Here is a 72,089-nt window from a genome sequence, read left to right on the forward strand (position 1 = left end):
TAGCTCTTCAAGCTCCACTCAAGCCGGAATGCCTTACTTGATCATCGTTACTTCGTGAAGACTCACAAATGCTCCCCCATACACTATGATGGGAAAGCTCCATTGATGTACATCTTCACATGTCCATTATCATCAAATGGACGGCAAGCTTCAAGCATATGATCTTCTCGAGATGCTCAACTTGAACTTGCCCAACTCAACCTTGATGACGATCACCACTTGCCGTCATCCTCTCATGGGTTATATGAGATCTCACTTTTGATGCATGCCCATGGAAAGATACCTAACCCACATAGACAACACAAGGGCACATATATGATGGGTTAGTTCATGAAGCATAATTGACAAGGCTTACCATACCACGTGACTTCACGTGGCACATTCTTCATGCTTCATGTGTTGACCAAGCTTGAATCTATTCTTCACTCTTTGTATTGGTCAACCTTGTATCTTCTCATATTCTATCATACTATCTTGAGGTGTATAAAGAATTCTTCACTTGGAATCAAGCTCTCAAGATCTTGATCATTCATTGCTTATCACATAAGCTAGAGCATGGCTAATATTGAGTTCCACATAAGAACTCTACCTTCATTTCTTCTTCTTGATCATGCCAATACTCAAGGTATATCTTTATCTTCATGGCATCCATACTTGAATCCAACACATGGACTACAAGTAGATCCTATGGAATATTCCTTCATATAAACTCAATGAAAACATTAGTCCATAGGGGTTGTCATTAATTACCAAAACCACACATAGGGGCAATATACCCTTACATGATTGTGTCCATCGGCAGACCCTCTCCTGGCCCTTATATTGTGAGCTAGGTCTCGAGAGTTCTGTCCAGGTTCGACTAGGTTACAAAGAGTTCTACGTCTAGAATTTCCTTGTTCTTCGTCTTCTTGCCTTGTTCATCAAGTATATTTCTTCGGAACTGACATAGCGACCCACCTTGGTTGGTGGATGATCTTCATGGGACCCTGGTTGGGCCGTAAGAGGTAACATAATATGGGTTACCCGAAGGGTAATGCCCACATCGGTAGCCCCCGAGTGACTGGCCGAAGTAAAGCTTCACGCAGGGACTAAAGTTGTCTTCTGTCGAACGTCCATAAATCTTTGGAAGACCTTGATCTCTTGAAAAAGCTTCATTTTTATCGGGTGCGCGTCCAACGCTCCCGATGGGAGTAGCCCCGAGTCTAGGCACGGATATTTGCAACCTTGTGTAGACTCAAGTTGTACCACTCGAATGTTTTCAGCTGCCGATATGGTTTTGCAAGCTATGGCAATCATCTGAGATCTTTTGTATATCGGGTCTTCAATAACTTCGGGTAAAGTCATGCCAATTGACAGTACGTAAGGGATTTAAGTAATGTGCCCAGCTTTACACGATACGTCGATACTGGTTAACTGTCGATGGCAAAACAACATTACTCTACTCAGAATCAAGTCTGGGTCTTCTAAAACCTTCAAGTACATACTGTTTATCGGGTGCGCGTCCAGTGCTCCCGATGGAAGTAGCCCCTAGTCTAGGCATGGATGCTCTCAACCGTGTGTCGACTCAAGTTGTACTACTCGAATGGTATAGACTTCTTCGGATGCTTCACGAGGAAGCAATACTTCTGATGACATCATCAATGACGTGGTCACTGCGGTGGTTCAATTGACAGGACGTGACCTGACGGGCCCACTCCACTTCCGTGCGGTCAGTTAGGAAATGACTTGCCCTTGCGCATTGACCGAGGCACCTCCTCGATTTCTGCGCGTGGTGGAGAAAATGTCCTTTGCTATGATGGATGCAATGACACGTGGTGACTTAAATACAAATCTCTTTTGGTAACTTCTCTTTTATAAAGTAGAAGGAAGAATTTTACTTCCTTCATTCCTCTCTTTCACAGCCTTTCTTCTTCCTTCGCTCTTCTTCCTCATAGTTATTGTGCCACCGCCGCCATTCTTCAATCTTCTTTTGCCTCCTAAACGCTCCCGGAGATGGTGAAGAAGAAGAACACCACTGTTGCCGCCGGCGCCACATCCAGTGGTGCCACCACCAAGATTACATCTGGTGCGCGAAAAAGGGGCGCATCGGAGATTTCCACTACGACGCCCGCGCCAGAGGTTTCTACTGCAGCACCTGCGCCCGGTGACTGGCCTGCCTCAACAACGACCAAGCGCGACGAGAAGAAAGCTCGTAGCCTTGGTTTAATTTCTACTGACGAGGGGAACATCATTCTTCCAGGTTTGGCCTCGCGCCCCAATACTCCTGCCGGTTTTACTATGATGTTCATGTCGTTCTTGTACCGTGGTTTATCTCTGCCTGCCCACGAGTTTCTATGGCACCTTATTCACATGTACGAGATCCAATTATGGCAATTGACTCCCAATTCCATCTTGCATTTTTCTATTTTTATCACCCTCTGTGAGGCTTTTCTGGGCATCGAACCTCAATGGGGTTTGTGGAAAAAGATATTTTTTGTGAAACGCTACAATAGTAGCGGTGGTTCTTTTGTCACTGGTGGAGTTGGATTCGTTGTTCGCAAGGAGGTGAATTACTTCAATTTTCCAATGAGAGAGTCGGTTCAAGGATGGAGGCTGAAGTGGTTCTATCTCAAATACTCATCGGCAGCTAAAATGCGCATACCGAAGTTTGTTGATGTTCCTGAAGCCGTGCCAAAGAAATATTGGAAGAACATATTGACACCTGAGGAAAACCCTGTAGTCGATAGATTGTTTGATAGAATTCTTCGGATCAAAGAGTCTGACGTCCAAATATGATGGGTACTGAAATAGCGGCAGTTTTCCTGAAATGCCGTATCCAACCAGTTATGTCTAGAGCTCACCCAATGTGGCTATATTCGGGTCCTATGGATAAAACTAGAGTCAATGTTGCAGAGTTGTCTGAAAAGGAACTACTGGATGAAGTTAGGCGTTTGACTCATTTTAGCCAAGAAGACTCAATTCCACTTATTTCTCTTCAAGATCCTTTCGATTCTGATCATCAACCAAGTGAGGTAATTCCCTTCTCTTGTTTGTAATATTAGTTGCATCTAATATACATCTTTTCTTCCTTTGTTAAATCTTAATTCAAACTGACAGGTCATGTTAACTGCCGAATGTTTCCCGAATGTATCGGATGGCAACCTTGAAGAGGGTGATTCTACTACTCCTTCAAAATCCTGTGCTGAAGTAAATGAAATGTTTGAAGATGAAGACAATGATCCTGCCAATCCCGAGGCTCTTACTACAAATCATAGATCCTTTGCTGACGAATTAAGCGATACAATACAACGGAGACGAATCATGACAATGATGCTGATCATGCTTCCTTTGTTGATGCAGCTTCGGAGAAGGCCACCGCTCAACCGTCGAAGAGATCTTCTGACGGCTTTGCAGATGAGGATGACCTGCTTGAATTGTAAGTTTCTTCTCTTACTCCAGGAATTCCTTTGTATTTGATTGCTAACTCTGATTGATGTATATTTCTTCAGCGATGAGGGTTTTATAGAGCCTCCTTCGAAGAAGGCGAAGGCAAGCCCCAGCAGGCCAACTCCCGTAGCTTCTGAAGCTTCTGCTTGAGCAGCGGCTACGACTGGTCAACTTTCGACAGCTTCCTCCCTTCCTAAAGGGAAGGAAAATCCTTCGCCAGCTGCTGCCGCAGTTCCTCCTTCTTCTGCCGAAAAACCTGTAAGTATATCGTTTTCCTTGATGATGATTGTACTTCTACTAGCCCCCGAGTCTACATTCTACTGCTGGTAGTCGAGTGTGGACTTTAAAAAGGGTATATTGTTTATTTACCAAGTGATAATTCTTTGTCTTGCCTCCTTCTTATAGGACATTCAAGAAGTCATTTGTTCTTTGAAGAGTTTTGCTTCCCAATTGTCCTCTCTTGAGGCTGATAAGATTCGTCTCCAGGAGGAGGTTGAATCATCTTCTTCAAAGCTTGATAACGCAGTAAATTGGCTACTGCTGCTCGCGAGAACGCAGATTCCTTGAAAAAGGAACGTGAGCAGCTGAAGAAGATGCTAAAGGAGGAGAAAAGGAGAAGGCTGAATCCGAAGCGCAAAGGAGGGCCTTCTTCGTCAATCTACATTGGCTTTGCTCGGTATTCTCAATGCCTTAACCTTGAACCTTATTTCATTAACTTCATTGTATTTAAATTTTCTGTTGCTTATCTTCTGCAGAAGCTGCGAACATTCCTGCTGGCCCTGGAGGCAAGCTTCCTGAAAATTCTTCTGCTGATGCTCTGTCCATGGCCAATGAGTCGCTGATCTTGTCCGTGCTCTTCTGCAGAAGAACAAGGCCGTTATGTCGAGGCTTCATGCCATGATCTTCCCAAAGGCTGATCAAAATAAATCGCTGGAGCAGCTGACGGATGCTTTCACCGTCGACACCAATGCTACTATCGAGGTATTCAAACGTACCTCGCGTACCTACGGTGCACTCCTTGCTTTCCAGCTTATGATGGGGTACGACTTTAAAGCCGACATGGAGATGATGACGAAGGAGCTGCCGAAGGATCAATATGGGCAAGCTATTGACCTGAGCCTTTTCAAAGTGTCAGCGCGTAAATGCGCACTGCAACCTCTTGGGTTGGTTTCAGCTAACAAGTCTTCTGCTGGAAAAGCTGGCCCGAGTTTATCGATTCAGACCCAAGCTTCTTAATTTTCTTTTTGCATTTTCTGTAATCTTCACCGTTTAGTTTGAACAATGCCTTTTCAATGGACCTTTTGTAATGAATTCCGTACTGGTAGTGTTACCAGTATCTTCTTGTTTTAATCACAATGTGTCTGGTCTTTGAATGTATGCTCCTGATGGGAGTAAGATCCATTGATATTATATATACTGCTTGACACAATGGTGTATTTGCGGAAGGTTCTTCGGCCAATGATTCTGAAAATGATCGGCTTCAGCGTATGAAGACACGTATTCGTCAATTGGAACAAGATATGCGTGGCCTCCATGCCATGGCTGCTATTATAAAGTAGAAGGGCGAACTAGCCATTGATGCAGAACGTTATGCAATGAATGATTTGCACAAGGCAACACAAAGCTTGAACTGTAAGTGCTTGTATCTTCTTTAGTTTCCTTGATGCCGCCAAGATTCTCTTTTTGATACTGTTTCTACCATTGCTTTAGATAGTCATAGCTCTGAATTTATCGAAAGAGAACAAACGCGTGCACGAACGTGTAGATGATGCTTTGATCAGTCTGGCACGCTTTGACGAAGTCTTCTGGAAGAACCAATCGAAGGCTGCCACAGTCGCAAAATTTCAAGATCGGGTGCAACAAGTACACCGATTCTTTGATAAATGATATACTGGCTTGAGGATGATCTGGAAGACGATGTTTCCTTTAAATGAAGTTCCTCCAATATTGCTGACTTTGATGTCAGAATTTAACAACGCCAAGAAGGTCCAGAGTTTAATTCGTGCACAGCTTCTTGCAGAAGCCGAAACGGCTTTTGCTCTTGTGCTATTAAAACATCCTACCGCGAATTTAATGGCAATTGCAAATGCTGACGGCGATATAAGCCGATTTTATCCTGCAGTAAAGGTTCATGCTTCCATTGTAGTCGAGAGGCTGGAAGACGACTCGAAAGTTGATGCCCCAGTAGAATCTTCATAAGAACAAATTTGTGTTCCCATTGTAGTGATATCTTTTCTATACTTGATATTTTGTTTGCAGACGAATATTCGGGTGCAATAGGGTCAAGTTGCATGTGTATGATGTAACTTTATTAAATCTTTACTGGAGATGTCATGTTTGCTACTTGTTTGGCTAAACACGACTTCCTCCTTGTATCTTCTTCAGGTGTCGTTGGCATACTTTTGTTGTCCAAGGAGCAATTCTTGATGCTTCTTAGCAATTTTGTAGGCATCGGTATTGCGATGCTATTGTACGGAAGCTATTGGGAGCAAATTCTTTGAGTGATCAGCTCATGTTGCAGATTCAATGAACCCGTAGTAATCGCAACTTTCCTTCAACCGACGATGTATGTTTTGGCGATAGCCCCCGAGCGAATCGATGGAACTATGTCTGCCGTCGACTCCGTCGCTCTTTAGTACTTCCTTTGTTTGAAGTACCGGCATGGGTCTTTTTTTGTAAGTAGTTTTTATCCGTGCCATCTGCAGTCCTCACTTATTCTTTAGGCTTTTAGCAAAGGATAATTGTTAAAAGTCCCGTTTGCTTTACCTTCTATTGCAGCGCTCATATTTTGTCGAGGCTTTAGATGGTAATTTCGGGTATAGTCATTGAAAATGACCCTCGATCTTTTCTATCGAGTTCATTTGTCGAAGACAATATTCGCGGTATTGTGTGAAAAACAAATCTTAAAGAACTTGTTCGGGTGTCCCGAATCAATTTAGCACTCGAATAAACGAAAACTGAGTCTTTATTAATAAGTCTATGACGATAATATAAGATAATGCTGTGGCTAGAAAAAGCCTTATTTAAAGTAGATTTCTAAGAAATATAAGGGTGGAGGTTGCCACTCGTCTTCTTTATGCAAGAGGAGGGCCCTTCTTGTCGTGATCCGCGCCTTCTGGAGATGCCGATGGTTTCTGAAGCGACATTGATGTTTTCCTTGGACGTACTTGTGACAATCGCCAGAGTGCTAGTTCCTTCGGCTGAGGTCTTATCATCAACTGCCGAAGGTGCAATAGTTGGAACTGCCACTGCAGAATCATCTGGTTTCTTCTTCCATTTCTTGACGCTGTCATCCTCCTTGAGTTTGAGATCTTTATCTCAAGGAGCTAGCTATTTGGAGGAGAAGTCGATAACTTCTTGCTTCACTCCAAATTTAGCAGCAATCTTCTAAAACTCGCGATCGCAATTATCCGAGCGAGAGAAATTTCCATGGACTGTGATATTAGTCCCATTGTTGCCTGGCATTTTTAGCTTTAGATATGCATAAAGTTGGATTTTGGATTTTGGCAGACATTCGTTCCGTTGGATTTTGGCTTTAGATAACAAAAAAAATCAGACCAGTTTGATTTTGGCAGACATTCGTTCCGTTGGATCCGTGACGATCGGGCTAGTGCGTCTCCACATGCTGACATGTCGCATTGAGAGGCCACGCACACCACAACCCCACACGTAAAACATATTTCCCTCTTTTGAAAAAATTAAGATCGGCGCCACATGGCAAACCTGTATGACGCGCCCCTCCTCTCTCATTCGTTCGCTCCAGATTGGAACCGTGCCTCCCCCTCTTTTTTTCTCAATTGAATGCTACAACTGCGGTGGTACGGCCACCCATAGCCTAAAGCCATTCCTTTTCCATGGTGTGACCATGTTAGCGGATCTTGGCTGGTAATTATGTTGCGATAATAGTGTTGTTTATACTAAACAGTTTTACTTGTATTTTACATCCCATTTTATGCCTAAGTCTCAGTTATGTTTTTGTCCATAGAACTGTTATCAAACTATATTAACAAAATTTGTAAGTTTTATACATACGATTCAAACAAGTATCATTATTATGAATACACATGCGTTATAAGTAGAACTCTATTCTGGAAATGTTACTTTTAAACTTCAGATTGAACATCTTGCTAAATTAAACTTTGTCGGTTTTGTCTAAATGCAAGAAAATACATAAAGGGTAATAAATTTACATATACATAATAGTTTGTGCTACCTAGGTGTACCATAATGTGCCTATATTTTACATACATATCTTAATATATATTTTAGCACATTGATCCAAGGTTATGCAATGTAGTAGTCTAACAAATATCTTAGTAGACTTTGTACAGTATAATTTTTCTTTGTTTAGTTGCAACTAACACAATTTCTAGAGCTTATCAGGTGTCCACAAAGTGATCTCATCTGTTCCTACATGCCAGAATTGTGATGCAAAAGAGAGTGCACTTCTTTCCTTGCTCAGTTCCTCTAGTGACCGCGGCTTGGAGGCTGGAGCTTATTCCTGACTCAGGTGAAACACTGGGAGAAGAAGGACAACAATAATATCTCCGTCACTCCAGAAGTTGACAATAATATCTCGGGGAGAAGGACCGATGAGATTGCTGGAGAGGGCATCCGACTGTGGCTTACATGCATCAGATGGGTTTTGGCAACCGTTCTTTTTCTCGGCTGGATTCGTGATGATCGGGCTAGCGCGTCTTCACACGCTGGCATGCCGCATCGAGCGCGCGAACACGACAATCCCAAACGTAAAATGTATTCCCGTTTTTCAAAAAGAAAAACAAGATCGCCCGCCGCGTGGCATGCGCGCGTCCCTCCTCTCCTCTCCCTCTCGTTCGCTCCAGCCCCACCCTGTTTTCTCTCAACAGACTCCTACAAGTGCGGCGGTACGGCCACACGCAGCCCAACGCAAGCCTTTTCCCTCTCCTCTCTTTCTCTCTCCTGTCAGTTCCATCCCGCAACCGCACGGGCGCACACACGGATCGGGCCGCCGCGGCGCGTGGACGATGGCCGGCAACGAGTGGATCAATGGCTACCTGGAGGCGATCCTCGACAGCGGCGCCGCTGCCTCGGGCGGAGGAGGCAGCGGAGGCGGCGGTGCCGGTGCCGGTGGAGGCGGCGGTGACCCCAAGTCGCCGGTCGCCGGGGCGTCGGCGAGCCCCCGCGGCCCGCACATGAACTTCAGCCCCACGCACTACTTCGTCGAGGAGGTGGTGAAGGGCGTCGACGAGAGCGACCTCCACCGGACGTGGATCAAGGTCGTCGCCACCCGCAACGCCCGCGAGCGAAGCACCAGGCTCGAGAACATGTGCTGGCGTATCTGGCACCTCGCTCGCAAGAAGAAGCAGGCAATTACTCTCACTAATCTCTTTCCTTGTTCATTTCGTCTTCCTTGAATGTCATGAATGCTTTCTTGGTTTGGTCGGTTGCTCTGGCGGTTCCTCTGTTTTTTTTTTGTTTTTCCCTGAGAGCGAGATACGAGCGTGTCTTGCAGTCTGCATGAGCGAATTATCAACTGACTGTTTATCTGACCAAGAAACTTTCCGATCGATTTTATAGAAAATATGTTTTCTGATCGATCGTACCGTTGGTTAATTGATTATTAATCGGCACTCGTTTTCCTTGTTTACGCAACATCATGTTTCCCACTCATGCTTGATCGTGGTGTTAGATCGGCCATTTCCTCCTTTCAAACTGGATCAAGCCGTAGGCACGACGATCGTGCCGCGGAATCCACAACTCTGCAAATTTACGTCAGATGCTCTAATTTTCCTTTGATTCATGTTTCCCATACATAATTGTTCAGATTTCTCATACCGATCACTGCGTGTTTGTGAAAGTAGGCAGAATATTATAGCCTTCTCGTGCGACGATCACATTCGCAACGGCCGAAAAGTTGGCTTTCCCTTTTCCCTTTCTAACCCAAGAAGAAACCTGAATCTAAGAAGGCAGAGCCACGCTTTTGCTGTTTTTATTGCCCACGAGAACATGATAGAATTATGCTTCCTTTCATTCATTCCCGTTCACCGTTTGGCGATGCTTTCTGATATCTTGGTTCTGTCCGTGGATGCTGTTTTGATAATGAGCAGCTCGAGCTTGAGGGCATCCAGAGGATGTCGGCAAGGCAGAAGGAGCAGGAGCAGGTACGCCTTGAGGCCACGGAGGATCTGGCAGAGGATCTGTCCGAGAGCGAGAAAGGGGACACCGTCGGTGAGTTGGCGCCGCTAGAAACGCCCAAGAAAAAGTTCCAGAGGAACTTTTCTGACCTCACCGTCTGGTCCGACGAGAACAAGGAGAAAAAACTCTACATTGTGCTCATCAGGTCTATTGATCTTGTAACATTTGGGCATCAGTACTAACATAACCATTACCTTGCTGATGGCATGAAAGTTCTACAATCTCTTACGTTTTTCTTGCAGTGTGCACGGCCTTGTCCGCGGAGAAAACATGGAATTGGGCAGTGATTCAGATACCGGCGGGCAGGTAAACAAAAGTTGATCATTTAGTTACAGAGAGTGTTGATTACACAATCAGGATTGTCATGACTGACTACCACTGATTTTCCTGTTTTACAGGTGAAATATGTTGTGGAACTTGCGAGGGCCCTCGCAATGATGCCCGGAGTGTACAGAGTGGACCTCTTCACACGACAAGTGTCATCCCACGACGTGGACTGGAGCTACGGGGAGCCAACTGAGATGTTAACATCTGGTTCCCATGATGCGGAGGGGAGCGGTGAAAGCGCTGGGGCGTACATTGTGCGCATACCTTGCGGTCCGAGCAACAAGTACCTCAAGAAGGAATCCCTGTGGCCTTACCTCCAAGAGTTTGTCGACGGGGCCCTTGCGCATATTCTGAACATGTCCAAGGTTTTGGGCGAACAGGTTGGCCGTGGGAAGCCGGTCCTGCCTTATGTGATCCATGGCCACTATGCCGATGCGGGCGATGTCGCTGCTCTTCTTTCTGGTGCACTGAATGTGCCGATGGTGCTCACTGGTCACTCGCTTGGGAGGAACAAGCTGGAGCAGATCATGAAGCAAGGGCGTATGTCCAAGGAGGAGATCGACTCAACCTACAAGATCATGAGGCGTATTGAGGGTGAGGAGCTGGCCTTGGATGCAGCAGAGCTTGTGATTACTAGCACGAGGCAGGAGATTGATGAGCAGTGGGGATTGTATGATGGCTTTGATGTCAAGCTTGAGAAAGTTTTACGAGCAAGGACAAGGCGCGGGGTTAGCTGCCATGGCCGTTTCATGCCTAGGATGGTGGTAAGTGTTCAATACTAAGTGTAAGAATGTTTTCAGGTGTAACTGCACTGTACCATTTCTGGCAAAATTCTGGCAAGCTGGTATTTGAGGTGGCATATGTTGTAAACACTACTATTATTTTTCCTGACTTGCCATTTTTAATTATAAGGTCCGCTTCTTGACAGGTGATTCCTCCTGGGATGGATTTCAGCAATGTTGTGGCTGAAGATATCGATGGAGATGGCGATAAAGACGATATAAGTTTTGATGGTGCCTCACCGAGGTCACTACCACCAATTTGGGCTGAGGTTGGTGTCTGATTCCTATTCCTGTGCAGGTTCACACAAATTTCAATGACCTTAATATTGCTGCACGATACTCGCGTGCAGGTGTTTCGGTTCCTGACCAATCCTCACAAGCCGATGATCTTGGCTCTGTCAAGGCCTGACCCGAAGAAGAACATCACTACTCTTGTCAAAGCATTTGGAGAATGTCGCCCACTGAGAGAACTGGCAAACTTAGTAAGCAACAACTTACCTTTTTTAGACGGCTTATCTGAATAAGTACATTTCAGTTATACAACTTTAGTAACCATTTCTTTTTCTGCAATCAAATGTCAAAAGTCCACCCAATCATGATTATCATGCAGAAAATAGTAACCATAACATGTTTCTGAACATCCTTGTGGTAGTTGTATGTGTTGCCAGGTAACTAAATTTACATGTTCTTGTTTTCAGACTCTGATCATGGGGAACAGGGATGACATCGAAGAGATGCCTCCCGGCAACGCGAACGTTCTCACCACGGTCCTGAAGCTGATAGACAAGTATGATCTGTACGGAAGCGTGGCCATCCCCAAGCATCACAACCAGGCTGATGTCCCAGAGATTTACCGCCTCACGGCGAAGATGAAGGTCTGGTACCTGTCATATCCACCATGTTTCAGATTAAGCATCCCACTCTGACTGAAAATATTCCTATCCCCTGCAGGGAGTCTTCATTAATCCTGCTCTTGTGGAACCTTTTGGTCTCACCCTGATCGAGGTCAGCTTCAGTTACAGTTCCCTGATAATGACAATCACCTGATGCTTTCGTTTAGCCCTCGATCCTGACAATCTTATTCCCTTTAGGCTGCGGCGCATGGGCTCCCAATCGTCGCCACCAAGAATGGCGGTCCGGTCGACATCACGAATGTAAGAAGCATCCCGATGTTCTCACATTTTCTGTGTGAAACAGTTGCAAATTTGCAGCTCCACTGTGTAATGTTTATGAAAGTACATGTAATTGTGTGGTGCATCAATGGCACTGGTGTAGGCACTGAACAATGGGCTGCTAGTGGACCCGCACGATCAGCATGCCATCGCCGACGCGCTACTGAAGCTGGTGGCGGACAAGAACCTGTGGCAGGAGTGCCGGAAGAACGGGCTGCGCAACATCCACCTCTACTCGTGGCCGGAGCACTGCCGGACGTACCTCACCAGGGTGGCCGGGTGCCGGATCAGGAACCCGCGCTGGCTCAAGGACACGCCGGCAGACGCAGGCGCCGATGACGAGGAGGCTGAGGACTCGCTCATGGACTTCCAGGACTTGTCGCTCCGCCTCTCCATTGATGGTGAGCGCTGCTCCCTCAACGAGCCCGCCTCCTCGGACCCGCAAGACCAGGTGCAGAAGATCATGAACAAGATCAAGCAGTCGTCCCCGGCAGCCGCGGCTGAAGGTGAGAAGAATCCGGCCGAGGTTCAAGCCCCCGGCACCGTGAACAAGTATCCTCATCTCCGCCGTCGCCGCCGGCTGTTCATTGTGGCCGTGGACTGCTACGGCGACGACGGCAAGGCCAGCAGGAAGATGCTGCAGGTGATCCAGGAGCTATTCAGGGCGGTCCGATCCGACTCCCAGATGTCCAAGATCTCCGGGTTCGCGCTGTCGACGGCGATGCCGCTGTCCGAGACGCTTCAGCTCCTGAAGCTGGGAAAGGTCTCCCGACAGATTTCGACGCGCTCATCTGCGGCAGCGGCAGCGAGGTGTACTACCCTGGCACGGCGCAGTGCGTGGACGCCCAGGGAGGCTCCGTCCAGACCAGGACTACCTGAATCACATCAACCACCGTTGGTCTCATGACGGCGCAAGGCAGACGATCGGGAAGCTCATGGCGGCACACGACGGCTCGGGCAACGCTGTCGAGCCAGACGTGGAGTCCTGCAACGCGCACTGCGTCTCATTCTTCGTCAGAGACCCCAAGAAGGTAACGCCCTTTCATTGTTTTCACATTTGTATTACTCACTGGTCACTGGGAATGATCCCTGCTTACGGTCGGTACTTGAATCTGAATTTTGTGGATTCCCTAGGTGAACACGATCGATGAGATGCGGGAGAGGCTGAGGATGCGTGGCCTCCGGTGCCATCTCATGTACTGCCGGAACTCGACGAGACTGCAGATTGTCCCTCTTATGGCATCAAGGTCACAAGCACTAAGGTGAGTACAGAGTACTGGATCGTGAGAACTGTAGCATTTCCGGCAGCAACCAGACTAATTGTTCCATCTCCGATCGACAACCTCAGGTATCTTTTCGTGCGCTGGGGTCTGGCCGTGGGCAATATGTACCTGATCGTCGGGGAGCATGGTGACACCGATCGCGAGGAGATGCTCTCAGGTTTACACAAGACAGTGATCGTGAAAGGAGTCACCGAGAAAGGCTCTGAGGGCCTGCTGAGGAGCTCAGGGAGTTACCATAGGGAGGATGTCGTCCCGTCCGAAAGCCCCTTGGCTGCCACCACGCGTGGCGATCCGAAGGCCGATGAGATCATGCGGGCTCTCAAGGAGGTCACCAAGGCTTCCAGCGGCATGTAAATTGGTTGCCCGGAAGCCCTACGATACATCTTCATGGGTGCCTCTTATTATATTCTGCTTGTTTATAACCGAAAGACGGAACCATTTTCTCTTTTCTTTGCTACATATATAATCTTATGAACACTAGCACGACTACATCCTGCAGTGAGAAATAATTAAGACACTGCTGATGATGCCACTGTTGGCTCGAATGTTTGTGAACTAACTCAGCAATATGTATGTTCACAATATATGTTGTGTTTCCCCAAGAGCAAATTTTCCTTTTACCTTGCCATAGTTGTTCTGTCACGTTCTTACATAAATGATGCTTATTATTAACTATTCTTTATGGTTCTTATGACTCTATCTCTACTCATTCTTGTGTTTCTTTGCTTGTTTTCATCTGGCGTTCAGGTACTAAGTAAGCAATATGTTATGATAATTCTTCTTATGTTTGCTATGAGGAGATGAACTTGGGCCCTTGAGGCCGCCCACACATGTGCAAGAGCCTACCATGCACTAGGGTTATACCTAGGGCCGCTTTGGACTTTGTACATGAGGGAAGGGGCATGTTTACCCTCTAATCCAGGAACCACCAGGGAAGTGGTGAACAACTATAGGTTAGCCACCACTATATAGAAGAAAAGAAAACCAAGAGAGAAAGAAAATAGAGGGCTATTTAACGACAGGCACGTTTGGAACCTGGTACGCGCGTACCCAGTTTTCCAAAAAATGAAAAAACGATATTTAAAAGTTTCAAAAAAATGTGAAGTAAAATTTTGCATGTACATATTATGTTGATACTTACTCGTGTGCGTTTTCACGAAAAAATATCATTGTATGTGGCCTACACAAAAATGACAAAATGCCCTAATGACAATAGTGAATAGGAATTTGTACTATTCACGGGATCCGAAAATTGCATTTTGTCATTTTTGTGTAGGCCACATACAATGGTATTTCTTCGTGAAAACGCACACGGGTAGGTATCAACATAATATGAACATGCAAAATTTCACTTCACATTTTTTTGAAACTTTTAAATAACATTTTTTTGAATTTTTCATAACTGGGTGCGCGCGTACCCAGGTTCCGTTTGGCATTTTCGGCTATTTAAGGCATATACTTGTCACCAAGCAAAGGGAGTTCCGCGTAAAGTTAGAGAAAATTGCACAAACCAGTAACTCTTGAGATTGTTGTTACACAAACCAGTGATTTAAATTTTTTATTGCACAAACCAATGAATCTAGAGTTAACTGTATAGAAGAAGCTATGATGATCTGTTTATACTGTTTAGATAATGAGAACCCACCTTATAAGTGACATGGCTGTGGCGTGTGAACACCCAATACAAAAATAAATAAATCAAAAGCATGGACAGTATTGTCCCGCCGATACTAAGTAGAATAATAGAGACACAATTTTTTAAAATTATTTCTCTGTGCCAAAAACCGAATAGCTATGAATCACTAGTACAGAACTGGCCATCAGAGGCGGTTCCCCACCATGTGTCGACGGCGGTTATCCATTCCGTCTCCTAGCGGTAGTCGCTGATAATACGATTTTTTTGCACACGGTTTTCTGTGCTGCCTCGAAAGTAGGCATGTGGTCGTTTTTTTACCAACTCTAAAAATCCAATCTTTGGAGTCGGGTGAAATAATCGACCGCACGTGCACACACAATCGGCTAGATATACGCCCCGCATTAACACCTCCGGGGGTGCCTGACAGTTTACGGGGGTCCCAAAGAATATTGCAGCCGATGTAAAAACACCAAACCGGAGCGGCAACAACCGCCGATTAATCCACTCGCCTGTGCCATATATGGGCTACGGGCCACCCGTGTTTTCGCAGTTGTTGTCTCCAGCGGTCAGACCGTACGAATATTATCACACCGTCAGGGAATAAACCGGAGCCTCCGGTATCTGTGTTGTCCTCCTCGCTCCACAGAGTGTACGTGCCGATGTAGGAGTCGTCGTTATCGTAGTCGCCACTGCACCCCTCCTAGGTCGACAGAGTGTACTGCCACGAGTCCCAGCTTAGGACCACCACATAAATTATTGGAGACAGGTTTTAATTTTGAGCACCTCTGAAAATATTTTGTTGGGAGGAGGTTATTTCTTCAGCGGATCCAATACAAAAAGAACCATCTATGGGGCAGTGTTTGGAGCCGGTCCATTTTGTTATGGGTTAGAACCGCCTCCAGGAAGTTCCTCTAATAGACGTGTGTGCCATCGGACACATAGATTTGGTTGCATCGGGTACCAATTGGATGCAATTTTGTTTTAAGTAATTCATATTTGTGATATACCGCTATCATATATGAAGCTATATTGCTCCAGTTTCGTTACACAATCAAGATGTAACAATCAACATATAATTTTTTTTCCTTTTCCTGATGGTTATTATATCTAAAGATGTGAAAAATCTGGGTACCAATTGACTGGCAGGTGTGGTTGCCAAGTGCAAGCATATTGTTTAATTGCATAATATGTTAATTAGAGCTCCTTGCAACCAACTACCCCTAGAGTGACTGGTTTGTGCAATGAAAAATTTAAGTCACTTGTCTTCGCAACAATAGCCCCAAGAGTTGTTGGTTTCTGCAATTTTCTCTAAAGTTATGAAGCCAACATCAACAACCTTGTCTCCTTCAAGCATTGTAATTCCACCATATTTGGTGACATACTTCCAAAGTATTGCTCATGTGCAACAAATCTTGTTATTGCCATCCAATGTGAAATCTTCATGTACGGAGCATCTAGCTAGAGCATATCACATATCTTAGTAAAAACATTTAAATGCATGCCAGCATCTTCAACAAGTGAACCTCCAAATTGTTTTTTTACCAATGTTAAGAAATGAGGTTTGTCAGCATCTTCATCTACTATGGGTTGAGTGATTGGTGCATGCAAATAATCATCATTGGGAGTTGCAAACTTCCCAAGCTTTTTGCTGCCATATCACCAATTTCTAATGGGTTTTGAAACAGTAATAAATGAGAAGTAAACTAAGAACAACAAGTAAAAAAATATTTTTGGAATTTTGTTTAATAGCACTAAGAAAACAATAAACTAAAATAGTAATTAAACTAGCAAAATAAATCTCTGATGACCTCACAAGGGGTAGCTATTCTTCCCCCGCACCATGAAATCAACCACTCCATGGACAAGAAATAGGATTCGACCTAGAAGCTAACCTGTGGAGTAGATCTTGCCGTTGACGTCGCAGCGGTTGCGGGCTCCTCCCCGATCTCGTATGCGGGATCTCGTCGTAGGGTGTTGACGAAGAAGGTGGGGCCGTAGATTCACGTAAGAGAATCGCCGGAGAAAGGTAGAAGAGGATCGTCGTCGTCGATGCGCTACACGAGCAGCTCGTCCGGCGGTTGCGGTGCTCCTACTCGGGCTAAACTCCCGGCTACCGCCGGAGCTCTTCCGGGGCAACTCGCTCGAGCTCGCTTGCGGAATCTCGGCTGGAGGAAGGGGATAAGAGGAGCGTCGCCGGCGCGCCACGCGAGCAGCTCGTCCGGCTAGCTACGGCCGAGCCATGGATAAATGGTTGGAGGGGTCGGCGAAGTAGTTTTGTAGAAGGGTTTTGGGGAAGCCTCACACGTATAATGACGTGGGGTTTAAGGTGTTTATATAATAGGCCAGAGGCCTAGGGTTTGGTTACAATTACAATACAGTCCTATTGTGAATACAATATGTGCAATCTAACACCCCCACAGTCCTAGCGGGAGATTCTGGGACGTTGAGACTGGACCGAAAGTCGAGGAAGAGCTGACTCGGTAATCCCTTCGTCATGACATCCGTGAACTGGTGGCAGGACGGAACATGTATAACACGGACCTCTCCCAAGGACACCTTCTCGCGGACGAAGTGGATGTCTATCTCGATGTGCTTGGTACGTTTATGTTGCACCGGATTCGAGGACATGTAGATGGCGGAGACGTTGTCACAGTAGACAACCGTGGCAGAGCTCAGGGGGCGATGAAGTTCCTGGAGCAACTGGCGGAGCCAACAGCACTCGGCGACGGCGTGGGCGACGGCGCGGTACTCAGCCTCTGCAGAGGAACGGGACACAGTAGTCTCATCTCTTGGTTAGAAGGGTTTTGGGGGAAGCCTCACACGTATAATGACGTGGGGTTCCGGTGTTTATATAATAGGCCGGAGGCCTAGGGTTTGGTTACAATTACAATACGGTCCTACCAGTAAATACAGTATGTGCAATCTAACAAGTTTGGACATGTAACAATTTCAAGTGGGTCTAGTACCTATTTGGTTGGGCTTAAATTCTTGATTCTTGGATTTTAGCTATTGTAAAATTAGAATATGGAACAAACAACCCTCCACAATACCCAGATTGTCTAGAATTAATTCTAAAAAATAAACACAGATCTGAGAATTGGGAAAATATAGGTGATTATCGAGCTTTTTTTTGGGCCAAATCGTTTTCTGCCCCGTCCGCCTCACGCGTAACCCCCTCCCCCACCCCCCGCATCAGGTCGCCGCCACCTGGCCCTCCTCTGCCCCGCGCGATTTCCGCCCGTCGAGCCTGCTCATCCGGCCGCCGCCTCCTACTCCTCCCACCCGCTCCTCTGGCCGCCGACCTGCGCCTCGCGCCCACTCATCCGGCCGCCGCCTCGGGTCTCGCGTCCGTGTGAATGTATGTCCTCTTGTTTTGCTCCAACACCGTTAGAAACTAAGGGCCCGTTCGGAACGGAGGGATAGAAAACACAGGGAAACCTGAAAATTTGAGTACAAACAAAGATTTCTATGCCATGTTTAGGATGTACGTACCGTGTTTTGATAGATTGCATGAGACTCTTGTGCAAAATTATGGTTTGACGTCAACAAGGAACATGAGCTCAGAGGAGTACTTGGGTATGTTCTCGTGGATAGTTGGTGGTCCTCAATCCGTTAGCCCGATGGAGAATCGATTCAAGCCGTCAACCGAGGTAATACACAGGAAATTCAACCATTAGAGTGCTTGAACAAGATGGCTATAGATACTATTAAGCCAAAAGATCCGGACTTCAGAGACGTGCATGAAAGGCTTCGAGATTCTAGATTTTCACCTCACTTTGATGATTGCATTGGTGCAATTGATGGGTCTCATATCCCTATGGTTGTTCCCGCTGAAGAGATAGTGAACCATGCTGGTCGGCATGGGTATCCAACACAGAATATCATGACAGTGTGCGACTTTGATATGAGATTCACCTCTGTAGTTGCGGGATGGCCAGGGTCGGCACATGACACAAGGATATTTAAGGATACTCTGGTGAAGTATGCAGCCATGTTTCCACACACGCCAAAAGGTAACATTACTGTTGTTTATTGTATTATTACATTAGTATAATACAATACCATATTACATAACAATACACATGTTGTTTTTCAGGTAGGTATTATCTTGTTGATTCGGGTTATCCAAATTGTGAGAGGTATCTAGCTCCATACAAGTCAACAAAATACCATGTGCTAGAATTTATCCATGGTGACCCCCCAATGTAAAAAGAAAATTTTAACCATGCCCATTCGTCGCTACGCAATATCATTGAACGTGCATTTGGTGTGTTAAAGATGAAGTGGGGTATTTCATTGCATATGCCATCTTACCCCTGTGACAAGCAAGCTTTGATCATTGTTGCTTGTATGGCTCTTCATAATTTTTATCGGGGACAACCACTTGAGAGATAAAGAGTTTGATATATGCGACCGTGATGAGTACTACATGCCAGGGGATCAACTACCTCCACCTACTGATCGTGTATCGAACATTGTGCATGGTGATGATGCTCTTATGAAAGTAACCAGGAGGAGAATAGCTGATGAATTATTGGTAGCTACAGATGGAGTTTACTCTACTTTCGGGTGATGGTTGATATACGTTTTGGATGATGTTTGGTAATTGAACATGCATTTCGGATGATGGTTTCAATTTCTAAAATATTTGTATACATACTTGTCATTTCGATGAAACCCCGGCAGAAGCAATAACTAGAACACGCATAAATAAAGACATAACATACATTTTATATTAATTACGGTCCGTAGATCTGCTTAAATAGCAAAGTAAAGAAATAGAAAGATTCTGATTCTTAGATTTCACAACAGGTAAACAAACAGCTGATTCTCAGAAATCAAAAATCACAACCGACTCTCAAGAATCAGGATTGACAGCAAAATCTCATAATCTAAAGCCAAACACTAAGTGCGGAACAAATCAAACGGGCGCGCGACGGTTGACACCGGCTGTAGCTAGAGCGGGCCGGTTGTCAAACAAGACTTTTCCTTGTTTAGCCAATTTAAAATAAGATGCGCACAAGGCACATCAGGGAGCATGACGACATCATTTTTACCGGAACCGGTACCTACCGACGTAGACTTCACTGTTGATTCATCATTCTATAATTAAGATGATTCGTAGATGTCTCAACTATGGATGTGGAACTGGCATAACTGGGATAATCAAATCCAGATTTATTGAGAAGAAAAAGTACAAACTAATACTGTATAAAAAACAAATAAAATTCAATGCCAAGTATCCACTTATTCCACTTGTATCACCTCTACATGCTTGCTCTCACCGGGGTCGGGTAGAATTCCCGGGCTGCAGTGAGCGTGCGCACGAACTCGTTCAAGTCACGGTGGGAAGTCCCGCCCTTTGCCACCGCATCCGCCAGCTTCCGGCTGAGTTCCAACGCACGCTGCCTCATAGGGGCCCCCTCCTTGTCGACGACCTTTGCGGCGATGATGTTGGCCATCTGTACAGAATCTGGCACGGTGTCGCCGCCCTCCGCAACAGGCACGGCCACGCCTGCCTTGGCGAACTGCCATGCGTTGGTGAACTGGTCGGCGGCCATAGGCCAAGTGAGCATCGCCACACCGGCCGCGACCGCCTCGAGCGTTGAGTTCCAGCCGCAGTGCGTGAGGAACCAGCCCACGGCTCGGTGGCGCAGGATCTCCGCCTGCGGCGCCCACTCGCGGATCAACATGCCCCGCGAGGCCGTAGCCGACTCGAACCCCTCCGGCAGCACCGTGCCGCTCGTCAACACCCAAACGAATCCGGCCGAGCTCCGCGCCAGGGCGTCGGCCAGGCACGCCACCTGCGCCGGTGACATCACGTGCTGCGACCCAAAGCAGACGTACAGGACGGATCCGTCGTCGAACGCGTCCAGCCATGCCGCCACCGCCGACGACAGCGCGGGTTTCTCGCCAGATTCGTTGTCATCGCGCCCGCGAACGGCCTCCGCCAGCATGCCCACCGCTAGCACCCGCTTCCGCATCAGGTCCGGGAGCAGACGGTCGTGATCCAGTAACGCGGGCTCGAGCGCCGAGAACGAATTTGCCACGAAGAAGGAGCTCCCTAGGTTCCACAGGAAGATCTGCCGGATCATCTCCGACACCTCGTCGCCGCCGCCGACCACGTGTGTCCGGAACAGCCACGACAGGTGGCGCCAAGGGAAGCTAGGCGAGCCCGGCACGTCCGGAAAGGTGACAGTCTCGTCGTCGTCGTCGGGGCGGCGCCTCGTAGGCATGCGGCGCCAGAGGGAGTGCGACGTGGCGAGGTAGTGGACGCTGCTGGGCGAGAAGGCCACGTGCGGTACGCCGAGCTCCTCGGCGATCGGAACAGTCCACCCCGTGAACAGGTCGGAGACGATGGTGGTGACGCTGCGGTGGCGGGGCTGAGCCTTGCACCAAGAGAGGAGAGGCGCCGAGAGGGCGGCCAAGGAGGCCGTGAACGGCCGGAAGAGGGCTGGAGGGAGGTCCTTGGTGTTCTCGCCGCAACCGTCCGGGAGGAGGGGTGAGGAAGGGAACGGCAGCACCACCGTGCCGACGGACAGGCATGATGCCGTCAGGTGTCGCACATTGCCTGCCGTGAGGGCGACGGTGATCGTGAGCCCCCGAGCCTCGAGCAGCGCCGCGAGGTCGAGGAGCGGGAGCATGTGCCCTTGCGCTGGGTACGGCACCACAAGCACGTGTGGCTTGCCATCGCCGCCGTTGCTTTCTATTGTTCGTGGTAGTGTGTCCATGGACAATGCCGCACAGCCAAGGGCGAGCAGCCGGGTAGGTGCAGCAGTTTGCTTTCTATTGTTTGATCTGAGAGAAGGGAGAAATACTTATTTAGAAGGGACACAGTCTGGCCTCTGGCGATATGATATAATAGTACCTTGGATATAATAATGTTGGATGAAACTATCTTTATAATACACGATATTATGTATATTAGATTTATTGATTGGTAAGGTGTTAATGCAAAGTAGTGTAGTACGAGATCTATTTGACATTAATTTCTTTAATTCTATATGTGCTACGATATGATATCTACCTATGATACTACTATGATCTCTCGTTATTAATTATGATGGCAATCTTTTGCATGCTACTACCTATAACACCTCACTAGTTGTACATGAGAACCTCATCACCGATGCACTACAACAAAAGCTTCATAGAGGTTATTACGTCGTGCAAATTTTAACGTCTCATGTAGAATTTCCATGTCAGAAGGGCGAGTGTACAAGTGCAATTCTATGCACACCACAAGCCATGCCAGACTCGTACCCCTTCGTTACCGTATGTGAGAGAGACACACGATTAGGATTTTTCCTGTCTCCCACCGACGCCACCATTTGATTTTTCTCGCCTCCTATGGCCTTAGGGCTATGGAAGCATGGTAGATCTCTATCCTTGTCGGTGAACTACTCCTGAAGGTCTGGTGGTGACAACTCCCTTAAGGTGGAATAAAGTGCATGCACGTGGAATAAAGTAATTTAAATATAAATATTAGGTGATCTAAGATCAGGACCAGAATTATAAATATATGGGCAGGCTTGTTTAGAAAAAAACTATGCACACCAATGCACGTGTGGCCGACAGGAGTCCTACTAAGCATGTGTAGGGTGGACTAATCTGTCGTCTAATTCCCACGAACCTAGCGCTGATGCAAAATTGAGATCTTACCATGTCAAAGAAGGAAAAAGATTGAAGATCTTACTGGGTGTGACCCGATACCATGTCTTATCTTTACAAACTTGATCTCTCCGAGACGCTGCACGAATTCTAAGAGCATCTCCAGCCGCGTCTCCAAAACGTTCTCTAAAGATATTTGGAGCACACTAAACAAAAAATGTTTCCAGCCACGTGCCCTAATGGCCCTTTCCGTCCGGCTCAATACGGTGTTCGCGCTCCTAGTCCGTCCCCGGATGCTCCGGACACGCTGGACACAAGGAAATGCGAGGCGAGGATACGCGGACCCGATGCGTCAGCGAGTCACGAACGGAGCGTCGCAACTTTGCCTTAATGTCGACGGAGGGGCAGGAGAATGTCTCGTCCAGCGCTGCGCAGCCTCCATTTGTCGCTGGCGTTCGCACGCCACCACGCGTTCCCACGCTTTCTTCCCGCCGCTTCTAGCCTTTTCCCGCGCTATCTTCCCGCCTCTTATGGCGACGCCGGCGTCTATAAAAGGCCTCCCCCTCTCAATGGTAGCCACCACAACCGCTGGCACCCCTTTCTCCGCCGCAAGCACGGCCCCACGTCGCATAAACACCGCCTGCTAAATGATGAACCGCCCCAGCGCCGGCCAGTTCCCTCCACCACCGTCTCCACCACCACCTCCGACACCGCAGTTCGACATCGACCCGGAAGCTACGGAGAACGAAGCGTGGGAGGAGGCGGCGCTGGCGGACACCATAGCGGCGTTCAACGCCACCACGGCAGAAGAGGTGCGGTGTCGCCGGGAGACGGAAGAGGCGCGGCTGCACCGAGCGGTGGCGCATCAGCAGCGGGAGGTGGCGCAGGACTGTCAGCAACGGGAGGTGGCGCTGACGTCAGTGGAGGCGGCCTCGGGCGCGGGTGGATGCGTTGGCGGCGGAGGCGGATGCGATGGCGGCAGTTGTGGCGGCGCAAATGGAGGAGGAGGACGAGGCGTCGGAGGAGGAGGGCGACGACGACGACTTCGACTGGTATGACGACGGGCCGCACCCGTATGAGGCGGCGGATCAACAACGAGCGCTCGTCGAGTCCTTCGAGACGCAGAAGAAGCTACATGACAACAACCGTGCCTGTGAAGACGAGCAGATTCGTTGCGCCGTCGAACTCTTCCTCTAGGCGACGCATGAGGGGAGGGCAGGCGACGACACGCTCATGGAGCACCAGCGTCTTCTCGTCACCCTCCGTAGGGAGCTGCGGAGGAGGGGAGGCGACGACGGGGCGGGGTCGTCGAACGCACCGCCGGACCGCCAGTAGGCTAGGGTTAGATAAAATCTAGCGTTTTCATTTAAACTTGTAAGATGTAATCAAATTTGAATGAAAACCTTTATTTTCATGCACTTTTATTTATTTGGGGGCAGTGTTTAAGGGACGCGGATGGGGAGCGACGTCCCCCAAATCGGCACGAAGAAAACGCGTCTCCAAACACTCGATCCGACGTCGTTTAAGAGAGGCGGCTGGAGATGCTCTAACACCCCTCTCTCCAAATCAGCGAGCGACCAACCAATCCGGACCGGCCTTCTCAAAATTTTCATTTGCCCGTATCCCTCAAGGGTAACGCATAATAGGAGAGGTAATGTAAAAGACTAACTTATACATTAGGTTGGGCCAAAAATCTCTCTCCAGCATGTCTTGTCTAGCTTGGTGATGTATATTGTTTTGGGGTGATGTATATTTTTCCTCCATGTGATGTAAAAAGCCAAAAATACATCACCTATGGGGTGATTGTCGTGGTATTGTTACTGCATATGCCATGGGGTGGCGTTGTATGAACGTCGACGGTATCCGGATGCGGGATTGGTGCACAGCATACGGTGATATACCCAGGTTCAGGATCCTCGCGGTGGAGGTAAAACCCTTACTGCTGCATATCTGATGTATATGATAGTATATTGATGTTACAGAGTTGCTCCGTGCACTATCCAGAGGAGAAAGAAACTACTGTGAGCTGAGAGAAGCTCATAAAAGAGAGCGAGAGAGTCACAAGGGGCTGCCCCGGGTGTGCCTATGAGGCTGAAAGCCTCTTCCTGGTTTGGCTTATATAGTGACACCCAGTGAACATATTGACTCACGGATACTATACATGATTCGATTACTGGAGTCTTGCACACTATTTGCTACAGTGTCCAGTACAGGTATACTATTGCTCTCCAGAAGCATATCGATAGCATGTACGCTGCATGATTCCATGTCTGATCGTTGTCTTGGCGTTGTGTCGATCGTATTCCTGCCAGAGGATACGGTGCTAGATCTTGATGTCTTGTGCCTTGGATTCCTAGTACGTGAGCTGTTGGATGAATCTGGTTGATGCCTGGACTCGTGGGACTGAGATCAGGTGACATGCCTTAGGCATGTCATGCATAAACAGTACGGTGACATGCACCCCTTTTCTCACCATCGGATCTAGATTAGATGGCAGGATATCACTGCTACAGGAACCATCTACAGTGCATTTGCTACAGGACATTTGGTACATCATATTGCTACAGTTCATGTACTACAGGACCATCTACGGTCGCGCGCTACAGTGTTTGATCGTGTGTGTTCATTTTCAATCCTACGGCGTACGGTGCATGTCACCACACTGTTCATGCGTGACATACCTAAGGCATGTCACCTGATCTCAGTCCGGACTCGTGAGGAGGATGGCCACACCCGGCCATGCACGTGGGGCTTCACTTAATCTCCATTACTTCAAGACTGTATCGCCAAAGGCTCAATTCTTGCATGAGTGTTCTTGGACTTCTCCATGAACATCACTTGGTCCTCCATGCTCGATCTATCACAATCTCATGGAATCCCTTTTTTGCTTCATTACTTGCTTTCGGACTTGGTCAACTATTTCTCAACTCATGAGCTCACCATAACCTTGTCTTGAATTCATATTTTTAATTCTAATTTTTTATTCTCACAATATATTGGTCCTCGATGGCTCAACTCATAAGCCCAATCATGAACACTTTTGAGTTTCCCCAATGAATTACACATATCTCATTTCTTCATCTACACATGAACCTCATCGTGATTGTACTGGGTTCAATCAATGAACAAAACCCTCCTGACTTGAAGTTTCCTATGTTCACTTTCTAGTCCTGCATCATAGCATATTCGTTTCTTTAACTTAATGGTGTTCATGACTATTTTGACTTTGATTTGCATCATTATCTAATTTGTCCAAAGGACTACATGAATCTCATATGGAACATTTCTTCATATATATACATAAGGACTTTGATCGATATGAGTTTCAATCATTATCACAACTGAGTGTTTATATTTATATGCATGACCTTCCTCCTTGAACCCATCAAATGGTCTTCATGTATCGCCTACGGAAAATCATTTCCTGTAACTAAATGAAATCATCAGTCCATTGGCATTGTCATTAATTATCAAAACAAAACATACATGATTGTCAATGCTATAAAGGTTAGACCAACTAATGTGCAATATTAAGTGAATAATATTTACATTGATTTTAACTAGTTAAGATATGCCAGGCTATACATTTTTTTAGCTCCATGATATGTAGTGGTATGGCTTCCCTCATGGCCTTTTATTCATTTGTCGAAGGACTTTATTGAGTCAGTCCCTAAGAATAGAACAGTTGCAAAAGCTAGAAGAGCAAATGACCTCTTGATCATCACAACATCATTATCAACACAATCACGCAGAAGTCTCTCCAAATAAGCAATCAGAGTCCTATCACCATCACGGTACATGTTGCGTAGCTTCGTATGCTCACTATTCTTCAACCTTTCCACATGCCTACCCCCGATGGCACATTGAAAACCTTTGTCATCATGTCCCTTGTGAAAACAATAGGTTTACTGACCTTGTGGCGGTACTCGCGCAGCTTTGGGTCAGTATTCATCACAACCCATTCAAGCAGATCCTTGGGTACATGAAACTTAAATATCCTAGCAAATCAGTAAAGCACGACGTAGCAATTATAGCCCTCTTCACATTATTCGGCTCTTTATCCACAAGCTCAAGAAGGGAGATTTGCTACTGGACGCCATAATCACTAAGACTAGAAAAAAAATCAAAACAACAACAAAAAGATTAAAACATAGCAGAAATATAAATGAAAAAGGGGGAAAAAAAGTCCAAAAAAGACTCTCTCTATCTCCCGACTGAAAAGGTCTCCTGCTAAATTTAGCGTTCCAACGGCTCCAAGTTTGGACCCGCACCATTCTCCTACTCTTGAGCACCACCGCAAGACCACGAACCCTTCTCCATAATCCTCTCGCCACCACCCCTTTCACCCTTTCCTCCCACTATAAATCCTCAGGAACACCATCCTTCCTCCACCATCACCAAGCTTCTCCACAATAATCCATCGCAATAACCCAATAAGCCCACTACCTCCGCACAGTCAATCTCCCACATTCTCCGCAGTCGGCAATGGCGGGCGCAAGGAACAACGAGCTGCGCATGACCCTGCTGGGCCTCGCCCTGCTTGGTATGCTGCTGCTGAGCCACACCGCGGCCCCCGTTGAGGCCGCCGTGAGCGCGGGCGAGGACAGCTTCCCCGTCAACGGCGCCGGCGGGCGCTCGCTCAAAAGCTTCAGCATGAACGGCGCCGAGGGCGAGAAGGGCAAAGGCGCCAAGCGCACCGATGGCACCGGCGACTTCTGATCTGATCGATATCGGCCGCCGTCGAGCACTACTAAATAATCTGTTTGATTAGCACACGTACGTACGCATGGCCGTATATATGGCTCGTGCGGCGGCGTGGATTGCTACCAGACGCGCCGCAGGGAGCCAGCGCACGCTAGCTGCTTGCTGCCGCCCTGGTCGATTAAAGATTTAAAGTTTCTTTCGTATTTGTTTGTGCTGTTTACTAGGATGTGTAGATGCAGTGCGTGTGCCTGCACCCATCCCGTGTGTGTTGTTCTTCAGTGTAAGGGGCCGTTCATTTGATTTGTACGTGCCTTATTCAAATTATCGCTTAAACCATTGGATCAAATTTCCTGTGTCACTGATTGCTTCATTCTGGTTTGCTCGAATTTTGTTGATCACTCACTTCCCTCTCCTCACCCTCTCGCACCACCGTTTGGTTCTAGAAATTAACCCTTGCATCGTCGACTGAATTAGACTGCGAAATACAGTGTAGTCTACTACTAATGAAGTTCCGAGTCCTAATACACCCAAAGAACTTATCTCCGATCGATCGGCCGCCGTCATGTACTACCTCCAAAACCGATCGAGTATAGATCACCAAGCAGGATTTTGAAACACGCGGAACGGTTTGGATGTCCTGACATGTTGGATCTTACACCAATGATGATATGAAGTTGTTCGTGTGCATGGAGCTGCAACAGATGAAATGAATTAACTTTTTCTTCGTGAAATCAGTTTGTCACCTAAAATGTTCACCTGTGAAATGCCATCATAGATACTTAATTAAAAATTGCCCGCCTGTTGAGTTTTTCCATCAAGTTTTACAACACCAAAATAACCATGTGTTCCACCCAATTGTAATAACACATGCATGATGGGTAACCGGTGTCTTATAATAAAAACAAAACTAAACAATTTACAAAACAATACAAGCGAAAATATAGTGAAATAGATGTAAAAGAATCCTACCAAAGCTAGAAAACAAAGAAAATAATGAACGTAACTAATAAACAAACAAAAGGAGGGTTTTCCTTTGGTGGCGTACGAATGCTATCGGACATAAAAGCCTTGTATTTTACCCTAATAATGTATTTTCTCGGTGTAAAAATAGATGTCTCACTTTTATGTAGATACAGATGTATCTCTAACTAAAATGCATCCGTATCTAGATAAAGTTGAGACGCTTATTTTTAGACGGAGGGAGTAGTAATATACTTTGCTATATCGGAAAACTTAAAATGGAAGTCGAGCTACAAGTAGCTCTTTATTTACAACCACTCCTAGTTCGTATTCTAAAGTTTTAAAAAGTTGAAACAAAATTCTAGAGATAAAAATTTATGTATACTATGATGGTATAAAATCTCAATACAAACTACTTCATATTCTAGGCTACATAAAAATAACAAATTCTGACAAATTTTACAGTGAATAATGCACATTTCAATACTATAAAATTTCTCAGATTTTACCAATTTTGTGTAGCTTAGAATACAAATCAGTTTGTGTCGAGATTTCACACCACTGTAGCATTCATCAATCATCATTGTCTACCTCCAATTTTTTCTTTCAGATTTTTTGAAAATTTAAAATACAAAATTTGAGTATTCCAAAATAAAGAGGCCTCCCAAACGCCACACTCATACTATATATATTTTTAAAAACTTCCCTTACTCCTCTGTTCAGTCCACTTACATGCTTTATACGTACGCCAGTTGGCCTTTAGCCGAACTATTGGACAAAAACTATTCTCCCATGAATGATTTGTCGAATCCACTGAACTTGCTCAAGACTCATTGATCGTGTAACACAATGAGAGAACACGGTGTACACATCTTCCACATGTATTAAGAATATATAAATTGCTATCAAAATATTTGCAAGATGGGGATGTAGCTCAGATGGTAGAGCGCTCGCTTAGCATGCGAGAGGTACGGGGATCGATACCCCGCATCTCCACCATTTTTTCATTCTTTTTTGTCGCTCACAATCTGACAATCTCGCTCGAAATCCAATCAAGAATTCGTGTCCAACGCAAACCAGTTCGTGCAGCCGAATTTGTACCCACCCAGAAAATCTTGACGCCACGATCTCCAAAACTTAATGCCTTCCAAGAAAGAAAAAAATAACCTCCAACGGCTAATTCTGCCCAGCCGACGTGTATATATCCTCCACGTTTTTAATTTTGTTTATTCCCACGCACGCACGCCGCCTCTTTTTCCATTCTTCTCGCTCCTTCCCCACCCGTCCCCAGATCACGCCGGAGCGACAGCGACCCCGTTCAATTCCTCACTGCTCCGTTTGACGGGACCTCTCCCGGCTCCCGGATGGACGGCGCGTCCTCCTCGGCGTCCTCGTCCGGCTACCGGCCGCGCAAGGGGGTCCGGCTCCGTCCGCTGCGGCGGCGGCGCGGCCCGGCGAGTTCCTTTGCAAGATGGGGATGTAGCTCAGATGGTAGAGCGCTCGCTTAGCATGCGAGAGGTACGGGGATCGATACCCCGCATCTCCACCATTTTTTCATTCTTTTTTGTCGCTCACAATCTGACAATCTCGCTCGAAATCCAATCAAGAATTCGTGTCCAACGCAAACCAGTTCGTGCAGCCGAATTTGTACCCACCCAGAAAATCTTGACGCCACGATCTCCAAAACTTAATGCCTTCCAAGAAAGAAAAAATAACCTCCAACGGCTAATTCTGCCCAGCCGACGTGTATATATCCTCCACGTTTTTAATTTTGTTTATTCCCACGCACGCACGCCGCCTCTTTTTCCATTCTTCTCGCTCCTTCCCCACCCGTCCCCAGATCACGCCGGAGCGACAGCGACCCCCGTTCAATTCCTCACTGCTCCGTTTGACGGGACCTCTCCCGGCTCCCGGATGGACGGCGCGTCCTCCTCGGCGTCCTCGTCCGGCTACCGGCCGCGCAAGGGGGTCCGGCTCCGTCCGCTGCGGCGGCGGCGCGGCCCGGCGAGTTCCTTTGCAAGATGGGGATGTAGCTCAGATGGTAGAGCGCTCGCTTAGCATGCGAGAGGTACGGGGATCGATACCCGCATCTCCACCATTTTTTCATTCTTTTTTGTCGCTCACAATCTGACAATCTCGCTCGAAATCCAATCAAGAATTCGTGTCCAACGCAAACCAGTTCGTGCAGCCGAATTTGTACCCACCCAGAAAATCTTGACGCCACGATCTCCAAAACTTAATGCCTTCCAAGAAAGAAAAAATAACCTCCAACGGCTAATTCTGCCCAGCCGACGTGTATATATCCTCCACGTTTTTAATTTTGTTTATTCCCACGCACGCACGCCGCCTCTTTTTCCATTCTTCTCGCTCCTTCCCCACCCGTCCCCAGATCACGCCGGAGCGACAGCGACCCCCGTTCAATTCCTCACTGCTCCGTTTGGCGGGACCCCTCCCAGCTCCGGGATGGACGGCGCATCCTCGTCGGCGTCCTCGTCCGGCTACCGGCCGCGCAAGGGGGTCCGGCTCCGCCCGCTGCGGCGGCGGCGCGGCCCGGCGAACTCCTTGCCTTCTCGGGGCGGCGACGGAGACGGCGGGGGGAATGGGGGCGGAGGCGCTCAGGACGACCTCGCGCTGCCCCTCGGCATGTCGTTCGCGGCCGTTCTCGCGCGGGTACGTACAGAAAGAATCCAATTTTGCCTCGTACACCATTGCGTCAGGGCAGCATTAGTAGTAGTAGTACTAATTTCTTAAATGAATTGTACGCTGCCTTAGTGCCTTTACGCCCATTTGTTATGTTACTAGTAGTACATGGATAGGCCCATTTGTTCTGTTACTAGTACATGGATACATGATGATCTTTTGTTGCTGAGGCTTGCACTTTCGTGATGGTTACTGCATGGATGCATATGCTCGAATGATCGAGGGATTTTCTTCAAGCTGCAACAAAAAAAAAGGATGGTTAACTTGTGGAATTAGTGCAACGTCTAATTACATGAAACGGAGAACCGTTGTCCATTGAGTGTATCTTGTCGATTTATTGTAGAATCTGCTATTGGTTTCAAAATTCGACATTGTTACTCCATTCCATATCTGTGTTGAGCGCTAAATGAGCTGAAGTTTAACTGTCAGATGTGCCATCCGCATAAAAAAAAAATCGCTCCCTATCATTCAGATAACGGAAGATCACGCACCAAGCAAAAAGCTTAATACCAAGGCCTACCATCGGCCATCGCAGTTTACACATGTCTGCTTACGTTCGTTGCGTTTTCATTGTTTGTAGTTCCCACGATTGCGCACTCAATTTTTTTCAGTAAAGTTATCTTCTACTCACCTGTACACACTGCACATTGGCATTACCATTTTGTTAAATCGTCTACTCTATTGGTCAGAGTAATGAGTTGCCTTCCTTGATCACAGGTTGTGAATTCAAGCAATGGTCCAGGGGAAAGATTGCATCCGGTCATCCTTTCCAAGGTAATTCCTTTCTAATTTAACCCTAAACCCTGCAAACCATTTTAAAATGTTGTCTGAAATCGAGTCAAATTCAATATGCAGATCTGTACCTCAGCAGTGCAGGAGTCTTTAGCAAATGTAAGCCTTGCTGTCTGAATGTAGGGGCTCACTTTTCTGTTAACATTCCTTGAATATCTTTTTCTCATCTTTTGTATAGACATATGGTGACAGGTTTGACAGTTTCATGAGAAACTTCGAGAATTCGTTTAGCAGCACATTGAGGACGCTTCATCGTATTAATGAGATACCTGACTATGAGACAAGTCCTGCTCCTGAATGTTCTTTTAAGCACGGAGGCTCTGCAGCTGTAGGCAACAACTTGAGCACTGTTGATTCGCAAAACCGGACACATGAAGTTATTGTGAGTTCAGTAGAAAGTCAACTTGTTCTTTATGCCAGAGACAGTCAGCAGCTGGCTCAATCTGCTCGTAGCAGATCCTCTCATGAAGCTGATCGGTCCATTCTTAATGCATTCGAGAGGTCGGTTAAGGAGCAAGCTCGTTCAAACGAGCTAAAGGAATTTGAGATTGGGCTTAACATGAGAAAGCTGCAACTTAAGCAGTCCCAGTTAGCTCTTAGCTCCTACACACATATGTTAGAGAAGATCAAATTATCTCTAGGATTTCAGAAAGCTTCTTTCCAAGAGGAGAAATTCCAGACAAAGATGCAGGACACCAGAGACGCGCAGATCCTCAGAACACTTACAGATTTTCTTGTTAGTGCGGTAATAATTATGTCAGTGTTTTTCGCATATGGGACTTACATTTATTCCTACGAACGGATAACTGATATTACGTCAGCTTGCTCAGCTGCTTCGAGGGTATGATCATCTACTTCATCAATAGATGTGTATTAGCAAGTCCCTTTGGTAATTAAATATTTTTTCTATTCCTTTTGCAGGGATCCAAATCGTGGTGGGTGCCTAGTTCAGTGTCAAACCTTAACTCTGGGTTGCTCTTTATCAGATGTCATCTAATAGCAGCAACACGCATGTTCTTTGGTATAGTAATGATTCTGGCAATTGCTTGGTTAGCGTTCCAGCGTTCTGCATTGACTGGATCAAGTATGCCTGTAACTTTCAATTTCATTCTGTTGGGAGTTATTTGTGGCTTTGCGGGTAGGTTTTGCGCCAACACTCTAGGTGGAGATGGAAACGTCTGGCTCATGTGCTGGGAAGTCCTTTGTTCGATTCATTTACTTGGAAACTGTTATCCATCCATTTTGTATCGCATCCTTCATGGTGCTATTACAACAGCGCGCGGCAACGAGGTTGTCTGGTTGCCGTACTGGGTTCGCTCGGTGCATATTTTATGCTGTGCTGGGATTTGTTGTCCCAGCTTTCACTGGCCTACTACCATTTGCTTCTGTTTCCGACTGGAAGGACCATTTTTCTGACCAGATAAAGACCTTCATCATTGGTGACAAAGTTGAAGACTGAAGTATTTTGGATGCAGTATCTGGCACAGTCCTCTTGTATTTCTGCCAGTAAGGTGTCCGAATAAACCTTTTGGATTTCTGGAGAAGTAAGGTTTACCAAGGTGTTCCACCAAGGGAATGAAATGTTGGATGTGAGTTGTGATGGCATTGGTACAAAGACACACGCGTTGGCATGTGTTCGATAAAAAGTTGATGGCATTGTTGAATTGTGAAAGAAGAAGAATTGAACTTCTCAAATAGCAACAGGCCTCCCTATCTTACCCTGCTGGCCTCCATCCTTGGCTGTAAGTTGGTGACCGGTGGTATCATAACACTTTCAACTTCCAAGCCAAAGCTTTACATGGTGCAAGCTAAATCATTGTAGTGAACATGTGACCTTGAGATCAGATACGGGTATCAATGGCTTCAATGTTACCATTTTTTTTCACTGTGCAAGGTCACAGTATAGTGTAAGAGTGCAGACCGGTTAATTACCACCTTCGGTAGTTATGGTCTTCTGTTTTTTTTTCCTGGAATGTGGTTTTTCTTGCCGCATTCCTTATGTACATAAATATCAAGGGATGTAGTTTATCTTAACTGTACTAAAAGATCATGCTTTTGCAAAGGTGATATCACAGATTCAACATACTCAAACTCAAAGTCTTACCTAGTGTTATCCTGAACGCCAGAAACTTTGAACAGTAAGATTAGGCAACGTCCTGGTACACTGCCATCTACCAAACTACCTTGAGGCTTAAAGCAATGCAAATGGACGGAGTCGACGGATGTAACAAGGGTAAAATACAAAGATGCCTAGACATGTTGTTTTTAAACTTGCTTAATTCAGCCCCATATTATATCAGCCACCAGCCACGAACCAATTGATCAAGTCAGAAGATTTGATGTACCTACCTGGAATATATTAGGTGGGAATTTTACAGGACATCAATAGCCTAAGGACTTTGATTCTTTCATCTAGCACTCGTTATGCTTTAAGGTAAACAATCGTACCCTCATTCTTATTCTCATTCTTATATGGGGAAACTTCACAGTGTTGTTCATCATCTTTTTCGATAAAGGGAATATATTAATATTGTTGTTCATCATGTATACAACCACTCCAAAATGAGTAGTAGTGGACTAGCATTTCTGAATATGATGGGGTATTCTTGATGGTTTATTTGTGGTGGGACTGGGATAGCCCCATTTTTAGTTAGTTTGGTTACCTGTCCATGTTACCACCCAAGTTTACTAATGAACTTGTTCCAAAAAAAAATCCCGTGAAACCCATTTTCAAGTGTTGGAGATGGAGACATCTCATCCAATGAATTTCTCAAATGGTGCGTAAGAAGGCACCACCAAGTCAAAAGGAACAAACATATATACCTCCAACATCATCCATCATCATAAACATCTCTCTCCACTTCCTCACTCGTATTCCTATCTTGACCTCTGCTCCAGTTAAGGTACGACAACACCATCCATCATCGTGAACCTCTTTCTCCTTTTTCTCCCTTATCTTGACTTCTACTCCATTTACATTTCTTAGAACTTCTCGAGATGGCGAAGGGGAGGAGATCGAAGAGAAGGAGGTTCCCGGCGTCCAGCCTGACCGATGACCTCGTCGTCGAAATCCTCTCTCGCCTCCCTGCCAGGTCAGTCTGCCGCTTCAAGTGCGTGTCGGCAACCTGGCGGGACCTCATCTCGCACGCCGTTAACCGTATGAAGCTTCCCCAGACCCTGGCCGGCTTCTTCACTATGCACGATGGTGAGATGTGCTCAGTTCCCCATTTCACCAATGTCTCTGGCACAGGCCCCCCATTGGTCTCACATTCGCTTGACTTCTTGCCAATCCACAAACGCACCTTTCTCTTGGACAGCTGCAACAGCCTTCTCCTCTACAAATGCTCTCCTATCATGGATATGACAGATTCACATTTATTCGTGTGCAATCCTACAACGAAAGAGTGGGCTGCACTGCCAGATTACAACCTAGGCCATCAGAGGTGGGCTTCATGCTTGGGTTTTGATCCCGCCATGTCACCCCACTTCTATGTACTCCCTCCGGTTCATATTAATTGACTCTAATATAGATGTATCTAGACACATTTTAGTTCTAGATACATCCATATCGAAGTCAATTAATATGAATCGGAGGGAGTATATGAATTCATTCGAGATTATGCGCGTCATTTCGGGAATGTTGTCATTGGCAATGCGCCCCCTCTGGTCAATGGAGTGGAGGTGTATTCCTCTGAAACAGGAGAACGGGTTCATAGGGAGGACAATGATATTATCCCTTTTGATGGTCGATCGTCAAATGTTTTTCTGAATGGTTGTCTGCATTATCTCGTCTACTGTGATCCTGCTATAGCCGTGCTGGACACCCAGGGGAAAGTACGCATGAGCATACCTGTCCCTAACAATGAGGACTATGGTTTCATTCAGCTGTCCCAAGGCCGTTTGCACTATGCCAATTTTGAGGCAGATGATGAAGACCAGGTGGCCCGGCTAGTAATCTATGTCCTGGATGACTACGAAAACCAACAGTGGAGACTGAAGCATATGGCTGAAGCTTCCTACGTACTACTTTTTTTTTTTTTTTTTTTTTTTTTTTTAACAGGGGAAGGGACCCGAAGGTCCCAGAACTGGCATTAATAAACAAAATTTTTACAATACTGCAGGAAGGACCTGAAAGAAAATGAAATTACAACCATGTCCTTCCGATTTGCACAAAGGACCCTTGAAAGATTTCCAAAACGCCATCGAGTCCTCCTCGCCAATCCCGACCTCGCCGGCGATGCATTTGCCACCATCGCCGGCCGCGTCCTTGCCGTCGAATAGCAAGGTGAAGAGGGCCTCCCGCCGGAGGTTGTAGGAGGGGCACGGAATAGATCCGGCGAAGCCCGAAAAAGCCGGAGAAGCGGCCGCGCCACCCAAGAAGCAGGCTGGATAGGATATTGTAGATCACCACGAATCCAGCCCGCTGGAGAGGTCGTCGCGATAGAAGAAGAAGAGTTGAGGTCGCCCATGCCAGACAGAGATGGAGCGAGGAAGAGCAGCTCCAGGATTCCCCTCCGTCGATCTGCCAAGAACAGCACCGACAAAGATTTCATCTTCGTTGCCACCTCCATGGTGGCGATGAAGAAGAAGATCTAGGCCAGATCTGTCCAGATCGAAGGAGAAGCCGACGAGCTTTATTGTTGGGGGTGAGGAAGCGCCGCCGCCTTCCGCATCTGGCTCCTCCCATCGGAGCGCCGCGGACAGCAGCCACACCACCAGCAGCCACCGGTAGCAGCTCGAACTCCGGCGTGGCCAAGCCCCCAAGGGCATATCGCCAGTCTCCACAGGGGTAACACTAAGAAAAACAGAAGATCTAGACCTAAAACTACACCTAGCTACTCCGGCGCCCTTCCCTGACCAGCTCCGGCCGGCTATTCCGGCGGAGGAGGCCCTGGAGCGGCCCGGCCACCGACGGCCGACTCTCAAACCCTGTAGCTGAAGGAGAGAGGAGGAGGGGGGAAATGAGCTATCCTACGTACTACTTGGACAAACATGTCATAATCTTGTACGAACCTTCGAGTGGGTTGCAATCCATCCGGACTATAACATGATCTTCTACACTGTTGGGTGGGATAAAACACTGGTGTCCTATGACATGGACCGTCGCCAAGTCCAGGTGATCTGCACTCTTGGAGAGGACACTCGGGAGAAATATTTCCCGTATGTGCCATTGTTTTCAGAATTACAAACTTTGCACAGATGATACCAACATGGTAGTGGTGCCTTTATAACACCAGCTGGATCTTGAGAAGGAGTCAGTTTGTCCTTACAATGTAGCAGAGTGCCTTGGCATGGTTGGTTCTGTCTTATTTTCAAGCAGTGTAGCTTTATTCTGGATGCAACTTGTCTAATTACTCACAGACTTTGCACATGTGACACAAATATGTGATTGGTGCCTTTTGTAACAACTGGATCTTGAAAAGGAGTAAATTTATTCTTTCCATGTAGCAGAGGGCCTTGGCATTTCTGCCTCTGTTTTTGTTCTTCAAGCAAATGTTGGTTCACTCTTGATGCAACTTGGCTAATTTCCCCTAGATGTGTTTTCAAATTTTCAATGGACTTTCTACAGCTAGTACTTTTCCCGTTGTAAGAATGGTTCTAGACAATGGCAGATCCATATGTTGGTTTCCTAGTATCTAAACAAACACTCTAGTGTAATCATTCAAATAAAGGCGTGGCTAACGATTATCATGCAGCTAAATTTAAATCTTGTATTTGCAGTAACATTGTTGTTTAGAATTTGTAGCTTCAGAAGCACGTATCCGTTCTGGTAACAAAACAGTGACAAAACTAGGAGTTAGTATCATGCAGCAAATGCCCTGGTGACAGATTTAACAGTGCCAGTTTAGCCTTTACAGATAAAATGTACACCATCTTAGACCAGCCACATTTACAGGTGTTTTTTTGGCATCATATCAAACACATGGATGTACACAAGGAACTCAATTCTACAACTGTTGCAATTAGCACTCAATACAAACCTGATGCGGACCAAACTACATGGCTGTCCGGACCCTCTTCAACAGGAGTGACGTGACCATCTCCTTATCCGACAGCCGCTTGCTGTGCCCATTGATGAAGCTGCAAGAGAACTTGACTGGCTGCTCCCTTCCTTCTCCATTCACTGACCATCCAATGCAGGAACAACCCAAAAAGGAAGCGTTATGATTTCAAAATATGTTTCAAATGCATGAATATAAATCATTAGTTGAGAGAGCTTTGTTATTTGTCACTAACCTGAGTTGTAGTCAACTTGTTTAATCTTCTTAGATGGAGTAGCCTCATCCAATCTGAGTCTTCTCTTCAAACCAAGGGTGATATCATCACTAAGTATCTCTTCGCTACATTTAGACAGAGCTTCGATGTGATGTTGGAGTTTGCTCTTCTTGGAACAATTTTCGGTCTCCAAGCTGGACTTTCGCTTTGAGGACCGGATAGCTCCAGGCTCTAAAAGATGCAGATTATAATAAGTAAAATAAATTGCAGAAGTATCTCTTTGCGCTGACGTTCTTCTACTGCAGTTTATGACATCACAACATTCTTGTAGCACTAAGCAGATTCTAATTCGTATGATCACGAAATACTTGTAAGGAACTCAACTTGGACATTGAGAAGTAACACAGCTTTGGAACAAGTACATGAGAATGATGTTAGCCTATCAGCAGGTGTTAGTGCCTGTCAGAAGTTTCAAAATCAGGAAGATAGATCCTGAATATCATGTACCAATAATTAAAACTGACCCATTGGACTTGAACAATTACAATTATTGGCTGCTAGTATTGAGACACCAATACATGAGAAAAGGAGCAAAATCTTCAGAGAATCAGAGATCGATATGCTGCTGCTTGACCTCTCGAGTAGAATGTAGCTTTGATTGCCACAACTTGACACACTAAACACTATTGCCGCAAATTGACACATTAAATGCCACAATCTTCCAACGAGCCAGCACTGTTGTTATCTATCTACTTCTATAGTACCACCATCAGTCACGAGCACGGCGGCGCCAGTGCGACGATTATCGACAAAGCCATAAAACTAGAAGAAAAGCGCACCTGTTAGCAGGTGCGAAGGTGCGAGCCTGCCGTGGACGGCGACGGGCGTGGCGGGGTCGGCGCCGGTGGGCAGCCCGCGCGCGGCGAAGAAGGCGAGGAGCGCGCCCCAGGTGACGGACAGGGAGACGTGGCCGGAGCCGCGGCTGAGGAAGTAGCCGTTGAGGCGGACGGTGGCCGGGTCCAGCCCCAGCGCGCGGCCCACCTGCGCGAGGTCCACCCCGTCGCCCCCCTCCACCTCGACGATCGCCACCGCGGCCGCCTCGTCGGAGGCGGCGTCGGGCGCAGACCGGCGCAGGAACACGGTCTGAGGTGGCGGGGGAGGAGGCATCGGCGGCGATTTCTCTTGGATGCTCGCGCTGATCGGAGAGAGAGAGGGAGCGGGACAATGGCGAACACTCTGGTTGCTTCGGCTCTGCTGCTGCTGTTGCTCGCGGGTTGTGTCGGAGACGGAGCGGTTTCTGGAAGTGTCCCCGCTAGGTCGGAACACCCAACACATACGTACTGCCGATGAAGCATGGGCCTGGCCCGACAACAGGCTTGGCCCATGGACTAGCAAAATAGTAGGCTTCGATGAATCGCTATTGGGTCGGAAGCAACAAGATATGCATATGCTAAGCTATTTTAAAAAAAATTACCTATCCCTAAGAGCTCTAAGCTCATAGGGTTGGGAGCTCTCCTGATCGATCGACAAGTCGCTTTCACCGGGCCCTGTTGGCGTGATAGTTCGAAGGCGGTTTCGGGTAAGGCAATCCTTTTGCATTCAAAAGAAAGAACAATGGTACGCTTTGATGGTAGCAGAGTACATTCCTTATTGATAGCAGAATTCAGGTTGATTAAAGTATGGGCCGTGTTACTGCTACCCGTCGGTTGGCCGATTTTTGGCGGATAATCGGTCGTTCCCCCATATAGTGGGTCCCGCTCTGCTGCTGCATGCTGCCATCACCAGCAAAAACCTGAAGTGTGTAGCTAGCATCTTCACGTCCCGCGCCGCACGCGTACCAGAGCACAGGCGCAGATGCATGCAATGTCCATTCCTGCTTTGCTTGGAGCCCGCTAGAGTAGCTACGTGATGGGCTACATCACGTCACGTGAATGGTGGTAGTCTATAGTGAATGTTTTTTCAATTTCTATTCCTACCTAAGACCAGATAGCTCTTCACAATAAGTATTTTAATTTTAAATGTAAAGCTACGATGATTGTAATATATACCTAGGCTCACCCCACTTGCTAAAGTTACAGAGTATTACAACAAAAATTCTCACCCCACTTACATAAAAAACATACTATTACAATAAAAAATAGTAGTATTAGATTTTTTTTATTGAAATCACTGTTTACTATTGTTGTAAACACCTAACTTTTTTTTGTAGGAATTGATTTTACTTATTGTTGTAAATATATTAGTGATTTGTTGTAATGATATTTTTGGCACATGAAATTAGTAGTATTAGAATTATTTTTTTGGTTGAAATCTTTGTTTTATTATTGTTGTAAACACCTAACCTTTTGTAGGATTTATTTTTAATTATTTGTTGTAAATATATTAGTGATTTGTTGTAAAGATATTTTTGGCACATGAAATTAGTAGTAATTAGATTTTTTTATTGAAATCATTATTTACCAATGTTGTAAACACCTAAACTTTTTGTTGGGTTTGCTTTTAATTATTTTTATAAATTCGTGATTTGTTGTAAAGATAATTTTGACTTGGATAATCTGTAGTCCTAAAATTATTGTTGTTTTTTATTAAAATATATTTACTTATGTTGTAAATTTCTATCTTTTGTTGGATATTTACATTCTTGTGAAACCCAACAAGCTCCACCAGATTCCCAACTACACCATTCGATGTCCTCCAACGTAGTAGTGGGTAAACGCATGACCGCCTGACCGAGAAAGCGCCTGACCTAGCACAACATGAGTGAAAGCGACCTAAGAAGAGATGGATTAATTGTTGAGTGTACGTTCCTTATCGAACGGCACAGGGAGCAACCGATTCTCTTGCGCCGCTTCGGTCGACCAACGGCTAGCATGCGCCATTTTTAAAAGGTAATGTTACAACAAATTGATTAAGCAACAATCCTATTCTTGTAGATTGGTTTACAACAAAAATATCAAATGATTTTAACAAAAATCACAAACAATCTATTTTAGCTACACCAGTCATAGCATGTCACGTCACGTTTTATTTTTCAGCATGTACATTAGTACACAGCAGCTAGCATGAGTTGCAAAGATTTTTTGTAGTAGCAAGCTATGGTTCACCCACGTTAGAAAAGAAAAGTCGCATGGTCAGAAGAAGAGCGTGCGCGGGGGAAAGCAGTGCACGGAAGAAAGCAAGCCAGCAGCGGGCGTGAACAAGGTGGGGATCACAGAAGAAAATAGCGCGCGCGAAGACACATCACGCGGGACATCAGGCTGAGCAGACAACCGATCTTCTGCGTTGGATCGGTCGGCGGATGATAAGCATTTTCCTTAAAGTATTACTACAAAATACACTCTCTGAGCAGCTTATAGGTCTCTAATAAGCTTGCACATGGGAAGAGTACAGGGTAGCATCTGAATTTACATGTAACCAATGCGACATAGGTGTTCAGAGATCAATTGCAAAATAATAACATTGTCGAAATCCATCTAATATGTCCTAAACTGAATGATACTCTGTTTTCCAGACAAAAAAAATACTCTGACAACTGTAGCAAATATTTGAAGATCAAGCACATAGAAAATTCTTAACCAGATGCATAATATTTTTCTAAAGTCAAGAGAAAACACTAGTGGTAATAAAATAGCCAATATAATCTTCAGCTATAAATTTCTCCATCCAGTGATAGTTATGTCGGTGGATAAACAGCATTTTCGGCGCGCGAGTGAGGCGGTGTAGAAACAGATCGTCATCGATTGAACGAGATGGTGGAGGAATAGCAGCTCCAGGGACGGTGCCCATAGAAGAGCTACCATGTGGAGACGGCAGCAGCGCCTCCGTTCAACTTATATCATCAGAAGACGGCGAGTAGATCCTGTGTGAAATGGTTGCAGCTCCTCCTCACCACATGGGGCTCTCCTGATCGGGTCTACCGAGGAAGTCCTCCTGGTGCACGTCGAGTTGGCGGTGCCATCGTCAAGGGATTCTACTAGGAAAGATTTTCTTCTTGACAACCCTGCCGAGAAAGAGATGCAGGATCGGCGCCATGCCTACTAGATAAAGCATTTAGACCGCCTGAACCTGCTAGAGCTAATGATGTCGGCCAGTGGCTTTAAGTGGGTTTATTTCGCGGGGATGTATTACATCTCAAGCGGTAAGTCCTGCCACGGGGAGCTTCTTTTCAGATGCATATCAATATCGCACCCGTTTCACTGCGGCTACTGCTGTTGGATAGAGCTTGATGTTGTTGGCTTGTGTAATTTGTTCCACCGGGTTACTTCAGTCTGTGTCTTTTGTGCATGTCTGAATTCTAAACCCAAATTAGAAAGCTGCCCTTATATGGTAGAAGGATGAAAGTCAAGTTCTCCCGTTGCCACTCTCCTTCAGCTTTTAATAGAAGTTCACTTCATGTTTCCTAGCTTTAAAAAAAATTATCTCTTATCTTTTTCCTAGAAAATGTTAACTGAAGAAAGCTCCTTGGAGTAACTTTTGTATCTTTAACTTGTGTATCAAAATATTGTTTCCCTGTTGCGCCGCTACATCTTAAACAATCCATGTTACTAATTTTAGGATAATTGTTTCCAAGTTGAAAAAAACAAAGAAAATAGGGAAACTTTGTATTCTGGGACACCTTTTTCACGTTTGTTTCTAACAACATATTTTCATGTGTGCTAAACCTGTTGTTGTGTGTGATCTCAGATTTATTGAATTCCCTTTGCCAACAAGCCTAACAAGGCAATTTTTGAGGGTGTATAGGAGATAAAAACACATTTCCACCACTTCTTCTAGAGTTGGTACGATGTGCGCACAATTTGATGGAATTTCGATTTTTAGTCGTAGGATCGATATGTTCTGTAGTTTTTTCATCCGTGATTTGGTGCAAAAATAATTCCCATTTACTTTGTTTCTCATTCAGCGCAATAATTGGACTTCTATGTATATTATATATTTTTGTCGTTTTTTTCCTTATTTGCTTTATGCAAAAAATTGACTCCATGTTTACTTTGTTTCTAGACTAACAACAACAATTGGCCTTCTCCGGCGATGTGACGGAAAAGGTGGGTATGAGGTGACAGTGACGACAACAGTTGTGTCTCTTGGCTGTGTCGTGACACTCTCCTTATCTAGGTGCATTGTCGCGACCGCTGGAAGCGGAATCCATGGGGCGAACCATGTTCAGATTCCTACATCAGCGACGCCACCATGGGGCGCGATCCACCCTTATTCAGCTGCTCATGACCATTGGACATGATCAAGAAGAACTACGGGCTGTTCTGGGCAGGTATATACATGCCACCGACTGATGCTCTTTCATTTCTAAATTCTAAGCAGCCTACTTTTTGACCATTGGTTCACCAAATTGTTGTTAGTATGCAAACAATTTTAAATAAATAATGCTAGCTGACAATTCTGGCTTTGGTGACCATATGCTATTGCTATCATCTGCATGTGACTGAAAATTAGATTTGAATATAATATGTTTATAAGGACATTTGATTGTGTTAGTAGTCTTCAGTTTACGAGAATAATTGCAATAATACTGGGAGTTCTTGGTAGATGCTATGAAATCATCGATTTTTTCTGAGATGGAATACTACCAGTTCCATTACGACACATAGTCCAGTCGTCAATATACTTTCTTTTTTCTGGAGAATACGGCCAGTCCATATTTGCGCACGTATCTTTTCCTTCCGTCACTTGTTCGAGAAGAAGACAGTCGTCGGTCCAAACTTGCTACAACGGAGATGATGAGACGAGTTTTTCTATCCGTGGAGATTATATGTACCCAGTACCGGCCCACAGAGTTTTCCGAATTTTTGAAACGGTTTTCTACAGAACCATCGGTAGATAATATATCCAACAGCTGGGCTGATTTTCCCCGTAAGATTTGGCACGCACGTTGCTGTTGACCATGGACCATGCATGCTTACAGGACTTTTCGTAGAAACGAGTGTCTGGGCACACAAAAGGGCACGTACAATTAATGCAGAAAAGAGAGTACACCCTCCGACGAATAAAACTTACATATATTTTTGAAGTTAAGTTAAGTACACTTTGATCAAACTTTTAGAAAAAATAACAATTTTAATATTATATACTCACTCCGCTCCTAAATATAGGTGTATAGTTTTTGACATAAAAATTAAAGAACACGCATGGAGATAAAGTTCAACCAATTTTAGGCGAGGACATGAGAAAATAAATGAGTTTACATACAAAAGGAAATGCAATCAAAACCTTAAAAAGACTGTCCAGATCAAGGTTTAAAATAGCGTGCTAAATGAAATAGCGTCGGTCTCCTTCAAACGCTATGGACGCTATATCGTGCTAATTGCGTGCTATATTTCAAATAGCGTTTTGAAAAAAATATCAAATATAGTCTAAAAATAAAAGATTTCGCTAAAAAGGTTAGATATTTAGTCCAAAAATAACTAAATCATACATACATAAGCACATGCAACAAATATATCTCCAATTTTTCAGAAGACTAACATCAGTATTCCATAAGGAAACAACATATTATAAATTCTTTATTAAAAATTATCAGCATTAACGATGTTAAGTTCTAATCTAGAAGAGGAATCAACATATTGCAGTTCATTACAACCGAAAAGTGAAAGCAACTGGCTTGAAAAAATAGCGCGCTAACGCTATGAAGTTTTAGCACGATATATCATGCTATTTCACAAATAGCGCCGTAGCGAGAAAAATTACTAAAATTTAGCGTAGACCCTCCAAATATGCTATTACGTGATATTAGCGGAGAAATAGCGCGCTATTTTAAACCTTGGTCCAGATGAGTGATGCAATGCAATGCACCTTGCAATTCGGATTTTTTCTCAAAAAGCTATACACATTATGTCAAGGAACAGAAGGAGTAGATATATATGAAAATGCATTTTATAAATAGAACCACCATGCATGTTGCCCGATGAAAGGCTGGGCCACACAAAATAACTAATTATCTCCATAAAGTGCAAAGAGCCAAATGATTATATTAACATGTGTTGAAATTATTGCAGAACAAACACAAAATTCACTTAACATCAGGGTGTTGTAGATAAAATTGTTAACGTTTTGATGTGGTGTAATGTGAAGAATTTTTTTAGATCAAGGAGCAACAGCCCCAGCCTCTACATCAATTGATGCACACGGCCTTTTTGTTAAAACTGTAAAGTATCAAGTATCATGTATCAAGCATGAAGTATGAGAGACATAAAGAACATTAACACCAAACGGGTCCGACTTGGTTGCGACATAAATCAACCATCGAACAACAGACATCTAAATAGGCTAGCCATACTCTATCCTATTATTATGTCGCCACCCAGTAGCCCGGTAGTAGAAATCCTGCGTGACCGCCAGCAGTCTGTTGCAGCCAGTATCCATATCCTTGCGCTGATCCTCCGGTAGCAGGAAAGCCCATAACTGGATCCAATGCACAGCTCGAAGAATTACCTGCAAAAAGTTAGTACCCTTTTGATTATTAAAAATCATATCATTTCTAGTATTCCATATTGTCCAGCAAATAGCAGATATACCAATTCGAATTTTGTTTTTATCTTTCTTTGCAACTCCATACAACCAGTTCCCAAACATATTAGTAATACTCGTAGGTGGCGAAATATTATAAGCAAAGTAAATCATCCGCCAAATAATAGTAGCAAATGGACACGCAAGGAACAAATTTTTAATAGTTTCATTTGCATCACAGAAACAACACTTCGGAGACCCTGTCCATCTACGTTTTGCCAAATTGTCCTTAGTAAGTATGACCTTATTATTAAGAAATCACATGAAATTTTTTATCTTTAGAGGGATTTTGAGTTTCCACAAATATTTGCGTAGAAATCGAGTATGACCATTCATATAATCAAGATACATAGACTTAATGGTGAAGAATTAGCAGCTAGAAGACAAACGTTCCAATCAAACCACAAATACAAGTATGAAACACTTCTTATGTCAAGGGATTGCAGATCAAAATATTAAAGCATGTCAATCTTTTTTTAATCTAAAACTAGTCATAGTGGGGAGTAACATAGAGTAGTAACATGCACATGTTACTACTCTATGTTACTACCTTTATAGTGGGTAGTAACATATGTGTGGTATCATGTAAGGTCATATTTATTAGGTTGTAGACTCATCTTGTCACTAAGTGGATCGAGGCCAAGCCGATCAAGAAGCTGGATGGCTCCACAACCGTCACTTTCCTCAAGGACATCATCGTGCGATATAGCTATCCCCATAGCATCATAACCGACAATGGCACCAACTTCGCCCAAGGCGTCTTCTCTCGCTTCTATGAGGAAAAGGGAATTCAGATGGACCTAGCGTCGATGGCACACCCTGAGTCCAATGGGCAGGCGGAAAAGGCCAACGGCTTGATCCTAGCCGGCATCCGGCCCCGGCTGGTGGAGCCACTCGAGCGAGCCGCCAACTGCTGGATTGAAGAGTTGTCTTCTGTGCTCTGGAGCCTGCGCACTACACCAAACCGCTCCGTCGGCTTCACGCCATTCTTCCTCGTTTACGGGGACGAAGCCGTCCTGCCGACTGATATCGAGAACGACGCGCCAAGGATCAAGCTATACACTGAAGCCGAAGCCAAGGAGGCTCGCGAAGATGGAGTCGACCTGGTCGAAGAGGCCCGACTGCTGGCCGTGTCCAGATCCACGATATACCAGCAAAGCCTCCGACGCTATCACAGCCGGAAGGTCCAGCCCTTAGCATTCCGAGAAGGAGACCTAGTGCTCCGGCTGATCCAACGGACAGCCGGACAGCATAAACTTTCATCCCCATGGGAAGGTTGTAGGGATTCGTTGCATAGAAAACAAAAAATTTCCTACCGCGAGAACGCAATCCAAGCCAAGATGCAATCTAGAAGATGGGAGCAACGAGGGGATGAACGGGACTCACCCTTGAAGATTTCCAAAGCCTACAAGATGAGGCTCTTGTTGCTGCGGTAGACGATCACTTGCCGCTTTCAAAAGCGCGTAGAAGATCTTGACGGTGCCACAATCGGGCAAAGCACCTCCGTACTCGGTCACACGTTCGGTGTTGATGAAGACGACGTCCTTCTCCCCATTCCAGCGGGCAGCGGAAGTAGTAGCTCCTCCTTGAATCCGGCAGCACGACGGCGTGGTGGCGGTGGCGATGGCGATGGAGAACTCCGGCGGAGCTTCGCTAAGCGTTGCGGGAGAGGTGGAGGAGTACGGCGGCTAGGGTTTGGGAGAGGGGGTGGCCGGCCTCCTTGTGGTGTGGCAAAGTTGGTGGTGTTGTGGTGGCCGGCCCCCTCCCCTTGGCCCCTCATTATATAGGTGGAACCCCCAAGTGTTGGATTACAAGTCTTCGAATAAGACCCCAACCCAAAACCTTCCATGTTGTAGGGAAACCTACCCAAGGTGGGACTCCCACCTCAAGTGGGATTCCCACCCTTCCATGTGGGGGTGGGTGGCCGGCCCCTTGGTGGAGTCCACCTTGGACTCCCCCTCTAGGGTTGGCCGGCCATGGGTGGTGGAGTCCCTTCGGGACTCCGCCTTCTAAAGTGATTTCTTCCGGACTTTTCTAGAACCTTCTAGAACCTTCCATAAATGCACCGGATCATTTTCAAACTTATAAAATGACTTCCTATATATGAATCTTATTCTCCGGACCATTCCGGAACTCCTCGTGATGTCCGGGATCCCATCCGAGACTTCGAACAATACTTCGAACTCCATTCCATATTCGAGTTCTACTATTACAACATCAAACCTTAAGTGTGTCACCCTACGGTTCGCGAACTATGTGGACATGGTTGAGAACTCTCTCCGACCAATAACCAATAGCGGGATCTGGAGATCCATAATGGCTCCCACATATTCAACGATGACTTAGTGATCGAACGAACCATTCACATACGATACCAATTCCCTTTGTCACGCGATATTTTACTTGTCCGAGGTTTGCTCATCGGTATCACTCTATACCTTGTTCAACCTCGTCTCCTGACAAGTACTCTTTACTCGTATTGTGTTATGTGGTCTCTTATGAACCATTCATATGCTTGCAAGACATTAGACGACATTCCACCGAGAGGGCCCAGAGTATATCTATCCGTCATCGGGATGGACAAATCCCACTGTTGATCTATATGCCTCAACTCATACTTTCCGGATACTTAATCCCACCTTTATAACCACCCATTTACGCAGTGGCGTTTGATGTAATCAAAGTACCTTTTCGATATAAGTGATTTACATGATCTCATGGTCGAAAGGACTAGGTAACTATGTATCGAAAGCTTATAGCAAATAACTTAATGACGTGATCTTATGCTACGCTTAATTGGGTGTGTCCATCACATCATTCATATAATGACATGACCTTGTTATTAATAACATCCAATGTTCATGATTATGAAACTAATCATCTATTAATCAACAAGCTAGTTAAGAGGCTTACTGGGGACTCATTGTTGTTACATAACTCACATGTATCAATGTTTCGGTTAATACAATTATAGCATGGTATATAAACAGTTATCATAAACATAAAGTATATAATAACCACTTGTATTATTGCCTCTTGGGCATATCTCCAACAGTCTCCCACTTGCACTAGAGTCAATAATCTAGATTACATTGTAAGGTACCTAACACCCATGGCATTCTGGTGTTGGTCATGCTTTGCCCTAGGGAGAGCTTTAGTCAACGGATCTGCTACATTCAGATCAGTGTGTACTTTGCAAATCTTTACTTCTCCATCTTCGATGTACTCGTGAATTGAATGATAACACAGCTTGATATGCTTCAGCCTCTTGTGTGACCTTGGTTCTTGTGCATTGGCGATGGCACCCATGTTGTCACAGTAGATGACTAGTGGGTCCAATGCACTAGGAACCACACCGAGCTCTACAATGAACCTCTTCATCCATACCGTTTCTGATGAAGCCTCTGAAGCCGCTATGTACTCCGATTCTGTTGAAGACTTCGCCACCGTGCACTGCTTCGAGCTTGCCCAGCTACTGCGCAGCACCATTCAATATAAACACGTACCTGCATCGTGACTTAGAGTCATCGGGATCGGTGTTCCAACTTGCATCGGTGTAACTGTTACAATGAGCTCTTGGTCACCTCCATAACAAAGAAACATATCCTTAGTTCTTTTCAAGTACTTCAGGATATTCTTGACCGCTGTCCAGTGTTCCATTCCTGGATCACTTTGATATCTGCTAGTCAAACTAACAGCATGTGCTATATCCGGTCTAGTACGTAGCATGGCATACATGATAGAGCCCACTACCGAGGCATAGGGGATCTGACTCATCCTTTCTCTTTCTTCTGCCGTAGTCGGACCTTGAGTCTTACTCAAGACCTTTCCTGGTAACATAGGTAAGAATCCTTTCTTACTTTCGTCCATTCTAAACTTCTTTAGAATCTTGTCCAGGTATGTACTCTATGATAGCCCTATTAGACGTCTTGATCTATCTCTATAAATCTTGATGCCTAATATATACGATGCTTCACCAAGGTCTTTCATTGAAAAACTATTATTCAAATAACCTTTTACACTACTTAATAGTTCTATATCATTCCCAATCAATAATATGTCATCTACATATAATATCAAGAACGCTACAGAGCTCCCACTCACTTTCTTGTAAATACGAGGCCTCTCCATGACACTCGTATAAACCCGAAGTCTTTGATCACCTTATCAAAGCGTCGGTTCCAACTTCTCGATGCTTGCTTCAGTCCATAAATTGAACGCTCGAAGTTTGCATACTTTGTCGACATTTTTAGGATCAACAAAACCTTTGGGTTTTACCATATACAACTCTTCCTTAATGTCTCCATTAAGGAACGCCGTTTGACATCCATCCGCCAAATCTCATAATCGAAAAATGCAGCTATTGCTAACAAAATCCTCACAGATTTTAGCTTCGCTACAGGTGAGAAAGTCTCATCGTAGTCAACACCTTGAATTTGTCGGAAACCCTTTGCGACAAGTCGAGCTTTATAGACGAGTAATATTACCATCAGCATCTGTTTTTCTCTTGAAGATCCATTTATTCTCGACGGCCTTGCGGCTATCGAGTAAGTCTACCAAAGTCCATACTTTGTTATCATACATGGATCCCATTTCGGATTTCATGGCTTCTTGCCATTTGTTGGAATCTCGGGCTCATCATCGCTTCTTCATATGTCGCAGGGTCTTCATCATTATTGTCCACAATCATGACATTTAGACAAGGATCATACCAATCAGGAGTGGCACGTTCCCTTGTCGATCTGCGAGGTTCAGTAGCTATCTCGTTCGAAGTTTCATGATCATTATCATTAGCTTCCTCTTTTGCTGGTGTAGGTGGTACATGAACAACTTCCGGTACTGCGCTACTCTGATCAACGAGTGAAGATTCATCAATCTCATCGAGTTCTACTTTTCTTCCAGTCACTTCTTTAGTGAGAAATTCTTTCTCAAGAAAGGTTCCATTCTTAGCAACAAAGATTTTGCCTTCGGATCTGTGATAGAAAGTGTACCCTATAGTTTCCTTAGGGTATCCTATGAAGATGCATTTCTCCGCTTTGTGTTCTAGCTTGTCCGGTTGTAACTTTTTTACATAGGCTTCGCAACCCCAAACTTTAAGAAACGACAGCTTAGGTTTCTTATTAAACCATAATTCATACAGTGTCGTTTCAACGGATTTTGATGGTGCTCTATTTAAAGTGAATGCGGCTGTGTCTAATGCATAACTCCAAAATGATAACGGAAAATCAGTAAGAGACATCATAGAACGAACCATATCTAAGAGAGTTCGATTACGACGTTCAGACACACCGTTTCGTTGAGGTGTTCCCGGCGGTGTCAATTGTGAAAGTATTCCGCATTTCTTTAAATGCATGCCAAACTCATAACTCAGATATTCACCTCCGCGATCGGATCGTAGAAATTTAATCTTCTTGTTACGTTGATCTTCTACTTCACTTTGGAATTCCTTAAACTTCTCGAAAGTTTCGGATTTATGTTTCATGAAATAGATATACCCATATCTACTCGGATCATCTCGTGAAGGTTAGAACATAACGATAACCACCGCGCGATGCTACACTCATTGGTCCGCACACATCGGTATGTATGATTTCCAATAAGTCAGTAGCTCGCTCCATAATACCAGAGAATGGAGTCTTAGTCATTTTTTCCATTAGACATGCTTCGCATCTATCAAGTGACTCAAAGTCAAGTGATTCAAGTAATCCATCAATATGGAGTTTCTTCATGCGTTTCACTCCAATATGACCAAGACGACAGTGCCACATATAAGTAGAATTATCATTCAATTTAATTCACTTAGCATCAATGTTATGAATATGTGTATCACTACTATCGAGATCTAACAAAATAAACCATTCTTTTCGGGTGCTCGACCATAAAAGATATTATTCATAAAAATAGAACAACCATTATTCTCAGACTTGAATGAATAACCGTCTTGCATTAAACAAGATCCAGATATAATGTTCATGCTCAACGCGGGTACAAAATAACAATTATTGAGGTTTAAAACTAATCCCGAAGGTAGATGTATGTAATATCCCAGGTAATGGGGTTACAAAAATAGAGGAAACAGATGTGTGCATTGCATTCATGCATAGAAAATCTGGGGAATTTTCGCGCTTTAAAGTAAAACAGTCCACGATGACTCGAAGTTTCACTTGACCTTGGTGGAATTGAAGTAGCTCATCAAGTCAAGCTCTATAAACCTCAATGTGACTTTGCTAAAAACCTTGTTTTGAGTAGATATGATTTGATCTAAGGGGTTAGATCAAATGGAACTAATAATCAATCCAACAACACTTTACTCAATGATCAATTGCTTGATCTTATTAAAGATCATAACATGGTAATCTTTGCCATAACATATGAACATCTATTTAACTATAAATCAAGTAACAATAAATGAAGAAACCATTCTTCACTTATCTTTTCCATGTCCTAAGAATAATCTATGATCCTACCATGAAACCTCATGGTATTCATTCCACTTCCACATTGGAATTATAACCAGGAGATCCACTCAAGAAGTGTATATTCCTCTCTATTACAAATAGCTTTACATAAAACCTAAAGAGGTGAGAGTTCTATTCTATTTAATGAAGCAATGACAAACCTTGAGGCAAATCTTGAATATAAATATCCATATGATCACAACATTATCTTCAAGAGGAACCCTAGAGTATTATTCAAGCCTTCTCAAATGAGAGAGACCATTTACTCTAAACCTAGCTTTACCTATTAATGAATAAAGGCCAATCTTTGAACTAAAGTATTGGGTGGTAAACCATCTCACCTTGGAGTGGTGAGATAACCAAATACCAAGTGGAATAAGACTATATCCATGACTTAGTGAAATAAGGAGTGGAATAATCCAACTAAGGAAGACAATTGAATCTTTAGTTTAGCAACCTAAATAAATATTAGGAGTACACCATAAACCCTAGAATAAACCATTCCTATATGAGAGAACTCAAGTTATGGAGTACACTCAAGATAGTTGAGGCAACACTTGGATTTGAGGGAGAGAACTATTCTTATACCCAGATGACCATATCATCATTGTTGAGTAGAACCTTAGCAGAATATCTCAGGCATTCTCCTGGGGTATAAACTAAAAAGGCAACCATAGAAGTTCTATCCTAGAAAGTAAAATAGAAGTGCTATACATTAATTGATCAAGACAATGCTTGATCATGGAAGTGAGAAACCTATTTAATGAGAGGTACCTTAGGAAGCCAAACCTTGATCATTATAAATTAAGTGATGATCATAAACCCTAAGAACTTGAGGTAGAGATATTAAGAACAAGTTGATCATGTTTAATCATGATCATGCTCTTGAGATATGTAAGGATAAGTTAAACCTTAATAAAATAAGTAGATATCGTTCACCACATGAAATGATAGGGAGGTAACTAATAAGCAACCCTAGGCTTATATCCCAACCTATAATTGTAAATCAATTGGTGATAATAAGTAGAATCTTACCCCATCTATTTTCTCATTCATTCACCTAATGAACCTAAGAAAAACCTTAGAGTTAAACACTATACTTCATATGGTGGGAAACCATATACACATATGACCAAAGTTAACTATAAAAAGAACTATAACCAATGTAGTTACTTAAATGATAAATTGAGGTTAATAATAGAAGCCAATAGGTAGAAGATCAAACTAATTCTCAATATCATAGTAACTAAAGGAGAACATAAAATGTTAAGTAAACAACCACCTTATCATGATTAGGGGAGATTTAACCCTAGCACATGCAATATGGTGTCATCCCATCTCTATAACCTAGAATTAAATCTCAACCCTAGTTTGGGTATCACTATGGTGATCATAATATAAACCAGGCCATAGTTGAGAGTCAAACCAATTGCCATTAGGTGAATCTCATTAGAATCCTAGATTTGCTCACAAACTACATCTTATGTTTCAATTATGAACCTAAGATTAACCTAGTGTTAAATACCATAATTAAAATCGTATGGGTGATCAACCACTTATCCCCATAAGTCAAATCCAAACTATGTTGAGAATAATGTTCACCCTAGGGCATTCAAAATAGAATTAATACAATTCATTAGCACATAGTTATGCACATAAAATAATAGGCAAGTGACAACCTTTTCAAATAGGAGGTCAAATCCTTAGAGATATTTTAACACATAAACTTATGCCATTAAGTCACCCCTTATTGAAACTCATTAATAAGTATTACTATGGAATTGTTTCATACAAAGTAATACCAACAAAACTCCATATATCACTAAGTAATAAAACCATCATATGGAAAGCAATTTTTAACATTCTTAAGGATAATAGTCAAATTCATGTCCATATGGATATTTGAATTCAAATCCCAATAATAACAACTAAATCAAGATTATAGTAACCACATCAAACTTTCTAATACATTATCAAAGTGGATGATGAATCTTGGGCTATTCCTTGTATTATTCAATTAAGAAATACCCGCAACATAGAAAAGGATTCAAATTTGAATTCAAACCAGAATTTAAAATAGAATTTGAAAACAGAAAATAAAAACAGAAAAGAAGAAAAGGGGAGAAAGGCCTTACCTGGTTACTTGGACCTTGCCAAGCCGACGCAGCCCACCAACCAGCCCATCGACACGGCCCAAACACCAGCCCAGCAGGAGCCCGTATACCCCTTCGTTAAAAAAAAATCCCGAGGAGGTCGTCCTCATCCTCTCGACGCGCATGGACGCCAGCACAGAGGCGTGCTCATCTTCTTCGCTCGCTGTCGCCCTCTCCTTCCCCGACCGTCGTGACGAGGCTCGCCCTCGAGCCGTATAAAAGCCCGGCGAAGCACGGCAGCTCGGGATTTCTTCCTCCTCTCCAATTTGCCCCAATGGCCGAAACCCTAGCCGCATACCTCCGCTCGCCGCGGCGACAGAGGCATCCACGTGCCCCGCCATGACCACCGTTGGAATCGCCATGCTCGACTTGCTCTGTATGCAAGAGGAATCGACCCCAAGCATCCTGTAGCGCCGTCGTCAACCTTGTCTTCCCCGACACCGGCGCCATGAATTCCGGCGACCTAGACCACCAGAGACCTCGCCGCCAAGCTCGTCGTGCTCCTAGTGAGCCTCTCTACCGCACAGCATGCTTAGCTTGCTCGATTGCACGCCGTAGCTTCGCCGTATCGAGTACCCCGTGAGTACTGCCGCCGGGCACGCTCCGGTGACCATATCGGAGCGGCGCCGCCACCATTGGGTTCGCCTCGGCGTCCTCTTCCCAGTAAGCGCAAGCACGCCCTCGCGGAACCACGGGAACGCCGGCGATCGCCGTCCGCGGCCGCCGGTGACACATGCGGGTGGCCACCTCGACGCCACCATGGCAGCCATCGTGGCACTGGCCCACTTGCCTGTGTCTGTGGGTAGCACAGACACGTGTGTGTTTAGTAAATTCTGTTTAAATTTAACTCCAGTAAATTACTGCAATTTCAAATAAATTTAGAAAATCCATATTAAGTCAGAAAAATATAAATGGGATATGAAAATTCTTAGAAAAGAAAACTCTATCCAATAAAAATATAAAATGAAATTTTTATTTTTAATAAAAATTTCATTATTTAATACTTGTTAATTAAGCCTTTAATTCTAATTCCAAATTCAATTAAAATTCAATAATTAGTAAAAATCTCCTAAAATAAATAAAAACTAGTAAGTAAATAAGGAAAACATTAAAATTAATTTTCCTTTTCTATTAACTTATAAAATCCTTATTCGGAGGATTTAAAACCCTGATTAATAATTACCCTAAATATTAAAATCTTTAAAAATAGAAAAAATGCCAAATCTAATATTAATTCTATTTAAAAGTTATTAATAACTTCAACCTTAAATTGAAGTTATTAATTCAAGAATTTTAGGGTAAGTAGAAAACCCTAGTTCCATAAGAAAGAAAGCTAGAACCTCATCATTTCATGTGAAATCTAAAACCCTAACTCAACTAGAAAACCTAGTTCCACTATTACATGTGAACCCTAATTCGCTTCTAACCTAAACCCTAGGTTAGAACTTATGATCATAATACTTTCTTTAACTCATAGGACCATAATTAGCAAATTAAATACTTGTCTTGGTCACATAAAATGTAGAATACCTATCACTAATATATGGGTATCCCATGTGTTCATCCTCATCAGACTTAAATGATCAATTAGGGTCAACCAAGTTTAAACCCTAGATCCTATTACCAAATCCATCATCCTTGTTTATCCATGTTTAGCATCACACCATTATGATGAAACCTAATAGCAACCATACCTGCTATTTTACTTTACATAACCCTGTTCCACTAAACCCTACTAGTGTGAGGTACTTATGAACCATCCTATTTAGGAAACCACTATTCCTTACTTAGTGAATCTAATAGCAAACCCTAGACAACCTCAACCCTAATTGATACACTTCTTATTATTTAAGGAGTATGTTCTTCAAAAGTTATTCTTTTGAAGAAAATAAAGAATCATCATCAACCACCGCTTATAAGGAACTATAAACCCTAGCTAGACATCACCGACAAGATGAACCCACCATGGTAGCAACCATGTATAAATAATTGCTTAAGTTTCTCATGCTTAAGTAAAACCAATCAAGACTAAATGCTGATGAATCCAACCATGTTGTGATCCATCTACTACTTACTCCAGAAGCAGTGGAAACCAAAGTAAACCATAGAACCCCACAACCCTAATTATCATACTTGTTCTTAATTAAATAACATGTTCTTCAAAAGTTATTCTTTTTGAAGTATATGATAATTAATCATTAACCATGCCATAACGTACTAAAACCAACCACTATTCATTACATGTTAGGATTTTACCAAATGTTATCGTTGTGTGCTATTAATGCTATTATTATGATATATTGCAGCACATGTTTAGGATACCATATAACCACACATGAATAAGAACCTTGTATGAGAATCATTCTAAAAGTGCAACACACCCGAAACCAATCATTACAACTCACTAATCCTAAATCATCGGGGTTAGGTCACGCTTAGAGCGATTGCATCTCATACTTATGCATTATTGCATCCTTGCCAATCTTTTAAACATCGTCCTTACCGGACGATGATGCTATTTCAGAATTTGGAGTTATTGCGTATCGAAGACCTTGTCTGCATAATCTTGCAGTCAAGAAAGGCAAGTTCATCGCTTGCTCATGTCATTTGAGTATTTTTACTAAATTACTTGCAAAGTACTATGTTTATCACTATTGCATAAAAAGCAAAACCACTATTTTCATAACTATGAATATGACTATGTGGTGGGCAATGGAACCATGGATCGTGTTGATATGGTGGAGGTTCCATTGCAAGGGTTTATATCCATCTAGGATTAAACAACAAATGTCGTCCAGTGATTCTTGTGCCGTAATACCCGTGTTAACCATAAGATCCGGAGTGGGACGGAGTAGTCAAAAGTGTTTCCACCTCTCGTACATCAACGGATGCGCTTACCGTAGACACTTGACCCGAGGTTGGGCAAGCGGTGGGGTGGGGATCCCATTCTAATTCCCCACGGTAAGTGGTCTATGATGGGTTGCGGCTACCGGCGAAGGAGTTTGGTTAACGAGTCCCAAACCGTTGTCGTGGTCGGGGTCCATCCTTAATTGGTGTAAGAGGACCGACGAGGACCCGGGGTCGGGGTATGCAACAAAGGGTGGGTGTGCGAGGTAGCGGAGGAACATGATTGGCTAGACCTTATACCGGGCCTCACACCATAGGAAGTGTGGACGGGAACAATTGCCCGGTTGGCACCAAGGTTAAGATCCCTTATGGGTAAAGCAACACACCTCTGCCGAGTGTAAAGAACCGTGACCTGTCACTCCCTGTTCCGGGATATGGAACTGCGAACGCGGCCGGAAAGGAGCTCCATGAAGTTCTAGTAAACCGGTGAAGGCTGACGGACATAGTTCTTCTGAATAAAAGCAACATTTGAAGAAATGATTATGAAAACCTGCATTGGTATTAGACTTTCTGGTCTAATGTTGTAGCTAGTGCATTAAACACCTCTTTCCTATAATGAACTTGTTGAGTACGCTCGTACTCATCCCACTCTTAAATCCCCTGCTTAGATATGGAGGCATCGAAGGAGGATCTACAGTGCAACTCGAAAACCGAGGAGTCAACAACTACTTCACGAGACAGGACATGTCAGAGGAGTCAGATACCACATACAACAAGAAGAGAACCTAGTTTAGCTATAGAAGGGAACTAGCTTCCTAAATCTAGCTCCTATTTAGCTAGAGTCTATTCTTAGCCTCTGTAGTTAGTGAAATACTCTACAAATAGAGTACGTGATAAGACTAGACTACGAGTCGTTCTTCTGGAATTTATTTGCAGTTTCACCTCATTGTAAAGTAGGAGGCTGTGATGATCTTATGTAACAGAGTCGATGTTGTAATTCTATAGACATACCTTGGACCCGCATATGTTTCTGTTGTACCACTCTGAGCGATATAATACTAGTGGAACGGTGTTTCATTGGTGTTATATCGGACTTGCATACTACACCATGCAAGTGGTATGCCGGGTCCCCACGAGTTGGTATCGAGCAAATGCTTTGACCCTAGGATTAAAACCCTTTAAAGGAGACCTATAGGATTGGTAGTGTATATAGGAAGTTGTCTTAGCTAAATCAAATATTCTTATGACTTGAGATGGATATTCACTTGAGAATAATCCTGACACACTTAAGTCAACATTTCTTACCTATCTTTCTTAAGTGAAGTTAGCTAGCTAATCTCAAATTATGTAGGATACTCTTAAGACCCTAAAATAATTATGAGTAGACCACAGTTGGCATACAATACATGGTAGTCCAAAGAGAGGATACAACCATAAGGAAGATATCCTAGTGGAAGATGTGTACCAACATATGTTATGATTAAGTAAGAGTTATCCAGACTGGTAATAGGAGTTATATCAATTGATGAAGATAATTAAGATATCCTAATAAAAGATGTAGACCAAGTTAAGTAATGAGTAAGTAAAACTATCTAGACATGTGAAACAATTGATAGTAAGTGATAACTATGAGTCATATGAGGTAGTATAGACCATGATGAGTCAATCATGGGAGGTAACGAAGAGAGATAGGAATAAAGTATGTCTACTTACAGGGTAGAAATAGAAATCATATAGGATTCACTCGAGAATCATTATGTGATGGATTAGAACATCATAATTATTTAGGAGAAGTACAACAAGAAGTCAGGTGTTCACCAATAGTGCAAGAGTTGTGTTCCAAAACCATGGGAAGTGTGCCAAGCACATCATGACCATAGGTTTATGGTAGAAACACTTGAAAGGAAAGGAGATATATTCCAATAGCTATGTGTTTAGAGTAGCCAGGTTAGAACCAAAATACATCATGTGAGGTAGTCCTCAACAAAATAGAAGTTAAGTAGTACTTCCAAAGAAAAATTAGGTTAACCACAATTATCCTAGACCACATTGTTTCAAGCTTATCTCATTGCAATTGTGCAATTAAGGTAAAGGTTGAGACAAATAGTAGAATCCCCTATATTCGTGCTAAGTATCACGATATAAACCTATATTATGTGGTGTTCTATACTACACATCAGAGCCTGATGTTTAGAGATGTCTTACTCAACTATTATATTCAGGCCTATGATGGTGTGTATTATAAACACAAAGCTGAATCTTCTTGGATTTTATTGAATTTTCATTGTTTGACTAGATCCATACATGAAGTTTGACTTTGATATGCAAATGCATGTTGCAATATCAAGTCCTAACTTGATGCTATAGATCTAGAGGGTAATGGTATTCATGTGAGGAAGTGACGAATTCTGTATATTTTGAAGACAAGATGAAGGTTCATCAGATAAAGGAAACAAAGTTGTGGGAAGCAACCACAATACTCTGAAGGAAGTGCCAATCAACATGCATGCTTTACCTCAACAGTGGAGTACTTTAGTACATGAGAAGCATGAAGGTAAGAAACCTGGTGATTATGGTGAAGCTCAAGCAGATCCATAGTCAACATATAAGAGGGAATGCATGGGAAATCACTTCGAATACTATAATCATAGTGTCAGCTAGTGGTTTTCTTGCAACAATAAACCCTCGAAGAAAGAAAGATGACCTATGAACCCATAGAAGATATAAGAAGACCATAGTTGGCATCAGAAGACCACAATTGGTATAGTATAAATACTGCGAGATAAAGTAGAAGATGTCTCGTCCAGTTGATCAGAACCTATAATAGAATCCATTTTTAGATATCAAATAGCCACAGTTGGTATAATAACCACAGCTGGTATCAGTTGGTATTACAAATAGTCCACGATTTAATTAGTTGTAACAAAAGTTTGTGAACAAATAAAAATCTTGTCAGTCAAATAATTAAGACCTTTAAACATTTAGTTAAAGGATTCATGATGGATGTCCATAATTGAGTGGATACACCACAAACATTCTTCGCAAGACCTTAGAAGAAGTAAAGCCCATAAGTTGGAACCAGACCAATATTCCAACCATAGTCCAATAGTTATAAGAAAAGGAATTGAAGACCATAAGAAAACTCTAAGGGGTAGAGTAAAGATTGAGTTGGATGTACAATAACTCAATACCTTGAGCATAATAGAAGAAGAAGGTATGAACTGGGAGGAAGTTCGATCTTATTTTCATAAGACTGATGAACAATACTTTCAGAAGGAAGTCAGACCAGAAGCCGAGGTTTATACTTCGAGGAAGTAAGAAGTGGACTATAACTTGAGAAAGTGAGTAGTATTTACTTAGAAGTACGAAGGCTCAAGTAAGTCAAGCATAAAGAAGTTGGACGAAGAAAACACCATAGACCAAATACAGCTCAAGAAGGCCAAAGATCGAAGTAGATTGACCATACCAAAACTAAAGTCTATTTGAATGATTCCTTTCATGGAACCTAAATAACCCAAAATAGTTAGAGGTATCAACCATAAACCATGATTGGATGGACTAAATGAGTCTAATCCATTCTTAGGAAAATAAACCATCACGACCAATTCCATAGTTAGGACCCATTAAGTACCATTACTGCCATTTTTGGTAGTAAGGGAAGAACAAAGACCTATTTTATCAAATAGGAGATTGTTATCCAATTAGTCCTCAATTAAGACTGTCAGGACAAGAAGAAGTCCCAATCATTGAATATTCAATGAGAAAGGAAACAAGCTTATAATATTGGAGGAAATCATGGAAGTAAAGGAAGTAATAGTTGTTTGATGTCAAACACTAATGGATTCCAGGAAGAATCGGGACAAGGGATGTGTTCAATTATATCCAATAAGATCACCATGGAGTTCGAGAAAAGATTTAGTCTGCACAAGTCAGATCCACACTCCGAAACGTAAGAGAGATCAAACTTCGAGGACGAAGTTTAGTTTAAGGGGTAGAGACTGTAATATCCCAGGTAATGGGGTTACAAAAATAGAGGAAACAGATGTGTGCATTGCATTCATGCATAGAAAATGCTGGGAATTTTCGCGCTTTAAAGTAAAACAGTCACAGTAACTGAAGTTTCACTTGACCTTGGTGGAATTGAAGTAGCTCATCAAGTCAAGCTCTATAAACCTCAATGTGACTTTGCTAAAAACCTTGTTTTGAGTAGATATGATTTGATCTAAGGGGTTAGATCAAATGGAACTAATAATCAATCCAACAACACTTTACTCAATGATCAATTGCTTGATCTTATTAAAGATCATAACATGGTAATCTTTGCCATAACATATGAACATCTATTTAACTATAAATCAAGTAACAATAAATGAAGAAACCATTCTTCACTTATCTTTTCCATGTCCTAAGAATAATCTATGATCCTACCATGAAACCTCATGGTATTCATTCCACTTCCACATTGGAATTATAACCAGGAGATCCACTCAAGAAGTGTATATTCCTCTCTATTACAAATAGCTTTACATAAAACCTAAAGAGGTGAGAGTTCTATTCTATTTAAGGAAGCAATGACAAACCTTGAGGCAAATCTTGAATATAAATATCCATATGATCACAACATTATCTTCAAGAGCAACCCTAGAGTATTATTCAAGTCTTCTCAAATGAGAGAGACCATTTACTCTAAACCTAGCTTTACCTATTAATGAATAAAGGAAAATCTTTGAACTAAAGTATTGGGTGGTAAACCATTTCACCTTGGAGTGGTGAGATAACCAAATACCAAGTGGAATAAGACTATATCCATGACTTAGTGAAATAAGGAGTGGAATAATCCAACTAAGGAAGACAATTGAATCTTTAGTTCAGCAACCTAAATAAATATTAGGAGTACACCATAAACCCTAGAATAAACCATTCCTATATGAGAGAACTCAAGTTATGGAGTACACTCAAGATAGTTGAGGCAACACTTGGATTTGAGGGAGAGAACTATTCTTATACCCAGATGACCATATCATCATTGTTGAGTAGAACCTTAGCAGAATATCTCAGGCATTCTCCTGGGGTATAAACTAAAAAGGCAACCATAGAAGTTCTATCCTAGAAAGTAAAATAGAAGTGCTATACATTAATTGATCAAGACAATGCTTGATCATGGAAGTGAGAAACCTATTTAATGAGAGGTACCTTAGGAGGCCAAACCTTGTGTTGACTGCCAAAACCCACCGGCGGGCAGCGGCCTTGTCAACACCGTAGAGCCGGGAAGAGCCTAGAGCTGCGGCCGGCTGAGACCCCTCCGAGCGACGGCCCGCAATGCTCTTCTGGTCACACGCGGCGATGCGAAGTGCAAGGGCGTGCCACCTGACCTATACCCGGTCGGGAAGGTGATGGGGATGCCTCGCTTAGTTTCTGCGGGGCATACATGTAAACGTTAAATACGAGCCTCGATCGGCTCTCGGGTTATCTCGTGAATCGGCTCAAAGAGCCGATCCACCCATGATTCGTACGGGGTGCACGAATACTTGGTGGTCCTGCTTGATCAAGATAGAGCTAATGAGATCTACGACGATTTAGGGTTTTCACCGCATAATCGGATCATCCTACTCCGAGGTTGGGCCTCGCGGCCACGCACGGTGCTCGTAAGCCGATCCTAAACAAGGCCTAAAAACCAACATGAAGTTGATCCTCGGAACATCCTGTTTAGGACTTGCGAACGCCACCCTACGTGCCACTGGATCCTCCCCCTTTGTAAGGCCTAACTATTGCGGATATTAAACTAATCCTTGTAGAACAAGGAGCAATCGTAACGGATCAGATCTACTAAATAATGATCAAGCGGGATGCCGCCCCACACCTGAGATAGGTGTGAGGGCGGCTAGATATGCAAGGGTTGCACTACGTAAGCATGCTTAAACGAAGAACAATGCTAACCCTAACACATCTAATGATAACTACGTTGCTCGCCATCAAAAGCGCTTCGAGTACGAGCAACGCATGAACAACGTGGAGCTTGTGCTTGCCTAGATCGCAAGATGCGATCTAGGCAGCATGTCGCTTACCCGATAGAAACCCTCGAGACGAAGGAGTTGGCGATGCGCGAGATTGGTTTGTTTTGGGTTGAACGTGAGTTGTTGTTTATTCCATAAACCCTAGGTACATATTTATAGTCCAGGGGACTTTCTAATGTGGGCGTGCACTAAACCGTGCACGAGTAAGATTCTATCTCTAAACTAAGATGCGATCTAATATGTTACAGATACACGGGCAATTAAGCCCAACTTGGCATAAAAGGCCGATCTTCGTATTCTCTTCATATATACCCTTCAAGCTTATCTCGATCGTGGCCCACCTCCACCTTGGTCAAATTCTGGTGATAACACATGCCCCCTGGTTTTGGAAATGATATTTCCAAAATCATTACGTTTTTCTTCCGTCGGGTCATGTCATGGCAGAGCAGAACCATTGCAGCATTTTTCGTCATGATGCCCTGTCCTCTCGACTGTTCCGCGCGATTTGACCGTTGTCTTTGGGTACTGCCTCCTCGAAAACTGCTGTGGTATTGAATTTTTTCACCGTAGCCCCCCTTTTACTTAACCGCCCTGAGCAGTTCGCCATTTCACCATCCTGCTCTGTCCTGGCCCTCGGCACCAAAAACCCCCAAACTCCCACAGCCATGTCTTCCTCTTCTTCCTCTTCCTCGTCGGTCTTCCACGACTCCTCCTCCGAGCTTTCCTACGGGTCCTCCTCCTCCCGCGAGACGCCGCCGGACATCCGCGCCCCAGAAGCATGGGACCTGGAAGACCACGCCTCCTCTGTCTGGTCCGAAGACGACCGAGTCCCCGACCGGTGGGGACGAAGATCTTCGAGTTCCTCGCCGTCGGGGAAGCTCGGAGTCGGAGAGCGAGGATGACCGGTTCCACCGGGACGGCTGCCCCACCTCTGAAGAAGAGGGAGAGGAAGACGACGACGACGACGACGACTCCCTCGAGGGTTACCCGCCAGCGAAGCGTCTCCGCATGTGGTGGGACGACGACAGCAGCGACGATGAAGACGAAGATGAGGCTCTCGTAGAGGGCTATGGGAGCAGCGACGAGGAACCCATCGGCAGCAGTACCGATGAGAATTCCGAGGACGACGACGAAGGAAGCGATGGCCCGTAGATTAAGATCTACTAGTATAGGCCTAGCAGTAGTAGATTGGTCAATAGACCCTTCTTTTGTTCCTCCTTCCCGAGCAATCGGCTCTTTCTTTGTAAGAAATCCCCTTATCAATGAAGAAAATCCCTTAATTAATTTCGCTCCCTTGCCGATTGTCGAATGGAGTTGTCGTACGGGAGCCGACGGCGAGAATATCGGCTCATCTTGCTGTCTGAGGCCAAGTTGTTGTATAAACTTATTTCGCTAAAGTCGATATCAGCGTATCGGCTCTATTCTCTGAAGTCGATGCCCGTGCATCGGTTGTACTTGCATATTGTTAATCTCCATATGTTTTCTCAAGTCGATGCCTGTACATCGGCTGTTTCTTTTTTTTTTACTGGCCGATTCTGAAATCGGCCCCCACATCTTACTGTCCATCATCCCACATGCTTGGGAAATATTTCTTGAGGTGTTGACCATTAACAGCCACGGGGAACTTTTCGCCGCTCAATTCCTCCAGCATGTATGCATTACCCTTCAAGGCCTGGACAACTTTGTACGGACCGTGCCAATTAGGAGACCACTTGCCATATGCCTTATCCCTGGTTCCCAATGGCAACACAGCTTCCCACACAAGATCCCCAACTTGGAACTCCTTTGGCCTAACCTTTTTGTTGTAAGCACGAGCCACCCTGGCTTTGTTCTCCTTAATCTTCTCCAACGACCAAAGCCTGAGTTACGTTGCGTCCTCAATAGTGTCGCTCATCAAAGCTGCATATTCTTCGAGTTGTCGGCTCATTCCGAAACGTGACACGTCTTGATCCAGCCGTAATTTCCCAAGGCAATACGGCCTCCTCGATCCATAGACAAGCTGAGTACGGCGAGGTCTTTATAGCTCCATGGCACGACATGCGGTAGGCCCATAATGCTTCGATAACTTCTCATGCCAATCCCGAGGGTTCTCGTCAATTTTCCTCTTGATCAGCTTGATCGGGCTCGATTGGACGCCTCGGCACTGTCCGTTAGCTTGAGCATAGTATGGGGATGATCGGATCGGTTTAATCCCTACATCATCACGGAACTTCCTGAATTCTTTAGAAGTAAAGACCGAACCTCCATCGGTCGTGATAGTCCGAGGAATTCCAAACCTATGAATGACGTGTTCTTTCACAAAGCTGGATCACGTCCTCCGATTTCACCTTTTTCATAGGGACGGCTTCCACCCACTTGGTGAAGTAATGCTGTGATAACCAGAATCCATTCATGTTTTTTACTTGATGCCGGATGGATTTTGCCGATCATATCCATGCCCCACCCCAGAAACGGCCAAGGCTTGATGATGGGGTTCATCGCCGATGCTTGGCACCATCCGAATTTTTCCAAACATCGACATGCTTGGCACCCCTGTAATAATTGAAGCAATCTTCAAGCATAGTGGGCCAATAAAACCACGATCGCTCGATCAACCACTTCATCTTATGAGCCGGCTGATGTGTTCCACGGGCGCCTTCATGCACCTCATGTAAGAGCCGATTAGACTCGGTCGGTCCTAGGCACTTGAGTAGCAACCCTTCCAATGTCTCGTAGAACATATCGTCTCCTATAAGGACATACTTCATGGCTCTGTATCTTACCCGGTTTAGGTGCCCCCGAGCCGAATCTTTCAAATAATCGAAGATCTCGGCTCTCCAATCATTACGTTCCGGGAATTGTATCCCGAACTTCCGATCCGTCGGCTATATCTATGTAGCTCTGACGCCATTTATGCGAGATTGTTGGCATCGGTATTCCGGGACCTTGGGATCCAATTAAAGTTGATGTACTGGAGCTGTGTCATCAACTCACGGCATTCCACCCAATATGGGAACAGCGATTCACTTTCGCAATTATATTCCTCACGTGAGTTGGTTAATCACCAACTTTGAGTCTCCAAAGAGCTCTACGGCTTCCGCTCCGGCTTCCAATAGCAATTCCATTCCCTTACGTATTGCCTCATATTCGCTACGTTGTTGGTGCAAGGGGTAGATAATCCGATGGAGAAGGAGTATTACGCCCCCGAGGCGACACGAGCGGAATGCCGATGCCGCAACCATCGTCACAAACCGATCCATCGAAGAACATAGCCCATGCACGTATGGATAGTGCTGCTATATTGGTGTTGATCCGTTCAGCGATGAGATCGGCCAACGCTGGCCCTTGAGCGCATCGCAGGCTGGTACCGGAGATCAAATTCGACGGCGCAAGCATCCATTTACCGAGTCGGCCTTTCAAAACGGGGGCCGACAACATGTGTTTGACGACGTCGATTTACGGATGACGATGATCTCTGCCGTCGAGAAGGATGTGATGAAGCTTGGTGCGAGGTGAAGAATAAGCGAGAGGCAAAGTTTCTCGACCTCGGGGTATCTTGTTTCCGCGTCCGGCATCCTTCGCTCGAGGTAGAAAACGACTCTCTCAACGCCATCGTAAAGTTGCACCACTACGAAGCAATGGACGTGTCGGCTACGCGACGGTAGATGTAGAATGGCACTGTCTTCTTGGGGCGGAACTAGCACGGCGGCGTCGTCGAGATATCGCTTAATCTCATCAAACGCCCGTTGCTTCGTTCGCCCCCAATGAAACTCGTCGTCGGATTTAGTCTTCACCCGGCGCCATGAACGGCTCGATTCGTCTACGACAGATTAGAGATGAAGCCGCGGACGAAATTGATCTTGCCGATGAGGCGTTGAAGCTCCTTTTTCGTGGTCGGCGGCTGCATGGTACGCACCGCCTCCCGACTTTTCGAGCCGATCTCAATCCCCGTTCATGAATCGGAAAACCTAGGAATTGACCGGCACGTCACGCCAAAGGCACACTTCTTCGGATTCATTCTCAGCCCTAATTTCCGAGTCCGGTCTAGGACGCGCCGTAGATCGTCCAAGTGCCCCTCCATGGAGACTGATTTGACCACCACGTCGTCGATATAGATCTCCACCAACTTGCCGATCAGATCATGAAATATATAATTCATGGCTCGTTGGTACGTTGCACCGACATTCTTCAACCCAAAGGTCATGACCACGTACTCGAACAAGCCTACGCCCCTGGTACCCTGAATGCGGTCTTGTGTACGTCTTCCGGAGCCATGAAAATCTGATTATAACCGGCGTTGCCATCCATGAAGCTCAACACCTTGTGGCCGGCGGCGGCGTTTATCAATGTTTCCGCCACGGGCATCGGGTATTCGTCTTTTGGGGTAGCTCTGTTAAGATCTCGGAAATCGATGGCCACGCGCCATCGGCCGTCCTTCTTCTCCACCGGCACGATACTGGAGATCCACTCGGCATATCTGCATGGCCTGATGAATCCGGCGGCCAACATTTTCTCAATCTCCTTCTTGACTTCTTCTAGAATCTCGGCCCTCATCGACGTGCTCGTTGTTGGAACGGCCGAAATCCTTTCTTCGGGGGAGGCGATGCTCAATGATGCTCTCGTCCAACCCGGGCATCTCTGTGTAATCCCATGCAAAGCAATCCGGGTATTCCTTCAACGGGGCTATCATCTGTCCCCGAGCTGCGGATCTAACTTCTTGTCGATAAAAGTAGGTCGAGGCTTATCCCCGGGACCGATGTCGACTTCCTCTAGCTCATCGGCTGATGTGAACCCGTACCCTAGCTTCCCGTCACTCAGTGAGGTCGACGCCGCATCGCGGGAGAGCGGGTGATACGGATACAACGGGCCGATTACTAGCGTCGGCTTCTACCTTGATCATCACCGGGATGTTTTGGCGGTGTCGGGGCCGATCACATGGAGCAGCCTCTTCCTTGTCTTTGCCACGAGAGCGGTTGCCCTCACCTTTATCTTCATCAAGGGGTGCCCCGGTTCTATCATGTTGATGTCGAACGGATGTCCTGGTTGGCACCTCCCGGGGTGAGTACGCGTTAATCCTGTCAGCGGCACGCGCCGGTGGATTATGCGCTCTCGGTGCCGCCGATGTGCGCGACAACGGCGGACGGGGCCGGAGTGGCACTTTTCCTTGGTAGGTTACGAGAGGCTGGCTCTAACAAAGAGTGCTGATTCTTCATGACCTCCTTGATCATCCGAACGGCGACATGCTCCAAAGTATTCACCGGGCTCTCGGAATGGAGACGCAACGAGTGAGCCACCATGCCACCAATCTCATGGCGTACGGCCCTGGTACGTTCCTCTGACGGGACAGATAGGTCCACTTCATCGAGTGCGCCTTCCGGTGAGAACTCCTTCCGCCTGACGCCATGCGAACGGGTTCTGCGATATGAGCCGATGAGGTCGGCTTCGAGGGTAGCCTTGATCTCGTTGTACTGCTTCTCGAGCTCGTCAGGCAGCTCCTCGTAGGTGGCCGGCGTGCCGTCCGCCATCTCGGATGTAGATGGCGATGTGGTTGATGTAGACGATTGTCCCACCGGGCGTGCCGGAATGTGTTGGTCGCCAAAACCCACCGGCGGGCAGCGGCCTTGTCAACACCGTAGAGCCGGGAAGAGCCTAGAGCTGCGGCTGGCGAGACCCCTCCGGCGACGGCCCGCAATGCTCTTCCGGTCACACGCGGCGATGCGAAGTGCAGGGCGTGCCACCGACCTATGCACGGTCGGGAAGGTGATGGGGATGCCTCGCTTAGTTTCTCCGCGGGGCATACATGTAAACGTTAAATACGAGCCTCGATCGGCTCTCGGGTTATCCTGTGAATCGGCTCAAAGAGCCGATCCACCCATGATTCGTACGGGGTGCACGAATACTTGGTGGTCCTGCTTGATCAAGATAGAGCTAATGAGATCTACGACGATTTAGGGTTTTCACCGCATAATCGGATCATCCTACTCCGGAGTTGGGCCTCGCGGCCACGCACGGTGCTCGTAAGCCGATCCTAAACAAGGCCTAAAAACCAACATGAAGTTGATCCTCGGAACATCCTGTTTAGGACTTGCGAACGCCACCCTACGTGCCACTCGGATCCTCCCCCTTTGTAAGGCCTAACTATTGCGAGATATTAAACTAATCCTTGTAGAACAAGGAGCAATCGTAACGGATCGGATCTACTAAATAATGATCAAGCGGGGTGCCGCCCCCACACCTGAGATAGGTGTGAGGGCGGCTAGATATGCTAAGGGTTGCACTACGTAAGCATGCTTAAACGAAGAACAATGCTAACCCTAACACATCTAATGATAACTACGTTGCTCGCCATCAAAAGCGCTTCGATACGAGCAACGCATGAACAACGTGGAGCTTGTGCTGCCTAGATCGCAAGATGCGATCTAGAGCGGCATGTCGCTTACCCGATAGAAACCCTCGAGACGAAGGAGTTGGCGATGCGCCGAGATTGGTTTGTTTTGGGTTGAACGTGAGTTGTTGTTTATTCCATAAACCCTAGGTACATATTTATAGTCCAGGGGACTTTCTAATGTGGGCGTGCACTAAACCGTGCACGAGTAAGATTCTATCTCTAAACTAAGATGCGATCTAATATGTTACAGATACACGGGCAATTAAGCCCAACTTGGCATAAAAGGCCGATCTTCGTATTCTCTTCATATATACCCTTCAAGCTTATCTCGATCGTGGCCCACCTCCACCTTGGTCAAATTCTGGTGATAACACCTTGATCATTATAAATTAAGTGATGATCATAAACCCTAAGAACTTGAGGTAGAGATATTAAGAACAAGTTGATCATGTTTAATCATGATCATGCTCTTGAGATATGTAAGGATAAGTTAAACCTTAATAAAATAAGTAGATATCGTTCACCACATGAAATGATAGGGAGGTAACTAATAAGCAACCCTAGGCTTATATCCCAACCTATAATTGTAAATCAATTGGTGATAATAAGTAGAATCTTACCCCATCTATTTTCTCATTCATTCACCTAATGAACCTAAGAAAAACCTTAGAGTTAAACACTATACTTCATATGGTGGGAAACCATATACACATATGACCAAAGTTAACTATAAAAAGAACTATAACCAATGTAGTTACTTAAATGATAAATTGAGGTTAATAATAGAAGCCAATAGGTAGAAGATCAAACTAATTCTCAATATCATAGTAACTAAAGGAGAACATAAAATGTTAAGTAAACAACCACCTTATCATGATTAGGGGAGATTTAACCCTAGCACATGCAATATGGTGTCATCCCATCTCTATAACCTAGAATTAAATCTCAACCCTAGTTTGGGTATCACTATGGTGATCATAATATAAACCAGGCCATAGTTGAGAGTCAAACCAATTGCCATTAGGTGAATCTCATTAGAATCCTAGATTTGCTCACAAACTACATCTTATGTTTCAATTATGAACCTAAGATTAACCTAGTGTTAAATACCATAATTAAAATCGTATGGGTGATCAACCACTTATCCCCATAAGTCAAATCCAAACTATGTTGAGAATAATGTTCACCCTAGGGCATTCAAAATAGAATTAATACAATTCATTAGCACATAGTTATGCACATAAAATAATAGGCAAGTGACAACCTTTTCAAATAGGAGGTCAAATCCTTAGAGATATTTTAACACATAAACTTATGCCATTAAGTCACCCCTTATTGAAACTCATTAATAAGTATTACTATGGAATTGTTTCATACAAAGTAATACCAACAAAACTCCATATATCACTAAGTAATAAAACCATCATATGGAAAGCAATTTTTAACATTCTTAAGGATAATAGTCAAATTCATGTCCATATGGATATTTGAATTCAAATCCCAATAATAACAACTAAATCAAGATTATAGTAACCACATCAAACTTTCTAATACATTATCAAAGTGGATGATGAATCTTGGGCTATTCCTTGTATTATTCAATTAAGAAATACCTGCAACATAGAAAAGGATTCAAATTTGAATTCAAACCAGAATTTAAAATAGAATTTGAAAACAGAAAATAAAAACAGAAAAGAAGAAAAGGGGAGAAAGGCCTTACCTGGTTACCTGGACCTTGCCAAGCCGACGCAGCCCACCAACCAGCCCATCGACACGGCCCAAACACCAGCCCAGCAGGAGCCCGTATACCCCTTCGTTAAAAAAAAATCCCGAGGAGGTCGTCCTCATCCTCTCGACGCGCATGGACGCCAGCACAGAGGCGTGCTCATCTTCTTCGCTCGCTGTCGCCCTCTCCTTCCCCGACGTCGTGACGAGGCTCGCCCTCGAGCCGTATAAAAGCCCAGGCCGAAGCACGGCAGCTCGGGATTTCTTCCTCCTCTCCAATTTGCCCCAATGGCCGGAAACCCTAGCCGCGAGACCTCCGCTCGCCGCCGGCGATAGAGGCATCCCCGTGCCTCGCCATGACCACCGTTGGAATCGCCATCCTCGACTTGCTCAGTATGCAAGAGGAATCGACCCCAAGCATCCTGTAGCGCCGTCGTCAACCTTGTCTTCCCCGACACCGGCGCCATGAATTCCGGCGACCTAGACCACCAGAGACCTCGCCGCCAAGCTCGTCGTGCTCCTGGTGAGCCTCTCTACCGCACAGCATGCTTAGCTTGCTCGATTGCACGCCGTAGCTTCGCCGTATCGAGTACCCCGTGTGTATCGCCGCCGGGCACGCTCCGGTGACCATATCGGAGCGGCGCCGCCACCATTGGGTTCGCCTCGGCGTCCTCTTCCCGGCAGAGCGCAAGCACGCCCTCGCGGAACCACGGGAACGCCGGCGATCGCCGTCACTGGCCGCCGGTGACACACTGGGTGGCCACCTCGACGCCACCATGGCAGCCATCGTGGCACTGGCCCACTTGCATGTGTCTGTGGGTAGCACAGACACGTATGTGTTTAGTAAATTCTGTTTAAATTTAACTCCAGTAAATTACTGCAATTTCAAATAAATTTAGAAAATCCATATTAAGTCAGAAAAATATAAATGGGATATGAAAATTCTTAGAAAAGAAAACTCTATCCAATAAAAATATAAAATGAAATTTTTATTTTTAATAAAAATTTCATTATTTAATACTTGTTAATTAAGCCTTTAATTCTAATTCCAAATTCAATTAAAATTCAATAATTAGTAAAAATCTCCTAAAATAAATAAAAACTAGTAAGTAAATAAGGAAAACATTAAAATTAATTTTCCTTTTCTATTAACTTATAAAATCCTTATTCGGAGGATTTAAAACCCTGATTAATAATTACCCTAAATATTAAAATCTTTAA

At 44.7% G+C, this 72,089-nt stretch overlaps 4 protein-coding genes and 2 non-coding genes across 6 annotated transcripts; 5 read left to right on the top strand and 1 right to left on the bottom strand.

Moving 5' to 3' along the window:
• The first annotated feature begins 8,432 nt into the window (after positions 1–8,432).
• LOC124663528 (probable sucrose-phosphate synthase 1) lies at positions 8,433–13,710 on the top strand. The gene is given in 14 exon segments (XM_047201220.1): positions 8,433–8,774; positions 9,516–9,748; positions 9,846–9,909; positions 10,002–10,694; positions 10,859–10,981; positions 11,063–11,194; positions 11,411–11,587; positions 11,664–11,717; positions 11,804–11,866; positions 11,988–12,648; positions 12,651–12,728; positions 12,731–12,915; positions 13,019–13,146; positions 13,233–13,710. Coding segments are annotated over 14 exon segments (3,222 nt in total). The 3' UTR covers positions 13,522–13,710.
• Positions 13,711–26,766: 13,056 nt separating this feature from the next.
• LOC124660197 lies at positions 26,767–27,382 on the top strand. The gene has a single exon (XM_047197993.1). The coding sequence runs from the start codon at positions 26,900–26,902 to the stop codon at positions 27,131–27,133; it is 234 nt and encodes a 77-aa protein (XP_047053949.1). The 5' UTR covers positions 26,767–26,899; the 3' UTR covers positions 27,134–27,382.
• Positions 27,383–29,001: 1,619 nt separating this feature from the next.
• On the top strand, positions 29,002–29,074 carry TRNAA-AGC. The gene has a single exon. It is a non-coding gene; the product is annotated as a tRNA-Ala (tRNA).
• Positions 29,075–29,551: 477 nt separating this feature from the next.
• TRNAA-AGC lies at positions 29,552–29,624 on the top strand. The gene has a single exon. It is a non-coding gene; the product is annotated as a tRNA-Ala (tRNA).
• A 1,052-nt stretch (positions 29,625–30,676) lies between these two features.
• On the top strand, positions 30,677–33,584 carry LOC124665863 (protein CPR-5-like). The gene is given in 6 exon segments (XM_047203226.1): positions 30,677–30,748; positions 31,496–31,552; positions 31,634–31,669; positions 31,749–32,411; positions 32,492–32,887; positions 32,889–33,584. Coding segments are annotated over 6 exon segments (1,320 nt in total). The 5' UTR covers positions 30,677–30,721; the 3' UTR covers positions 33,030–33,584.
• Positions 33,585–37,475: 3,891 nt separating this feature from the next.
• LOC124660244 lies at positions 37,476–39,042 on the bottom strand. The gene is made up of 3 exons (XM_047198039.1): positions 38,626–39,042; positions 37,808–38,017; positions 37,476–37,694 (listed from the first exon to the last, which is right to left on the bottom strand). The coding sequence occupies exons 1-3, from the start codon at positions 38,951–38,953 to the stop codon at positions 37,567–37,569; spliced, it is 666 nt and encodes a 221-aa protein (XP_047053995.1). The 5' UTR covers positions 38,954–39,042; the 3' UTR covers positions 37,476–37,566.
• Positions 39,043–72,089: the final 33,047 nt, after the last annotated feature.

The sequence above is a fragment of the Lolium rigidum genome, chromosome 6, assembly GCF_022539505.1.
Source record: "Lolium rigidum isolate FL_2022 chromosome 6, APGP_CSIRO_Lrig_0.1, whole genome shotgun sequence".
In the NCBI taxonomy this organism is placed as follows: Eukaryota; Viridiplantae; Streptophyta; class Magnoliopsida; order Poales; family Poaceae; genus Lolium; species Lolium rigidum.

Bases quoted from the DNA above. Each gene is read 5' to 3' on its own strand.
- LOC124660197 (XM_047197993.1), top strand. From the start codon at position 26,900: ATGGCGGGCGCAAGGAACAACGAGCTGCGCATGACCCTGCTGGGCCTC.
- LOC124660244 (XM_047198039.1), bottom strand. From the start codon at position 38,953: ATGCCTCCTCCCCCGCCACCTCAGACCGTGTTCCTGCGCCGGTCTGCG. The intron at 38,018-38,625 runs GTGCGCTTTTCT...TGCATCTTTTAG, and splicing joins ACCTTCGCACCTGCTAACAG to AGCCTGGAGCTATCCGGTCC. The intron at 37,695-37,807 runs GTTAGTGACAAA...TTGGATGGTCAG, and splicing joins ACAAGTTGACTACAACTCAG to TGAATGGAGAAGGAAGGGAG.